A 72089-nucleotide genomic window follows, 5' to 3' on the forward strand; every position below is an offset into this window, starting at 1 on the left:
CAACAAGCTGAGGGGTAGGCAACCTTGGCTCTTTTATGACTCATGGACTATAACTCCCAGAATTCCTGAGTCAGCATAGCTGGGCTAGCTAGCTCTCTCCTGCCCTTCCTGCTTCCTGCAGAGATGCAGCAAAGGCAGGAGCCCTGCCCAATAAGCTTTTCACCTCGTCGAATAGGGTGAGGCCACTCTCTTTTTTACAGAGAGAGAGAGAGAGAGAGAGAGAGAGAGAGAGAGAGAGAGAAGCTCTGTCTCTGTCTCTCTCTGCAAATGGCAGAGAAGGCTGGGAGCTGCAGGGGAAGGCTCAAAGAGCCACATGCAACTCTGGAGCCGCAGGTTGCCGACCTGTGATCTAGAGGAAAAAATAGAAATTAAATAGAGCTGACTATGAAAATGCAGAGACAAATGCAGAGTTCACGTTTTACATGAAAATTATATCTGTAATGTACTGAGCTTAATTATGGAACAGGTGCAGGGAGCTGCATTGGTACCATTAGCAGACCACGTGGCCTGCTAGCCAGACTTGCTGTCTACAAGGTTGATAGTAAGCATTTAGTATGCATTTGAGTGGGAGAATACAGTGCATTTATTGGCTGACACCGCCCCAAGCTGAATGTATAAATAGAGGTGGAGCCATCTTTGAGTTCTGTTTTGTCTTCAATAAAGAAGTACCTGTTTAATACTCCTGCCTCTTCAATGCTAAACCGAGCAGAAAATAGAACATTGGCAATGAAGGTGGGATTGTGCTGCTAAAATTCGATGAGCTGAGATACTTCAGAGGAAGGCCTAACTAGTGTCATAGATGAAATGACGTTCCAAACCCCCCACTCAATATTTTCCTGCCAGTACGAAGACGCTGGAGGAGACTGCTTCTACAGACAGCCCTGGAAGTCCCACGGAAGCCTGTGCAGCACGAGGCATTGAAAAGGCTGCCAAAGACTCACCATGATGAAGATAGGTCAACTCTCAGAATTCAATGTCACCCATTCAGAGAGGTGGAGCTCCTACATCGCGAGGGTTGAGAACTACCTGCGAGTCAACCAAGTTCAGGAAGATGGATTGAAGGCTGCGATGCTCAAGGAACATTTCGGTCATCCCTTGGCGCCATGCCTTTGAACAGTGGGACCAGCTGCAGATTTCATAGCTGCTCTTCACCAAGCTGCAAGACTATGCGAATTCAAGGATCTTGAAGAACGGTTATGGGGCTGCTTAGTTTGTGGTCTGAGGAGCCGAGAACTTCAACAAAAGAACTTTGCTAAAGAAACTGTCTCTTTTCAAGATGCATTGAGGAAGATAACGGCCGAAGAAGCAGCAGGCAGAGCCGTTAAGGCCTTGTGGCTCTCCAAGAACCCTTCTTGCTCAGACACAGTCCACCAAGAGGATGCCAAGAGGGTTGAAGATTCCAAATCGGATCACGAAGTCGATCGGTTGCAGCAACCTCCAGAAAGAAGGCCTCAAAGGCAATCTGACAAGGCAGTTCCCTTCTCTCAGTGTTTCGGGTGTGGAGGCCGCCACAAATGGGCTGACTGCCGGTTCTGCACCGCAACTTGCCAGGCATGTGGCAGGCAAGGCCATATCGCTGCCATTTGTTTGGGTCGCAGAAAAGAATGTCCATCGGAAGAGTTGCCTCAGAAAGGTACCGGGGTCCCCAGTCAGAACAGGGTGGGTTTTTGCATGAGTAGAAGGAGCGTATTTAGGACAGGCATCCATCGCCCACTCAAGAAGAAGCTATACCTCAAGTCAAGTTGCAAGGGGTTTCCTTCAACATGGAGTTGGACATGGGTTCAGCTCTGTTAATAATCTCCCAAAGCAGATTTGTTGTAGAAGCGGCCAACAAGTTAAGCTCAAGCTGTCAAATCTCATTTTAACAGACTTCCAGAATTCCCGAGTCAGCGTCAAGGGGGAGGCCACACTCAGAGTGTAGTTCAGGGATTTCGAGGGGCCTTTGGACGTCATAGTTGTCGAGGGCAACCGCACGAGTCTGATTGGACTCGATTGGTTTGATGCTTTGGGAATTCAGGTGAATGGGTTAAACAGTTTGCAAACAGAAAGCCCTTCAGAGGTGTGTAAAGAGTTTGCTGGTGTTTTCAGCCCAGAGTTAAGGGCATACAAAGGGTCTCCAATTGCTTTAAGATTAGATCCCTCCATAGCACCAATAAGGATTAAGTCTCATCGGGTGCCCTTTGCTCTTAAGCAGAGAATAAATGCTGAGCTGGACAAATTGTTGCAGCAAGGCATTTTGGAACCCATGGACAGCAGTCCATGGGAAACTCCCATCATCACGCCACTTAAATGCACGTTAAACAAAGCACGTGACTATAAATGCATGTTAAACAAAGCTCTCCAGCAGCACTCCTATCCAGTGCCTGTAGTCAGCCATATTCTGGCATCTCTACAGGGAGGTCGCATTTTCGCCAAATTAGATTTGGCTCAGGCCTGTCAGCAGCTGCCAGTGGATGATGCCATGGCAGAGGCCCAAACCATTGTGACTCACCAGGGAGCCTTCAAAGTGCGAAGGCTACAGTTTGGGGTGAATGTAGCCTCTGGCATCTTTCAGAGTGTGATGGAATGCATGCTCCACAACATTCCAGGTGTATGCCCATATTTTGATGATGTTCTCATAGCTGGCGAATCAGTCAAAAACCTGTCTGACAGGTTGCAACATTTCTGCGAAGCGGGGCTAAAGCTCAAACAAGAGAAATGCAAAATTGGAGTCACTTCCACAGAATTCCTGGTGTTTCATATAGATGCCGAAGGCATCCATCCGGCTGAATCCAAGCTCAAAGCGATTCAGCAGGCACCCACTCCCAAAACAAAGGGAGAGCTTCAAGCCTTCCTGGGACTCCTTAATTTCTACCATACTTTCCTCCCCCACAAGGCCACAGTGGCAGAGCCGTTACACCAGCTCTTGGACAAACAGGCCCCATGGAAGTGGACAAGTGTCCACAAGAGGAGTTTTGCTATGGTTAAAGCATTGTTGTCCTCTAATGCGGTGTTGGCTCATTTTAATGAGCAGTTGCTAGTCAGCATAGCATGCGACGAATCCCCTTATGGGATCGGTGCTGTCTTAAGTCACCTCAGTGCTGATGGGACACAAGTCTATTATTTATTATTATTAGCCTATTATTTCAGGACTCTTTCTGCTGCAGAATGCAATTAAATGCAAATAGATAGGGAGGCATTGGCCATTGTGGCTGGCATCAAGAAGTTTCACAACTTTTTGTATGGCCACCATTTCATGGTCTTCACTGACCACAAGCCACTTCTAGGGTTGTCACTATGAACAAACAGACACCCCAAATCATCTTCCCTAGAATGTTGAGGTGGTCAATATTTCTATCTGCTTATGAGTATTGCCTGGTTCACAATCTGGGGAGAGAAATGGGCCATGCAGACAGCCTTAGTAAGCTGCCCTTATGGCAATTAGAGCCAGATCCTGCACCAGCCAATCACATCCTGTCTATCCAGGATTTGCCAAAGTCTCCCCTCAATGCAGGGGATGTTGCTGCAGAAACAGCTACTGACAACACGTTAACTCACGTGTTGAACTGGGTGCTTACAGGATGGCCTGACACGTGTCCTGGCACTAACTTCCAGAGATTCTTGAAAAGGAAGCATGAGTTATCCACCTTTAAGAGTTGTATCCTGTGGGGCAGCAGGGTGATCCTGACCTCACTGAGGACTAGAGTCTTTGATTCTCTGCAGGAGGGACATCCGGGCATAGTCAGGATGAAGGTGCTCATGTGTAGCTACCTCTGATGGCCTGGACTCGACAAAGACATTGAGGCCCAGGTCCACAGGTGTCACATTTGCCAGCAGTCCCGGACGGAAATACCACAGGCTCCTGTATATAGATGGGAGGCCACACAAGCCCCTTGGTTGAGAATTCACATTGATTTCGCCGGCCCCATTCAGGGGCAACTCTTCCTCATTGTTTTGGACAGTCACTCTAAGTGGCTGGAGGTCATTCCACTACGATGACTGCCAGGACCACCCAGGTTTTGAGGGGCATCTTTGCAAAACATAGGCTTCCAGATGTCATTGTTTCCGACAACGGAGCTCAATTTACTTCCTCAGAGATTCAGTTCTTTCTGAGGGCAAATATGATTAAGCATGCCACATCAACTCCCTTTCACCCGGCCTCTAATGGCCAAATGGAATGCATGGTTCACATAACAAAGGAATCCTTGAAAAGGATAACCCATGGAAACTGGCATCATAGGTTGGCAGATTTCTTCCTCTGCCAATGCACAATGCCTTGCATGTCTATGGGCAAGAGCCCAGCTGAGCTTCGATGGGGTCGCTCTCTGATCACAAAGCTTGATTGCTTACACCCTGACAGGGTTGCATCGCAGGTGCCGCAGCCTAAGGCACCAAGGCAATTGCAAGTGGGTGATCCGGTTTGGGCATGCAACTATGGACTAGGGACACTGTGGGTTGTAGCAATGGTTTGCAAGGTGTCAGGGCCGCTCTCATACAAAGTGGCCCTGGAAGACGGTCGTGTGCTCTGCAGGCATATTGACCAGCTGCGTTGGAGGCTGCCACGCCACTCTTCCACTCCTGACTCTGCTCTCAGGGGGGAGGAGGATCACAATCGCGATCGTGAATCTGAGTCTCTCAGCGAACGTGGAACAATGCGATAGCCAAATGGGGGGGGGGGTTTGCCAATGAGACTGCTCCTAACTCAGGCACTGCGCCAATGGGACATTGCTCTCAATCAGGTTTTCATACTGCTATTACCTCAGGCACTGTGCCAACAGGACATTGATCTCAATTGGCGCCAATGGGACATTGCTCTCAATCGGCTTTTCACACTGATCCGGTGGATTCTTCTCCACCGAGGAACTTTGGCTCAGGCCTACAGGAACAGGCCAGCCATAGGGAACTGGACAAAGGTTTACCGGAACAGGCCAGCCTTTATGAACCAGTTTCACCCATACTGAATGGGTCACACAGCCCCAGTCTGCTGAGCCTGGCAGGTGAGCTTGCAGATCGGGAGCTAGCAGCAGCTCCAAAGTTTTTAAAGGGCTACATGAGGTTTCTGTCTTTGCAAACTTAAAATGCTTATGTATTTTTATTGCAAACTGAAATGCTTGTGTATGTTCCTTTGAAATTGAAATACCTATGTACTAAAATGCTATGTAGATCTGTGAAATGGGGATGTTTTATATGTTCCTTGCAACAGGGTTGTTTTGATATTATTATTTCTGACAAGTGTGATGACAGACTTGTGTATCACTGAGTGTCATTGTGCTTTTGAATGTGTGTAATATTGAACAACAAGAAATATTGTGTATGTGTTAAAGAACCAGGAGGGAGGGGTGTAATGTACTGAGCTTAATTATGGAACAGGTGCAGGGAGCTGCACTGCAACCATTAGCAGACCACTGGCCTGCTAGCCAGACTTGCTGTCTACAAGGCTGATAGTATGCATTTAGTATGCATTTGAGTGGGAGAATATGGTGCATTCATTGGCTGACACCACTCCAAGCTGAATGTATAAATAGGGGCAGAGCCATCTTTGTTTGAGTTCTGTTTTGTCTTCAATAAAGAAGTACCTGTTTATTATTCCTGCCTCTTCAATGCTGAACCCAGCAGAAAACAGAACAATATCCATTGATTGAAAAGGCTTAAGATGTACCAATAACAAAATCTGTATTATTCTCTTCTTTCCTTTCTTTTTTCTTAATTTGTATTTGTTAATTCCTTCACCATGGAGTAATTTTTTGCAGCATTACCTTAAAATAGGAAGATAGAATCAAAATAGTTCTGCTAAACTCCAGCTTCTTCACTGGTAAACAAAAAAATCAGAACTGATGTAATTTTACAGTGTTGCTTTTTTCTTGTCTTTTCTTTCTCCTAAGAAACTGTCACTAAATTATAATCTTCTTCTGGCAGCTGCTTTGCCTTTTATAAAATTTCAAAGATGGAAATAAAGCTTTCAAACTGAGTGGCATTGCAGCTGTAGCGAGTACAAAGGACTACAGATCTCATAAGTGGGTGATTTCCCTAAAATTGATTGAAGAGAGAGAGGGATCACAAGGACATAAATGCAAAGCAAGCAGAATAGCTTCTGACTCATATGTTGTGCCATCAAACATTCAAATAAATTGTTTTGAAAGGAGAAAATCAGAAATTCTTCATCTGGTAGGGCAGGGGATAGGCATGAGGAATTCCTTGCTTTCATGCTTTTGAAATATGTATCCTTGCCATGTTGCTTCAACTGAGAGATTCAAAGTTCTTTCAACCTTGAGTAGGTTAAAATCTGAGTTGCTATATACATTACATAAAATAAAAGACAAAACAAATATTGCAGTGATAATAGCTACATAGGAACATAAGAAATTCCTTTATCAAGTGTATTTGTTCACTAAGCCCAATGCGATTACAGCTATTACAGTTTTTACTATTTTCAGTAAGTATAGCCAGGTTTAGATAAAGAATATCAAGTTGGGGGGGGGGAAAATCCCTCCACTCTGATTGTTCAGACAAATGCATCTGCAGCTGCCTTGTTGTTGTTATTTCGCTTTCATGCCAAGATACATCTGTACTCCAATGGAGGGATTCAAATATGTGAACAACTGGTTCTCTGTGTGGATGCTGCTTCTGGAAGTCCATTCTGGGCCTGGGCAACAAAAAATTAGCTACTGGTTCTGCTGAAGTGATGCGAACCGGTTGAATCCCACCACTGGGATTTACACTCCATGTAAAACCTATTTCAGCTTCACTCTAAATTTGTGCAGTCTCCAACTAGTTACAATAAGTGGAAATATCTTTAGACTTTGCTGATCCAGTTAGCAAGGTCTGAAATTGAAGAAACACAGATTGCAGCTCTAGGTTTTGAGAAACAGGGCAAGTCTAGAAAATAATTTTGTCCTTACAGTTGAGATCTCATGAATTCACCCAAAAATATCTTCTGTTATTAAAAGCATTGGATGCAAACAATGACATTCAACATTTGAAAAAGATTCATCACGAACAATAATAATTAAATCAAATGAAATAAACAGGAAAGGTTAATGAGATTTATTTATCTATCATTTTTTCTACAAGTTTTTTCCTTTTCCAACATAAAAATAAATTGTAGTCATATTGATGTTTCTAAATAATACTGGAACTATTAACAACAAAGAACTATTAATACATACAAGTCTCATAAATTATTAATTAATTTATTCTGATCCAACAGGGTGTAATAGGCTGTAAAAGTGACCTTGAAGAACAGGAAAAAGAGCTGAAAACAAAGCCAATGGTCAACAAAAGAAATCTGAATCTGAGGAACAAATGCAATTTGAGAAAGTGCCTCAGGTTTGATCCTTCCTGGTTCTATTATAGATAAAGGAGGGAAACTGGGAAGCATATTTAGACTTGCGAGGTTGATGTCATCCCTTGGAGGTAGACGAGACTAGCAAACCAAAGTTATGAATGCCAATATTACTTTTATTATATGGTTACAAGAAGACAATCTTGTAAGTCTGAATGTACTACTCCCTTCTCCCACTTTATCTAAAGAAGACCAGGCAGAGTCAAGCCTGAAATGCTTTCTCAAATTATATTTCTGCTAGGACTCAAGATTTTTTTGTCAGACTGTTGTCTTAATTATGGCTCTTTCTTCTGTCCTTCCAGATTACTCTTACAAGCTATTATATCAAGCTTGTCTCACTCTTCTTCTGTTTTGTCCTTGTGATCACTAATTGACCGTTAGTAAAATTTTCCAGAATTGCAATTATGTCTATAACTGAACCATCTTGTAAAATATCTCAAAAACATATATTGCTTGTTATGTCAAAACTTGCCAAAAGCATTCTTATAGATTTCATATCATTCCAAAAATTACTAAAAGAAAATTGTATCACCAGAGTCAATATTATAATACTTCATTCTAAAAGCAAACAAATGTTCCACTGGACACTATTCATGATTTAGTGTATTTGTAAAGCCAAAAGATTTTTGTTTCAGTTCTTAAATGCTTGCATAGTGCCCTTGGCCAAGTAAGTAAGATGTCTTCTTCCACAATGAGCAGGGTTAGATGATGTTGAAAAACGATCTTTCAATAGCATGAGCAGGAAGGATTTGAGAAAGCTTTATCATGGAAGGCAGAATAAAGATTTATGGTAGGCTCAACTTGAATCAGTCAGTATCAAAACTAGCTCAAACAAATGACACTAACTAAATAGAACTACTTAACAGAATCTGTATTAATAATAAGGATAAATATTGATGTTGAACTATACGTTCTGGTGGTAAAACTCTGGCTAATTCAATTTTTCTTTTCTAACACTATGAAAGTGATTTTTCCAACATTCGATATTCAAAGGTGAATGGCTTCCAAACATGGAGTGTCTGCTTAATTAACATAAGTAATAATTTATGATAAGGGTATAATTTGGGAAATTGTGCTGTTTAATTCAAAATGTGAAGTACACTTCTATCTGTTGCAACAGTTCTACAATTGATCCCAATACACTTGCTACCTTTTGTCAAGTGGGAATATTTAAAGATTATGGATTGCTAGCAAGACTTTCTTATTTCATATATAAAGTTATAGGGAAATAATATAGATTTATTATAATATTCAGTGCATTCAGAAAGTATTCAGACCCCTTCACTTTCATCAATTTTGTTATGCTGCAGCCTGATTCTACAGTTGTTGAAATTCATTTTTCTTATTAATCTATAGTTAATACCCCATAATGACAAAATGAAAACAGAGTATTAGAAATGTCTGTAAATGTATTAAAAAGAAAAAATTGAAATCACGGCATAAGTATTCAGATCCTTCACTCAGTACTATGTTGAAGCACCTTTGGCAGTAATTATAGCCTTGAGTCTTTTGGGGTATGATGCAACAAGCTTTGCACACCTGGACTTGGGAATTTTCGGCCATTTTTCCTTGCAAATCCTCTTAAGCTCAGTCAGATTGGATAGCGACTGTCAGAGGACAGCCATTTTCAGGTTCCTCCAGAGATGTTCAATAGGGTTCAAGTCAGGGCTCTGGCTGGGCCGCTCTAGGACATTCAGAGTTGTCCATAAGCCACTCCTGTGTTGTTTTGGCTGTATATGTAAGATTGTTGTCATGTTCAAAAATGAACCTTCAGCCCAGTCTGATGTTCTGAGTGGTGTGGAACAGGTTTTCATTAAGGATATCACTGTACTTTGCTCCATTCAGGTTTTCCTTAACCCTGACCAGTCTCCCAGTCCCTGCTGCTGCAAAACATCCCCACAGGATGATGCTGCCACCACCAATACTTCATGGTTGGGATGATATTGGGCAGGTGATAACCAATGTCTGGTTTCCTACAGACATAACGTTTAGAATTGAGGCCAAATAGTTCAATCTTGGTTTCATCAAACCAGAGAGTCTTGTTCCTCACAGTCTGAGAGTCCTTCAGATGCTTTTTTGCAAACTCCAAGTGCGCTTTCATGTGTTTTGCACTGAGGAGAGGCTTCCATCTAGCCACTGTGCCATAAAGCCTAGATTGGTGGAAGGCAGCAGTGATGGTTGTCCTTCTGGAACTCTGTCCCATCTCCACACAGGATCTCTGGAGCTCAGTCAGTGACCATTAGGTTCTTGATCACCTCTCTTACTAAGGCCCTTCTTCCCTGATTGCTCAGTTTGACCGGGCGACCAGCTCTTGGAAAAGTCTTACTTGTGCTAAATTTCTTCCATTAAAGAATTATGGAGGCCACTGTGCTCTTAGGAACCTTCAACAGAAATTTTATTGTAGCCTTCCCAGATCTGTGCCTTGCAAAAATCCTGTCTCTGAGCTCTGCAGACAGTTCCTTTGATCTCATGGGTTTTGCTCTGCTATAGTGTGCATTATCAGCTGTTAGGCCTTATATAGAAAGGTAAATATTTTTTCCAATCATATCCAATCAATTTAATTTACCACAGGTTGAATCCAATCAAGGTGTAGAAAAAATGTCAGCAATGATTAAGAGAAATGGGAGGCACCTGAGCTAAATTTCAAGTGTTTTTGTAAAGGGTCTGAATACTTATACTTACAAGGTGAAATTTCAGTTTTTATTTTTAATAAATTTACAGACATTTCTAAAATTCTGTTTCCACTTTGACATTATGGGATACTGAGTGTTGATTAATGAGGAAAAAAATGAATTTCAACAACTGTAGAATCAGGCTGCAGCATAACAAAATTGACAAAAGTAAAAGGGGGTCTAAATACTTTCTGAATGGACTTTATGTGTGTGTACTATATTATATATATTATACATATAGTATATACTATATAAAGTATATATTATATAACCAGATATAGTACATTTACCTGAATGCATTCTGTGATGAATGTGTGATGAAAATAAGTTAGAATATTTGGTTTTATACTCCCATTCTGTAACTCTTTGTTTTAGACTCTATAATAAATCCCTAAATATACATTTATAATACTGAAGGCCAAAGCAAATATGAATTATGCTAAATGACATTTCCTCCTCTCCCAAGTCAATCATTTTATTCAGTTTATAAAAATATCCATATACTTATAAGGTAAAACTAGAAGAAATGGAAAACTAACTTTCCAAATGAATGCATTTATTATTCCCTCATTTTGTAGAGGCTAAATGATTTCATATTATTGCTCTACAAGTTGATTATAACAATTCAGTTTTAGAACTGTTTCTATATTAGCTTTACTTATTAATCATTTAACATATTATACATAGACAAGACAGGTAGCTTTCTCCTCTAAAGGGAAACATCAAAGAATTAAAAATTTGAGTAATATCTGTAATATTAACAGCCAATATTCTAAAGCAGAGTACCATAACAAAAATAACAGAACCAAAGTAAAGTTCAGAGGATACCAATTATATAATAAAATCATCAAATTTATTTTAAAAAATAAATCAGCAATTTCAAACAAAAATACTATTGATTTCAGTAACCTAAAAATATTAAAGTTATCCTCCAAACAATATCAATATATGAAAGTCATGAAAATTCAGTTGCATGTATCATTCTTTCCTCATTACAAGTACTTCGGTCAGCTGAAACTAAGTTATAAAAGTAAATATATTGTATGCTGTATAACAACCAATTCAACTCTTCAGTCTCCTCTAACTCCCTACAAAATCCAGGTCTTAACTAATCTTCTACATAGCAAATGTGGGGGTCTATATCTTATTTCTAAGAGTAAGTGAAATAATTCAACCCCATCAACCTTAACTGATCAACCATCAAGCTCAAGGGAAGGATGCAGATGTAAGAATAGAATGACAGAATCATTAGTGGCTCATCCCTTTACCCTAGCTGCAGTAATTCAGTGTTTCACACTGAAACAGTTACACAAGTAAAAAAAATCCCTTTTTTTCAAAACAATTGAAACTAGGTTAGTGATCAGCCTTGCCTGTCTTACTCTTATGAACACTAAATCAGGAATTTTTAATTGAGGTTTGCAGATTCATATAATGCATGGACTATGCCATAATAATTGGATTCACAATTAATGCCAAGCCAAAAACAACCAACCAGAATAGGCATGGCATAATTTATGATCCAGCCCACAATCGATCTGTTATCTTTATCATGTCCCATTGTCCCACAATGTTCAGTTAATATTGTTTAATCCTATTCATGAAGTTGCCTTTCCTTTCATCTACAGCAGGGGTATCAAACTCGCACCATCACATGATGTGACAAGATATTTCACGACTTTTTTGCCATTGTCAGCAATGGGGTGTTTGTGGTTTCATTATGATGCATCCGGCCCACGGGCCGGCAGTTTAACACCCCTGATTCAAAGTAGTCATTAATACTATAATCTGCAAATGCTATGCATTTTTTCTTAATTATCTGAATATGCATGCTGACTTAGTAAAAATGTATGACATAACTGAACAAGTGGCTGAGACTTCAGATGACAATTTCTGATAGTCCTTATGGTGTTACACTTTTATATGGAACAACTTCCCACACTTAATATGAGTCATGAAATGTTACATATGCATGTATGGATCAACCATTTATTTGCAATATCAATAGAGCTGCAACTATATTATAGCAGTAAGGAGAAAGCAAGATACCTGGAAGAAAGGCTGAAAAGCAAAAGAATGAAGTGTCTATGAGTGAATTAAGGCTGACTGTTTATAATCAGATTGAGCAGAGTGGCTCACGTAAAAGGAGCTATATTGATTATGAAGATATTTATGGGGTGAACAATGAGTAAGGCTTTCACTTGCAGTACGTCAGCAGTGTTGACACTTGGAGATCATTTAGAAAACAGTACATAAAATAAATTGTACTGTATGACCTAACCAAGAAAGATCATATCACAAAAAAAGAACAATGGCAGATAAATTTGTTTAATAAAAACATAAATATCAGTGGACCCATCTTCCCATTCTTCTATAGATGCCCATAAATATACAAGTCCAGCATGCTTCATTTATTTGTTTGCTTGTTTGTATCCCACCTTTCTTACTATTTATAAATAACTCAAGGCAATGAACATATCTAATACTCATTCTTTCTCTTATTTTCCCCACAAGAACAACCCTATGAGAGAGAGAGTGACTGGCCAAGTCACCCATACAGCTTTCATGTCTAAGCCTGGAGCAGAACTTACAGTGTTCTGGTTTCTAGTAAATTTATACAATTGTATCATTACCAGGGACCATAACATACAGTATAACCAAAGAGTTTATAAAAAAAAGCTTGGATATCTCACAACATGGAGCAAATATTCCATCAACTACAATGCCTCCAGAAAATCAAATATCTAAAAACAGAAGATGAAATTATGGTTTCATTTGATGTCACACACTCTTTACATCCAAAGACCCAGAACTAATGAAAGACCTGACCTAACCAAATAACTAAGATTGAAATATCCAGAATCATAGATTTCATCAACCTCTGCTTCACTATCTACTTTCAGGTTAATGGACAAATATATCAGCAAATCAGAGGAACATCATGGGATCACCACTCTCAAGATTCATAGCAGAAACTGTAATACAGCATTTAGAAACTATGGCACTTTCACAGATAGAATGAAAATTAAGAATCCAGTATGTAGACAAAAAAGGAGCAACTAAAGGAAACACATGAAACAATCAACATCTTCAAAGGAATAAAATTGTCAAGGGGGAAGAAAACAAAAGTCTATTCTCAGATATTCTCATCAGAAGGACTGATGGTAAATTAGCAACACAAATCTATTAAAAATGATCCATCCTTCCACAAAAAAGCTGTTTATTGCATTATTCAGATGCATACGGATCCAGTACAGCAATCCAGAATTTGAGAAAGGAAACAGACCACCTTTACAACTTCTTCCAAAAAAAAAATGGATACCCAAGAAACTTTATTTTTTAAAAAAATACCAACCATTCAACCCACTTCAACATGACCAACACAAGCTTTGAACACTTTAACACTGCTATGCATCAGAAACATCTTTAAAATAACTAACAAACTATTACAACCACATGGCATCACCCCAGCACACAAACCAAAAAAAGCCCCCCAAAACCTCATTTGGATACCAATAGCCCAAGAAGAAGAAGAAAAACCAGTTTTCTACAACATACAGTGTAAGGACTCTAACAATTACTATGCAGTATCAACAGGCAGAAGTCTAGCAGAGTGCCTCCATAAATACCAACTAGCAGTTAGAAGACATAAAGAAAACTTTTTAATATCACAACACTTGAACAGACTCAACCATAGTTTCAACTTCGAAACTGTGAGCATCCTACACTAAGCTAAATGCAAAAATGCTAGGGAATTTCTCAGACAAATCAGCCATCAATATATAGAGAGAGATAAATCACATTTACCCACCATTCAAGAGATAATAAAAAGCTAAGAAGGAAACAAAGTACACATCCTCCTCAGCTGCCAACACTCCAATAAGCAGAGATTAACACCAGACAAACAATCAAACAAAAAACAATATCCTAATCAAGGAACTACCAAGGAAAAAACACTTGCCCACCAATACTAACAGGGAAAACTACAGTAGTCCTTTACTTACAAGCAGGGGTTTTTTTGCCATAGAAAGCTCAGAACGGAGTTCCGGCATCTTTTTGGGATGGAACCTTGTCGGATAGGCAAGATGGGTTGTATGACGTGTGTGAGTTCCAGAACCTTTTTTTTTTTTTTTTACAAAAAAAGCACTGCTTACAAGTGTTCATTTAACAACAGTTTTAAGTTAGAGCTATATACTAAATACTACCAAAATGTAGCAAGTCATGAAATGACATTTAAAATAAAACATGCATACAGAAGAGCCATAATACAAGAAAGAATGAAACTGAAATACTATGGAATTTTTTTACCTTCTCTTTCAGGAACTACAGTCACTGATTAAAAGTCTGCTCATTCAAATCTCTAGAAAAGGTTTTTTAAAGGAGGCAAACTCTTTTAAGTTTGTAAATGCTGCAGAGATTAGCGTATCATGAATGCCCAGCATTAGAAATGGCTTTAAAGAGAATATTTATGAGCCTCATTGCATAGAATCAAGACTGTGCTGGAATTTGTCACCAATGACAGAAGATATATGTGAGCAGGTTTGAAGAGAGCAATACCAGACAGCTTAAATTCATTATTCCATATCTCAGTTTCCAGAAGTTAAGAGGCAGCATGATCTCTGTGAAGCGTGATCAGACCCCAAAGTGCCTAATACAAACCTGAGAATAAGTAAGAGAAAGAACAACATGGATTTGTGGAACATGGCACTTATTTTGCTGTAATAGTTGCTAACTTTAATGCATTGCAAAGTTCAATTCATTTGCATCTTTTCTCTCCATAAGAACATTTTCATGGCTGATCTTTTCCTTGCAAAGACTGAGCAGTCACCATTAACATCCATAAAGGCTATTTTTAAAATCTTATTGAGCCAAAGGATAGTTTCGTGTGGGGGTGTGTGGATTTTGATAGGAAGAATGGTTAATTCTCTTCTTTCTATCCTCACAACATCCCCTGCAAAAAATATCCCATTTTTGCTGGCAGCAGATGAGTATCAGCTGTGTCCTTACTTGCCAGTACTGGTATACTGCCTCCAGTATACTTGTACAAATTCCTTTTCCTCCAGCAATTATGGCAAAATTATTCAGAGTCCAATTTGCAGAAGTTCTATAATGTCAGGCACTTTTAGCTAAGACAGGGATTGGGCTTTTTTTTTTTCTTTTCCAAATCCAGAGCATAGTTTTACAGCTTCTTCAGTCTCTCTATCCTATCCACTGGCCAAACCTGTGTGAAATTGCCAAATCTCATTATTATTTACTCTTTTTTGGCCAATATAACCTGTGATAAAAATAAAAATAACCTGAACTTTTGTATCTTTTATGGAAAGACATAGTATAATTAAATTAGAAATTAGGAGAAACTTCCTGACAGTTAGAACAATTAACCAATGGAACACCTGCCTCCAGAAGCGGTGAATGCTCCAACACTGGAAGTTTTTAAGAAGAGACTGGACAGCCATCTGTCCGAAATGGTGTAGGGTTTCCTGTGGACTCGATGACCTCCAACTTTATTATTATTATTGTTGTTGTTGTTGTTGTTGTTAAACCCATACATTACATTAGAGAAATAGAAAATCATTGCAACTTATAAAAGTGTGTGGACCAAACAAAATAGATGCATGCAGTTGGAGGATGGCTGTCTCTGATTTAAAGTTATGATTTTGATGAGTTATATTTAAAATCAGTATCTGGTTTTTATTACTTGAAAATTAATCCTTAGATGATAACTGTATAAACTCTGTAAATCCATCCAGCCAAACTGGTAACAAATATTTGATAGGAAAAGTAGCCATAAACACATTCCAACATTCTATGAGTTTTTAATGTAGGGAATAAAAAAGACTAATCAAGAAGTGAACATTTTTTAAAAAATATTTTAAACTGTTAATTACTTTGTTAAAAGGTAATGAAAAAATGTGAGACAGTTCTTAGACATGTCCAACTTTCACTATACTGTTCCTAAAACAGACACGTTTTATTGCATTCAACATCTAGTTATAAACTATCTTGTCTTATTCTGTTTCATTTGCAGTTGACTTGTTGAATTCTACTCAGTGACCATAATAAAATACTGAAATGAGTATCTAGTTCTAGCATATAGGGTACAATAAAATATTACGTGCTGTTTGTGAAACCAGAACTGTTATGTTAGAATTAGAATATGCAGAATGGTTAAAGAATTTGTCCTCTGGTTCAGATTGCCCAGAAGACTGTTTGTTTTGAACAACTCCAGGGGCTACAGTGTTATAAGCTAGATTAGGAGACAGCTGCTCTGGCTCAGACTATACAGAAAACTTGGCAGTGAAGAGGTGGATGAGGATGGACAGAAGGTGGTGAAATTATAGAAGGTCTCAATGTCAAAAGCTGAGTTGACAGCAGCAACAGTAAGAGTTGGGTGCAAAGTAAAATATGACAACTCAATTGGATACTGATGACAGTCTAAGGTAAACTGTCAAGAGCCAAACAGAAAGCAAAAAAAATAAAAAATAAAAGATGACTTGTAGAGTGAAGAAGTTTGGAAGAGTAAAACTCAAGAAAACTCTTGGAACAATACAGTGGGATGGGATTCCAGAATTGCTGTAGTCATATAATATGCTATGGATGATAGTAAAAGGTTTCTGGGTGCAGGCCAAGTGCTGATCTTAACTTATAATGCCCTACATGGCATGACATTAAGGACTAACAGGCCTCCCTCCTCCATCTGAATCTTCTAGGGCAAAACTCCACCAAACCTGCTGGTAATCCCCTCAAGTTTGTGAGATAAAGAGCAAAACACAAGCAATCTTTCTCAGTTGCAACTCCAACACTCTGCAGTTGCCATCCTGATGAAGTTCAGATGGCAGCCAAGCCTTCTGAAAGCTATTGTTCCACAGTGGATTTGGACTTATTTGTTCCAGAATGGATTTGATTGGTGAGATTGCTCACTATTCTGCTTGTGCTATTTGTTTGCTTATTTATACTACAGGTAGTTGTTCAAAGTTACAATGCCACTGAAAAAGCGACTTATGACCATTTTCCACACTTATGACTATTGCAGCATCCCCATGGTCACATGATCAAAATTCGGATGCTTGGCAACTGATTCATATTTAAGATGATTGCAGTGTCCCAGGATCATGTGATTCCCTTTTGTAACTGTTATGTCCTGGGCCTGCTGAATCATTCAGCAGGCTCAGAAATGTTGCAAAGGGTCCCGGGCAAACCACAAGGCTGCCCGGGACCAGACTGGCTGTCTCCAGCCTGGCGCGCATGCACAAGGCACAAAAACAGCCTTGCATTCATTGGCTGACACTGGCCTTTGCAAGGACACTATAAAAGGCCTGCGCGCCATTTTTTTCTGTTGCTGTTTGTTGGTGAATGCTGTTCTGTTGCTGTTCACACTACTCATTTCCTTGCAATGCCTTTAACCCGCGAATTTAACAGTGGCGACAAAGATGGGATCGCTGCAAGCAAGATTACCAATAGAAGAAGATAGGACTCACCAAGGAAGTCCTGAAGCCCTAGGGAAAGTTCGGAGTCCAGAATCGTGACTCTGCCTGCCAGTACAGAATCACTGGAGGTGAGCTCAGCAGAAGGACCCCTTTCCAACAAAATGTTTGCAGCGAAGGCATTGACGAGGGTTGCAGAAGGCTAAGATGTCTGAGATAGGCCAGTTGTCAGACTTTGATATTTCCCACCCAGAACATTGGAACTCGTACGTGGTGCGGGTGGAGAATTACTTCAGAGTTAATCAGATAAGAGAAGACGGCCTTAAAGCAGCTACCTTGCTGTGTGTTTGTGGACAAGAAACATTTGACATAGCAGAGAATCTGGTGGCCCCGGCGCTTTTGGAGTCAGTGTCTTATGTAGATTTGAAGAAGATGCTGAAAGAACATTTCCAACCTAAACTTTCAGTGATTGCTTGGTGACACGCATTCGAGCAGAGGGACCAGAGGCCTGATGAGTCTGCTGTGGACTTTATTGCTGCCTTAAGGCAAGCAGCCAGGCTGCAGATCATTTCGTTTGAAGCCTAAGAAGTCGTGAGCTGCAGCAGAAGATCTTCGCCAAGGAAGATGTTTTGTTCCAAGATGCCTTGAGAGAGGTTGCAGCTGAAGAAGCAGCAGGCAGTGCTTTGAAGGCCTTGCAGCTCGCCAGAAATTCTCCAGCCATCGTTGCCATCCATCAAGAGGTCGCTCGAGAAGATCCAGAACAGGATCTTGAAGAAGAGGTGGATAGGTTGCACCAGTCAGTGGAGAGGAAGGCAAAGGAGCATCCAAACAAGGCCCCAGCATCTCCCCAGTGTTTCAGGTGTGGAGGACGCCACAAGCGTGCTGACTGCAGATTCCGCTCCACCATTTGCCGGACATGTGGCAGGCAAGGCCACATTCCCTCCATCTGTTTGGGTCACCAGAAGGTCCAGCCTCAGGAAGAATTGCTTCAGAAAGGTACCAGGGTCCCCAGCCAACACAGGGTGGTTTTCTGTGCATCACGCTGGACAGGAACACATAAGCCACTTAAAAAAAGCTTCACATTGACATGAAGTTGCAGGGGGTTCCCTTATCGATGGACTTGGATTCAGGGTCCACTCTATCAATCATTTCTCATGATACCTTCAAAAGGGTTTTCAGCAGTAGTGGCCTACGAGTAAAACTCAGGCCATCAACTTAGTTCTCACTGACTTCCAGAATTCCAAAGTCAGCGTGAAGGGAGAGGCCACGCTCAACGTGCAGCGTAAGGCTTTTGAATGCCTACTAGATGTGGTGGTAGTTGGGGGTGATCTCACGAGTCTCATTGGACTCGATTGGTTCAAGACTCTTGGAATCCAAGTGACTGGACTTCACAGCATACAAATGTCAGGCCTTGCAGAAGTCTGCAAGGAGTTTGCTGATGTGTTTAGCCCAGAGCTTGGCTCATACAAGGGGCCTTCCATTGCCTTACATTTAGACCCAGCTATCACATCCATTAGGAATAAGCCTAGAAGAGTGCCTCTCAAAAGCAAAATTGATGCAGAGCTGGACAAGCTGCTCCAGCAGGACATCTTAGAACCTGTGGACTCTAGTCCATGGGAAACCCCCCATTGTAATGCCTCTGAAGGCTAATGGAGAAGTTCGAATTTGTGCGGACTATAAATATACACTGAACAAAGTGCTGCAACAGCATGCACATCCAGTGCCTGTGGTGAGCCACATTCTGGCCTCCCTCAGAGGGGGACAAATTTTTGCAAAACTTGATTTGGCACAGGCCTACCAACAGTTACCTGTTGATGAGGCAACAGCTGAGGCTCAAACAATTGTAATGCACCGGGGAGCCTTTAAGGTCAAAAGACTGCAGTTTGGGGTTAATGTAGCCCTTGGTATATTCCAAAGTGTAATGGAGTGCATGCTCCATGGTATTCCTGGGGTCTGTCCCTATTTCGATGATGTCCTCATTGCTGGGAAGTCATCTCTAAACTTAGCTGAAAGATTAAGGGCTGTCTTGCTTCGTTTCCACCAAGTGGATCTGAAGCTGAAGCAAGATAAATGTAAAATTGGAGTCACTTCCATTGAATTCTTAGGCTTCAGAATTGATGCTCAGGGCATCCATCCTGCTGAATCCAAGCTCCAAACAATTCAGCAGGCCCCACGTCCCAAGTCCAAAAGTGAACTTCAGGCTTTTCTGGGACTCTTAAACTTTTATCATGCATTCCTTCTTCACAAGGCTACAGTGGCTGAGCCGTTACAGAAGAGCCGAGGTAGCGCAGCAGTTAGAGTGCAGTACTGCAGGCCACTTTAGCTGACTGTGTTCAGCAGGTCAGTGGTTCAAATCTTACCGGCTCAAGGTTGACTCAGCCTTCCATCCTTCCAGGGTAGGTAAAATGAGGACCCAGATTGTTGGGGGCAATGTAAATATATATATATACATTGCTTACTGGTGTACACCACTTAGAGAGTGCTTGCACTTAAAGCGGTATATAAGTCTCATAAATAAATAAATAAATAAATAAATAAATAAATAAATAAGAGGCTCCATGGCAGTGGACAAAGGTCCATGAAAGGAGTTTCAATGAGGTTAAGGCCTTGCTCTCTTCAAATGCAGTCTTAGCGCATTTCAATGAACAATTGCCAGTGTGCATCGCATGTGATGCATCCCCTTATGGGGTGGGAGCAGTACTTAGTCACCTCAAGGCTGATGGGACACAAGTCCCTGTGGCCTACTATTCAAGGACTCTGTCATCTGCAGAGTGCAATTACGCCCAGATTGACAGAGATGCCTTGATCATAGTAGCTGGCATAAAGAAATTTCATGATTTCTTATATGGCCGCCACTTCATGGTCTATACAGACCATAAGCCTCTGCTGGATTTGTTTACAACAAACAAGCAAACCCCTCACGTAATATCTCCTAGAATGCTGAGATGGTCAATTTTCCTATCAGCATATGATTCACAAACCTGGGAAAGAAATGGGCCATACAGATGGCCTCAGCAGATTACCTCTATAAAAGATAGAGGCGGATCTTGCCCCTACTATTCACCTCCTCTCCATTCAGGAGTTGCCTGAATCTCCCCTCAATGCTAGGGATGTGGCTGCAGAAACTGCCACTGATCACACACTTACACGCGTGCTGACATGGGTGTTGTCAGGATGGCCTGACACATGTCCAGGTACTGAGTTTCAAAGCTTCTGGCAAAGGAAGCATGAACTTTCCACTTTCAAGGGGTGCCTTTTATGGGGTAGTAGGGTACTCATCCCAGCCTCATTGAGGACTAGAGTCTTGATCTCTCTGCATGAGGGACATCCAAGTATAGTCTGGATGAAAGTGCTTGCATGCAGCCATCTCTGGTGGCCTGGGCTCAATAAAGCCATTGAGGCCCAGGTTCACAAGTGCCAAGTGTGCCAATAGTCCAGGCCTGAAGTGCTTCAGGCCCCTGTACACAGGTGAGAGGAAACACAAGGCCCTTGGTCAAGGGTACATATAGATTATGCTGGGCCCTTTCAGGGGCAATTCTTCCTTCTCCTCATTGACAGCCATTCCAAGTGGCTAAAGGTTGTACCTGTTTCCTCCACTACTATTGCTAGGACCATCCAGGTGTTGAGAGGAATCTTCGCCTCCCATGGACTTCCAGATGTCCTGGTCTCAGACAATGGCCCCCAATTTACTTCTTCTGAGTTTCAGGCTTTTCTACAGGCCAGCTTGATCCAGCATGCAACTTCAGCACCATTTCATCCATCTTCCAACGGCCAGGCAGAGAGGATGGTGCGCACTACCAAAAGATGCTCTCAAGAGAATCATTTATGGCAGCTGGCATCACAGGTTAGCTGATTTCCTTCTTTCACAATGCACCACACCTTGCACAGCCACAGGAAAGAGCCCAGCAGAACTCCGCTGGGGTCGCCACCTCATCACAAAACTGGACAGGTTACACCCAGACCGGGTGGCTTCACAGGTGTCACAGCCGCGGGCACCTAGGAGACTACAGGTGGGTGATCCGGTCTGGGCAAGGAACTATGGACCTGGACATCTATGGGTCACAGCAGTGGTATGCAAGGTCTCTGGGCCACTGTCATACGAAGTGGCCTTGGATGATGGGTGCATCATCCGAAGTCACATAGACCAACTGCGTTGGAGGCTTCCCAGTAACACTTCCGCTCCTGGTTGTGCTCTCGGGGGGGAGGACCTTAATCACAATTCTGGACCACAGTCTCCCCACTCTAGCAGTTCTTCACATGCTGCCGCACATGTTCCAGTGGCAGAAAGGGGGCATTCACACATTCAGGTATTGCTCCAGACAGGGAGTCTCCAGAAAGGGGGGTTGCTATGGAGGCGGCTCCTGACTCTGGCACCTCCGGCACATACATGGGGGCCATGGGTTATTGGGGCACCTCAGCCACTTAGGCCACTCCAGCTGCTGGTCTTGGGCTCGAGGGACAGTGCTCCCAAGAGGAATCCATTGTGGACTTGGAGAATTCCACCCCACCACTGGACTTAGGGAATTCCAACCCCCTAAGGAACCCTGGCTTGGATTTAGAGGATCCAGCCAGTCAGCAGCTGGGTGGGTCACTTGGGTCTTTGGGGCATCAAAGTCCTGGTCTGCCTAGCCTGGCAGGCAAGCTGGCAGGCCAGGCACACACACCAGCCATGAGAAGGTTACAGTGGGCCAAGGATCCACCTAAACATCTTAAAGACTATGTGAGGTTTCTGTCTAGCAAAAGGGAATCTTACTAATTCTTCAAATTGCAGAGCAAACACTCAAACAAAGGAGTGCTCCACCTCAAGGTATTAAGCGCTGTGATTATATTCTTGTATTAAACAATGGATGAGTGGTCTGCCTGTGTGCAGGCATGATGTATAACAACAACAACAACCTGCCAATTGAACACATGTATGTGTGCTGCTATAACGATAAGGGTAATTGTTTTATCTAGGGGGGAGGGTGTTATGTCCTGGGCTTGCTGAATCATTCAACAGGCTCAGAAATGTTGCAAAGGGTCCCGGGCAAACCACAAGGCTGCCCAGGACCAGACTGGCTGTCTCCAGCCTTGCACATATGCGCAAGGTGCGAAAACAGCCTTGCATTCATTAGCTGACGCTGGCCTTTGCAAGGACACTATAAAAGGCCTGCAAGCCATTTTTTTCTGTTGCTGTTTGTTGGTGAATGAATAAAGAAGAGTTGTTGTTCACACTACTCGTTTCCTTGCAATGCCTTTAACCCACGAATTTAACAGTAACATTCTGACAAAGTCACTTAACAACTATTTTGTTAATTTAACAACGGCAGTGATTCATTTAACAAATGTGGCAAAAAAGTTGTAAAATGGGGCAAAACTCACTTAACAAATTTCTCACTTAGCAACATAAATTGTGAGCTCAATTGTGGTCATAAGTTGAGGACTACCTGTACTTACTTCTCACTTCTTTATTTTATATTGATGTTATTTGTCTTTATTTTACAGATTTTGTATTATACAGCACAAGGAAGTCATCTGAGATCCCATAATATAAGCATAATATATTAATATATCCATTTTAAAAATGTATGCAAATGTATACACTTAAACTTGATAACCAAGACAGTTTTTGGCTCCCACCAACAATTCAGTTTCTGTTTTGTTGCCAAATGCCTACAGCGCATACTGAAAACACAGGATGAAGGCAATCAATTTACTCTTTCCCTTCCTCTTATTGTATGAACTAGAGGCAAAGGTTTTTTTACTACAACTGAAAAAGCTGCTGCAGCTCCAGTTCCAAGGCATTGATTGACTAATTGTTTTTGCAGTCCTCTATTGGTCCATTGAAAGGAGCATTATTGTCCATGGCCTTTGGTGATTGGTTTTTACCTACCCTCAGTTTTCTAAATTTGGCAGGAATTAAGAATATTGCATAGCCAACCTATATGGACTGGAGAATAGAAACAAGGCAGAATGTCCATGGATCTCATACTGAATGTACTTTTTAAAAGTTCCCTTTGTGTGATGATATATATTAATGGGGAAAATACCTTTAGTTGTATAAAATAATGCATTTAAAAATTATGACAAATAAAATGAATATTTGTTTTTAAAATATTTGCAATTATATTAAGAAAATATTACTAATGGGGTCTGTTCTTTGTAAAAACCTGTCGATTTTATATCTTTTTCGTATTTTGTTTGAATTTGCAAATAGGACCACCATGTCAAGTCAATACCTTGTAGTTGTAAAGTTTGCCTGTCCTTAAGTTTTCCCTCTTTGTCCAAAATGTCTTTATAACTAACCAGTTTGTCATAGTTAATCAGATTTAGATAAGCAAATGCTTCCATTGTTGAAAGCCACTCAGGTATTTTCATATATATTTTATGTTTAATTTTCTCCCATTCTGAAAGTAGTACGTTTCTTATCGTATGATTTTGAAAGTACTTATGTGCTTTAGCTTTCTCATACCATATAAAAGCATGCCAACCTAACTGAAGATCGTGTCCCTCTAAATAAAGCAATATTTTATTTCTCAATATAATCCATTTTTTAAGTCAAAGTAAATAGTAAAGTCTCCAATCTGGAAGTCCAAAGCCCCCTCTATCCTTAGATTCTTGTAACAATTTACATTTGATTCTCGCTTTCTTTTTTTGCCATATAAATCTTAAAATCATTGCATTTAAATCATCAAAAAAATTCTTAGTAAGTTTAATAGGCACTGTTTGAAATAGGAAAATTAGCTTTGGTAAAATGTTAACTGCTATTCTTCCTAGCAGTGATAATTGAAGATTTTCCCATCTTTCCAAGTCTATTTTTTTGTTTCATTAGTCTCTCATAGTTGTCTTCTTTTAGTGTAGTATATTTTGCAGTTAAATAAATACCCAAATATTTGACTTTTTTAACTATCTGAAGATTTGTCATTTTAGCAAGTTGAATTTTCTGTTTGTCTGCTAGATTTTTTGTTATTACTTTAGTCTTTTCCCTATTTATTTTCAGACCAGCCACTTCTCCAAATTTCTCAATTTTCTGCAAGAGTTTATCAGCTGTTTGCAATGGCTCCTCTAAAATGAAGACCAAGTCATCTGCAAAAGCCTGTAGTTTATATTTCTGATCTTTAATCTCCAGACCTTTAATTTCTGTATCTTGTCTGATATTTCTTGCCAGAACCTCTAATGTAAGAATAAACAACAGAGGAGAGAGTGTACATCCCTGTCTAGTGCCTTTTTTAATCTCAAATCCATCTATATAATCTCCATTTAAAAGTATTCTTGCTTTTTGTTTCTTATAAATTGCTTGAATTGCTTTATTAAAATTTTCACCAAAGTCCATTTCTTGAAGTTGTTGAAACATAAAATGCCAATTTAAGTTATCAAAGGCCTTTTGTGCATCAAGGAATATAAGTGCCATCTGGTTCCCTAGATGAATTTCATAGTATTCCAAGATATTTAAAATAATCCTCAAGTTGTTCTTTATCTGTCTTTTTGGTAGGAAACCATTTTGGTCTGGGTGTATAAATTCATTCAAAAAGTTTTTCATTCTTTTTTTTTATTAAAAGTTTTTTGAAGTTTTACAGAAGAAAAAAGGAAAATCCCCCTCCCCAAACCCTCCCCACCCACCCCAACCCTCCCCCAACCTTCCCAGAGCTGAATATAGGCTTAATTAAAACTTAAAAGAAAAAAATTTAAACACATGTAAACCATAAGCAATTAATTAATTAAAAAAATTATAAAATACTTTAAGACCAATATATATATATATATATAAAATTATATCTAAAAATGCACTACTTATCTAGAATTTTCATTCAATCTCCATAATATCATACTTATATTATATAAAATCTATCCCTCTTTCTTTGACATCAAATCACAATCATTAGACACATTATAAAATACTCTGAACATTTTCTAATATAATACTTATATTATTTAAAATTTATCCATCATTCTTTATAAACACCCTCAAAAACACACATATAAACATTACTTATTAAAAAAAATTATAATTACAATCGTTAGACACATTATAAAATACTCTGAACATTTTCTAATGTCATACTTATATTATTTAAAATTTATCCATCATTCTTTATAAACACCCTCAAAAACACACATATAAACATTACTTATAACATTAAAATTCCCTTATACATGTTTAAAACAAAATATTCCTTTAAATACTCCTTAGATATCTAAACATACGCTACCTATCTAGAAAAGTTTTTCATTCTTTTTGCCATTATTGCAGCAAAGATTTTATAATCCACATTTAATAGCGATATTGGTCTGTAATTTTTAATTAATGTATGATCAGTATCTTCTTTAGGTATCAAAGTAATATTAGCTTCAGTCCATGAGTCTGGTATTTTTGTCTGTGAAAAAACTTCATTACATAAGTCTTTCAAAGTTGGAGTTATAGTATCTTGTAACACTACATAGAATTCAGCAGGCAGACCATCAGGTCCTGGTGTTTTATCTTTCTTTTGCTTTTTTATTGCCTCTGTAACCTCCATCATTGAAACATTCTCGTTTAACCTCTGACACATATTCTCAGGAACCTTTGTGAGATTTGCTTCTTTTAAATAAGCCTGAATTATATCTTTAGAAACCGTCTCTGCCTTATAAAGTGTCTCATAATACTCCTTCATAGATAAAATTTTGTTAAAAACAGATGAGAATTTGATTAGAAAACTCTATAAATTTCTTTTAAACTGGAAGATGGAAGAAGAACAAGTGAAAGAAACAATGATAGTATGGGCAAAGAACTTTGGACATTCTATAGATTTGGAAGACTGGCAAAAACATTGGGCTAAAAATATTAAGCTTACAAAAGCGATAGCATATAAAGAAATCTTATATATGATGTTTTATAGATGGCATATGACACCAATTCGCTTAGCGAAAATGTTTAAAAATGTTTCGAATATTTGCTGGAAATGTAAACAACAGCCAGGCACTTATTATCACGCCTGGTGGATATGCCCTATTGCTAAGAAATATAGGTCTAAGATCCATAGATGGTTGGAAAACATGATGAAACTACAGATAGAATTTAAACCGGAATTCTTTTTGTTAGGAATATTAAGACCTAATTATGGTAAAGAGAATGACTATTTGATATTGCATGTTTTAACAGCTGCAAGGATAGTATTTGCCCAATTTTGGAAAAATGAGAACTTACCATCTGACCAGATTATAATTACTGAAATTTTAGAGTGTGCAGAAATGGATAGACTAACATTAGAGATGAAAGAAAAAGATGATTCAATTTATTTTATAACTTGGGAAAAAAATTATCAATGGTTAGAGACATATTAGAACTTGAAGGATTCAATATTTTAGAATAGATGACTGATTTGTAACTGAGTTCTAACTAACATTTTGATGATATGATTATTTTTCCTAACTTACTGATTTTTATTTGTTACTTTTGATTGTTAGGACTTTTTGAGATTTTATTAGTAGTGCTTACTCAATAGACTAACATACTTGTTTACTAATTGTTTTTAATATGTTATAGTCTAAGCTTCAGTAAAAACGGTCGAATATGATATTTACTCATTATTATGATCTAGACGGTAGCTTGTTTGTTGAAATATGTGATTGTACCTATCCTTATTTTACCTTAAATCCTTTATTCCCTTCCCCTTCCCCTTTCCTCCCACCCTTCCCTTTATTATACCTGTATTGTTCCTATTTTTCCTCATCTATATAAACTTAATAAAATTTTGTTAAAAAAGAAAATATAACTACCTGCATCACTGATTCTGGGATTTTGAAAGGACAATCCTGGAAGGCCAGGATATGTTGGGTGTCTGTGTCTCTCTCAAACTGTGGGAAGAAAAAGATCTTGCCTCATCTGGCTTAAAGTAATTCCTTTAAATTGGTTTCAATGGAATGTGATTCGTTAAAAAAGGGGAAAAAAAGATTAGGGAGAGTTAACAAAAAATCAAATACTGTCTTTTCCTTCTTTAGATTTCCCACAAACTCCAACATATCTGTCCTTGCAGATATAATTGCTCTCTTAATTTCACATCTAATTTGCTTTAAAAAGCAGAAATGTATTCCCATTAGCTACATTATTTAGCTCTCTTTCATACAACATCACTTCATACATAGGTAACAGGTTTTTTTTATAGTCTCCACCAGGAAAAAAACCCATAAGCATTCAGAATAATTGTTCAGTAAAGTAGTTGCTACATGATTAAGAGATAAATCACCCTTTTTCAAAAAAAAAAAAAGAAGAAGAAGAAGATCAATGTTCATCTAAGCCTTAAATGAGCAATTGCTCAAGGATCATCTGGCTCAAATCCTGTTCTCTGGAAATAAACTGCATATCCCAAATCTTCCAGGGAATAAGTGTTTTTCAGGCCATTTAAATGTGTGCATGTCTCAAAGAATTAACATTCAGCCCAGTAATTTGCTGTTCACTTGCAGTGAATAGCAATTTCCCCAGGAAAGCCAAATGTCAGACTGTATCAACACCCACATACAGTGTTCTCTCACGCCTACTTTTTCTCTGAAATAGGAGAAGAGAAAGAAAGAAAACAGGGCTATGATTATTATCGCAGTGTGAGTGGTAGGAATGACAAATGAGCATGCGCTGGGTGCTTAGCTTCTAAAAACTGGTTTGCAAAGATGGATTAAGCAGCAATTCATAATTTGTATGGCAATCAGTTGATATACAGTATTTGTGTTGTATGCTCAGTTCAAAAAAGTTCAAATATACTGGAAAAGCACAGATTTAGGCTGTTAGGTTATCCAAAATTAGTTAAAATCTTCCGTTTTTAGAAAGACTGCAGAAAAATGCTTATCTTGATGCTTTGGAGAAGCTTGAAACAGTTTTGTTTTTAATTGTGTCGGTTCTGCAAACTAAAAAAACAACCTGCAAAATTTCCATAATGAACTGAGGTAATTAAACTGATCAACAGTGTTTAGAGCCTCAATGAAATATTTAAATTCTTCCTGGATTAATCATTAGATACTAATGCACTCAAAAAGGTACAATGAATGACGTTTGTTTGTAATTTACAAGCTGCAGAAGGCTCCAAATCATTACATCTCTATGGAACAAGTAAGAAAATTCCTGCAGAGAAGTCAAAGCTTTCTGAGATGCTGTGTAAAAGTCAGTAACAACTTTGAAAATTTAGTAGGAAGAACCTTCTTAAGTATCTGCTTGCCTTGATTTGGATACCACTTTGACAATAAAGAGCAATCAGAGTTATGCACAAATTGACTACAATTTTTAATTTCAAATTGCTGCCATCTTTACCAACATCTGGATTTTTAAAAATTCTGATTATTACTGTAATTCCATCTTTTCCATTTCTGAACATGCATTAGACTTTAAGTAAAATGCATGCGGACACAACTAGCAATTATCCTGCAGAAGGAGCATTTAGAAGCCATATTCTCTGTACTTTGATTAATCAGCTAACCGCAGATAGTAAATTTCTTATTTTCTTCTACAATTCTATAATAATGAAAAAAAATGGGATGTTTCCTAACATTTTAAGTAATCCATTCTAACATTAAATGTTGTTTACTTTCAACCACAATTTTTTTTCTGTTGGAAGAAGGCAGGTTCTTAACTCAAAGAATTTAGAAGTAATTTATTCATTCAAATAGTAAAGTTTAACTCTGGCTTGTTTGATTCAAAGCAGTAACAAACTGCAATTAATAATACTGTGGTATTTTTTTTTTTAGAAAAAAAGTGATGGAAGATTCTAGTTTCTTCTATGCAAAAGATTAAGAGGAAACTTCTTCTTGATGAGTTGCATGGTTTCGAAGAAACATAAATTTCTTGGTCCAATTGCCTGACTCCTGTAGGACCATGGTGGAGGAGGGGGGCATCTCAAGCTATTGTGACATTTAGATGCCTGTTTACCCTCACCCCCCACATACAATCAGAGGTGTCCTCCATTTGTCAAACCTGGTATTTCCCTAAGAAAATTACTTTGGCTCCTCATTATGAGTCCAAATGACATTTCCCATTATCTTAGCAGCAGTACACGAGGTCTGGTCTTTTCCTCAGTTCACTTTCCTTCTCAGCCCCCTTCTCAAGGTTCTCTTTACTTAGCAGTGGCTGCTGTATTTCCAATGAAAAAATGGAGATTCCCCTTCTGCCACTTACCATATTACGCCTATACTTCCAAGGACAGCTGGTACTTGAACTGCTGCCATAATAGCACTTTAGACCCCAAAGTGGGAAAGAAAAAGAAAGATATCTCATTTGTTGTCATAATAATAGAAGTCATCACCAATAGCAACAACAGATTGGATATAAAGTCTGAAGTTTAATAGGGAAGGACTAGGTTTTGCGTTCCTAATACACTTGTTTCAATTGTAATACATTGGAAGAAATCACAAAATAAAATATACATTAAGATTATTATAGAAGGTAGCTCTATTTTTAAAGTATCAAGTATCCTATGTGGCCTTGCAAGAATTTGGAATTGATGGCCCGATCTGAAATTTGCATCACTGACAATTGGCAGTCTTAACTGGAATTATTTCTACATTCAAACTATAGCTTATATCTATATTTCAGCCTATATATATAGGCATTATATATTCTTTATCATTTGAAAAAGAGCTTCAGTCTAGCTTCAGTTATGAAGGAGTCTCTTTTATCTGTCTATGGGTATCATATCATTGCACAAATGACCGATGCATTATTACAATCATTCATATTATGATGCAATGGATGGAAATTACTTTGTTTCTGTCATTTGTACATGGGTGTCATGACATGCATCATGACTTTTATTGGCAGACTCTCTGATCTTTATGGCTCAGATATGGAATGCTGTCTACTCCTCTGCATACCTTAGTGCTTCTGATGGGTGCATCCATAAAGTTGCTTCTTTTACAAAGTATTCTTTAAGTTTTCAGTAGCTGAACTTTATGTTTTCTTCTACAAATATAACATGCTTCATTTTAAATATTACAGAACTCTCTGTCTGATTTTGGCTATGCAAAACCTCCCAGTGATATAGTACCCTCAAGCCTGCTTTTGTTATTGAAGCAGATTAAGAAGAAGGGGACTTCCTGTCTGGCCAGAACAGAGAGTGGTGATAATAGTGATAACAAAAACCACAGAGTGGATCCTGATTTATTAAAATTGGGTGCTTCCTAAAAAACAAGCAGGTAGAGTGTTGCTTGTTGCATGACAACAAGTAAGCCTGATATCCTATTAAATGGTATCACAGTCTTCCTTATAAATGTTGAGGTAATAATGAGTGGTAGAGAAAATGCTCAAATTTCTGAGGAAATGGGGTGGTAATTAGTCAGCATCCTGATGGCTTGATAATGACTTTAGGATTGGATCTCCTTTTCATTGCAAATTGCAACATCATAATTTATGAATCTCAATCGCTGGCTCTAATAATGCTGTTTTTGTTGCTCTAGGAGGGGTTAGAAGTAAGTCTTCATCCTGGTTCATCCAAGCCGGGAATAAATAAACATGGTGACTGCTTTGGGAAGATGGATACAGTTTATTGAAGAAGCAGAAAGAGCAGAGGAGAGAAGGGCTGAGCACATGGGCAAGGGGTTTTTTATACCCTCTCTAGCCTTTTGTTTGGAAGTTTCCTGTTCCTGTGGCATGAACTTTGAGGCTATTTCCTGTGTCACGTATTCTGACCTGAATTTAGGTGTGCCTCTATGGTATACTTGATGGTAATGGGTTAGTCCTATTATGTCCCAAATGTCATCTCCTGCTTTCCTGGGGCTGGGCTAATGACTCTTAAGAGTTTCTTTGTCTTGAGTTCCCTAGCTCCAACCTTCCTGATGGTTTTACATTTGCATTTGTATAGGGCTGGCTCTTGCTTGGGGCAGAGAGATAGATTTGGGGCCAGGTTTGGTTTCTGCTTTTAAAAAGTCCTTTTGAGGAAAAATATTTTTCTGCCTTTTTAATATTTCCTTCTCTAGGCTCTGACTTCCCTCAGAGGCTAAAGGCATGGTTTAATTTAAGCAAATCTTAGGTTTCCAGTAAAAAATTCAGAAACTCTTTCTGCATAAATGACTCATCCTGTAAACATAATCTTTACCGATTATGCTTAGTATCCCTGCATACCCAGGTACCACCCATAGATAGAAATTGAAGAAATGGATAAGGGAATAAAAATGGCTAAACTGCAGGGGGTTACATGAAGGAAGCATTGAAGCAAGGACACCTCTCCTCAGGCAGGGTTTTTTTGCTCCCTGCTCATTGACTGCACACATCTGCAAGCTAAAAATGCACATGTAACCAAGCCAAGACTGATATCTCCCTGCGTTGTTGCAGAGGGAGAGGTTAGCAACATTGAACTATAATACATTTTCTACCTTTGCTCACAAATTTATTGGTTAATAATCATAGAGGAAGCAGGAAGAATTAATTATCTGATTTCAAAGTGAGCTTCAGCTGAAAAGACAGGATTTCTTCTTTCTGACCTATTTTAGAGTTCAGATTCTATGATGAGATTTTTCTAAACAATAAAACATTTTAATAAATAAAACACTAATTTTCTGACTTAAATGACGGTGATTGAAATTATTCGATATTTTAACAAAATCATGATACGCTATTACTGGAGATGAGTCATGCAATAAAATTTTTCTTCATGAATATAACATCCCCTAGAGAGAAGGAAGGAAGGAAGGAAGGAAGGAAGGAAGGAAGGAAGGAAGGAAGGAAGGAAGGAAGGAAGGAAGGGAAAGGGACGGGGAGGGAGGGAGGGAGGGAGGGAGGGAGGGAGGGAGGGAGGGAGGGAGGGAGGAAAAGAAAAAAGGAAAAATTCAGGTTCACTGATACAACTGTGCTATGGTAAAAAAAAAAAAGAACTATCCTTAGCAGTTGGCATTATAGGAGAATCCTTGTGAACTACAATATTTCTCTTTGATTTATTTCAATGAAAAATAATTTGCAGTGCAGTGAAATTTCTTGCATAGTCCAAACGTCATATGAGGCTCTTCCCTCATAAGGAAAGCCTGGAGCACCAATATTTTTCTTATAGAAATAAGAAAGGAAAGTGAACTAAGTAAGGATGAATAAAAAAAGCAAGTGCCTCTTTTGACTGTGCTTATTGTGGAATGGAATAAACCTAGCCGGCAGTGTAAATGTAAGCAACGGAGGTAGTTGGTGTGAGCAGTATTCAGGATCAGAATAAGACTGCCAAGTCTCAGAATGAAATTATGGCCTCTGATGCAAAAGCAGAATTCCAGAGATTCCATTAGTGCAAATCAGTGCTGATTCAATTTAAAATACTGGTTCAACATAGGATAACAATTAGAGACATTCTGACCATTTGAATTGGAGAAAGGAACTCCCCAGTTCAGGTGATCTAATCAACTAGGCCTGATTTAATTTGGAGATTTTGAGATCTATTTCAAAGTATGTCTAGAAATATCTACATTTTTCAAATCAGCATAAAGATGGCCTATACAATTCAGTGAATCAAACCAACTTTGGTTCAATTGACTTGATTTCTAATCAAATCTTCCAACTGAAGCTTCAGCTACTGTTTCTGTTAGCCTTGCAAGGTAGTCTAGACAAGAAGCACAACCAGGAATAGTAGATCTATCATTATAATAATAGTATATTAACAAAGTCTCAAAGTATCTGTCCCATCTCTTACTTTTATTCTTCAAGATGAAGAATGGATAGGATCTGGGTTAGAAGTTAGCAAACTCACGTTTGAGACCCGAGTGCTATGGTAGGGCTGGGTGAGCTCTTGTCCTTCACTCCAGCTCCTGCCAGGGATATGAAAGGTGCCCCCAACTGGGTGAACCCTGGGCAATGTTGATGTTACTGGCTAATTCTGGAACTACCTTAGTGCTTCTGACATGAGTACTAACAAAAAAAAATTTCCCAGAGACTAGTGAGGGGAGTCTCTTCTGAGTTGCTGTTACCACTTCTCCTTCTGACTCAAATTTTGTTTATTACACCATTGTCCAGACCAGAGGCCCCCAACCTTTTGGACACCAGGGACTGGTTCCACGGAGAGAGGGTTTTCCATGGATCAGAGGGGACGTAGTTTCTCATGCTGCCTGCATCCTGCAGATGGGACTTTGCTTGTTTGCGCGGTCTGGCATGCCGCAGATCCATGGTCTAGACTGCAGCTCTTTCTCCTATCTCCCAAGATTATTCTCATATATCATTATTGTCTCATTGAAACAAGGTTGTCCTAATACATTTTTCTGACTGAGGCAAAGGTATTTGGTATGTTTATACCAATTTCCATGTCTGTTTACATCTGTAGAAGCTGAGGGCACTCGCCCTTAATATATACAGTAGTTTCATTACTAGCAATGGACTATACTCTCATCCTCAAAACCTATGACTCTGAACAAGAACAACAAAATCTTATAAGACTTCAGGCAAAAGAGCCAAACTCTCATGAGACTTTAGGATGACAATTCTGAAATCTCACCGTATTTGGCAATCTTGCACAATTGTGGATATATTTTAAAATTATTTATTTTACATCTGTAGAAATAAAATAAAAACCAGCTTTAATGTATAAGTTAAAAGGATCAGGCTAGAAACTGGGAAACTGTGAATTCTAGTTTTATCTTGTGCATAAAGCCTTTTAGGCCAGTGAATTTCTCTCAGCCCCAGGAAGCAAGCAATGTCAAACCACTTCTGAAAATGTTGCCAGGAAAACTTCAGGGACTTATCTAGGCAGGGAGGAGGAGGAGGAGGAGGAGGAGGAGGAGGAGGAGGAGGAGGAGGAGATTGATATATGAAATAGTGTGTACCTTCGCATATAAATCTTCAGTACCGCAAAAAGTGAGAATACCTAAACCCAGGCAGTACAATGCATTAAGAAACCTTAGATAGGACCAAAGCTTTTGGCAAGCATCTGAAAATAGCTGTTATTGGAATTCTAAACATTTCTGCCATAGGAAATTCCTCTCAGAGCCAAAGGATTTCAATAGCAATCAAAGAGCCAGATAGATCCTTGCCACTAAAGATCCCAGAGAAAGAGATGCTTGTTATGTACCTTGGTTTCTAGACTACACTATCTAAACATTTTGGGGGTTGTCATCACAAAATATCTATATGGTGCCAAGTTGATTGAAGCTGTGTGTTTTATTGCTCCATTGCATTAAAAAAAGCACAGGGTGAGATAGAATTGCTTTTCACAATTGCTTGCTTCAATTAAAAGACAAATAGCTATAGAAATTTGTTACCTGTAAAGCATTTTGCAATCCTCTGCTATTCAGTAGCCTTTCCTGCTGTGCTGTGTTTCTATATATGTGTTTTCTTTCTTTTTCCTGAAAATATTGTACTTCTTGTTTTTAACTTAAGGGCCAAAAATTCTTCAGGCCACCCATCAGTAACCTTGTGCAGCATAACACCACCACAGCATATGAAATGATTCTTCCAAAATCCAAAATATTAATAACTATGACATCTTGTTAACATGGATGCACCATTCAGCATGTATTATTTTGTGAAGAGAATTTATCCATAGCCTTCTGCCAAGGTAAAGCCCTCAAGCATCAGCTTGTAATTAAAAATCAGACTATGTGTATGGTTTTTTAATCCTGATTAGAAAATGCTTTAAATAATTACAAAAGTAATTCAGCCAATTTTAATGATTCACCACATTGCTCGCGAGCAGCTAATCTTGATTTGCAATGTGACTTATTCATACACACATTATTTCTGCTAATGAAAAGTTTGGAAACTTTGCAATGCAAGTGAAAAACAAAAAATATCTCCTGATATTAGATATTTTCATTAATGTATGTTACTGCAAATCTGTTGTATTTTAAGGATATTAATCAATGTCCATCAGAAACTTTTAGACTGGGCAGTTTATAAACATTATTAAATAACAACCAGTTTCTTAAAAAAAAAAGCTACTTTAATTGTTAATGTGTCTGACTTAAAGCTTTAACTAGTTGCTATATTCAGCATTTTTTTAATTTGGTAGAGTGCAACATTATTTTCACAAAAATGTTTAAACCGAGACTTTTATTAGTGTTTGAAAATAGAAAATAATCATAGTCAGAAGGATAGGAAGTCTTTCCTAAGAATTAGATTGAAGCAATAATCACCATTTTGCTTTGGCTTTTAACATCATCAAACATTACCATGCTGGAATGCCTGATAGATATGACATTTCAGACACAATAAGAAAAAATAAATAAATCTAATCCTTTCACTGGGTCTCTGGAAATGTTTATCTAGGAAAAAGCTATTATTCTTATCTCAGTTTCAAGCAGCATTTAAATGTTCAAAAATATTCCAATTGATTATTCCAATTCATCAATTAGAACTGCAGTGGTGCAGTGGTTATAATGCAGTATTGCAAGCTAACTCTGCCTAATGCAAGGAGTTTGATTCTGATCAGCTCAAGGTTGACTCAGCCTACCATCTTTCCAAGGTCAGTAAAATGAGGATCCAGATTGTTGGGGACAATATGCTGACTCTGTAAATTGCTTAGAGAGGGCTGTGAAGCACTATGAAGCAGTATATAAGTCTAAGTGCTATTGCAATTATATTGTAGTTGTTATTTTTTCTTGAGGAGGATTTCATGCTCAAAATGCTACCTTGGTAAAGATACTGGTGCAAATATAAATAATGACAATTTGTCTGTGACAGTGATATAAAGATAGATTTTGCAGAGGTTAGTAAAGCAGTTATTAAAACAATATCCATATCAACTAGAACATGAAAATAAAATCCATATTGTCGCACAAGTATTTATAATTGATAGTCAATTATTCTACATGTTATGTCCTGGGCCTGCTGAATGACTCAGCAGGCTCAGGAGGCTGCAGAAGGCCCAGGCAGACCATGTCTCCAGCCTTGTGAGCATGTGCAAGGTGGGAGACTAGCCTTGCATTGATAGGCTGATGCTGTCCCTGCAAGGGAAGTATAAAAGACCCAGCACCATTTTGTTTGCTGTTCTGTTCTGTTTGTGATCTCAATAAAGAAGTTGTGTTTGTTATTCCTGCCTCACTTCGATGTCTCTGATTCTAAAACAGAACATTGGCAATGAAGGTGGGATTGGCTGCAAGAAGAACAACAGGAGAAGCTAAGCTGACTTACCAGAGGAGGCCTGAAATGCTGGGAAGTTCAGCGTCCGGAGGAAGAGATTGCCTGCCACTACGAGAACGCTGGAGGTGAGCTCGGCTTCATGGGACTCCTTCTCATACCTTGCAGCGAGAGGCATCGAAGAGGCTTCAGGCTGTAACAATGTCAAAGCTAGGCCGTCTATCGGAATTTGATACTTCTCACCCTGAGCTCTGGAGCTCCTATGTGGCTCAAGTAGAGAATTACTTTTGAGTAAACAAGATCCAAGAAGATGGCCTTAAAGCTGTTACATTGCTGTGTGTCTGTGGGCAAGAGACTTTCGATATTGCAGAGAATCTTGTAGCCCCAGCATCACTGGAATCAATTGTGTATGCTGACTTAAAGATGATGCTGCGAGAGCACTTCGAACCCAAGCTCTCAGTAATTGCATGGAGGCACATCTTTGAGCAGAGGGATCAGAGGCCTGGTGAGTCTGCTGCAGACTTTGTTGCTGCCTTAAGACAAGCAGCTAGGCCATGTGCATTTAACGATCTAGAAGAGAGGCTCCGGGATTGCTTGGTTTGTGGGCTACGAAGTTGTGAGCTGCAACAGAAACTTTTTGCAAAATAAGATGTCTCATTTCAAGATGCTTTGAGAGAGATTGTAGCTGAAAAAGCAGCAGGAGGAGCTGTGAAGGCCATGCGGCTTGCCAAGAACCCCCCAACGCCTAGTACCATCAATCACAAGGTTGCTCGGGAGATTCCAGAACAAGATCCAGAGTTGGAAGTAGACAGGTTTCAGCAGCAAGCAGAAAGAAGGCCTCAGGAAGGTAGACAACAGACAACCTCAGTCCCTTGGTGTTTCGGGTGTGGAGGACTCCACAAGCGCTCTGACTGCTGGTTCCGCTTCGCTATCTGCTGGGCATGTGGAAGGCAAGGCTACATTGCCTCCGTCTGTTTGGGTCACCAGAAGGAATGGTCTTCAGAAGAATTGCCTCTGAAAGGTACCAAGGTCCCCAACCAAAACAGGGTGAGCTTCTGCGCGTCCCGTAGGGCCATTTTCAAAACGGGGTTCACAGGCCATTTAAAAAGAAGCTTCACATTGATGTGAAGTTGCAAGGGGTTCCCTTGTCGATGGAGTTGGACACAGGGTCCACTCTATCAATCATTTCCTTAGACACTTTTAAAAAGATTTGCAGCAGAAGTGGCCTACGAGTTAAACTCAGGCCTTCAAATTTAATCCTTACTGACTTCCAGAGTCAGCGTGAAGGAGGAGGCCACACTCAAGGTGCAGCGTAGGAGTTTTGAAGGGCTGCTAGATGTGATGGTAGTTGGGGGTGATCGTACGAGTCTTATTGGACTCGATTGGTTCGAGGCCCTTGGGATTCAAGTGACTGGACTTCACAAACTGCAAACGTCAGGACTTGCAGAAGTTTGCAAGGAATTTGCTGATGTGTTCAGTTCAGAGCTTGGCTCGTACAAGGGACCTCCATTGCTTTAAGTTTACACCTAGCCATCACACCCATCAGGATCAAGCCCCGAAGGGTGCTCCAGCAGGGCATCTTAGAACCCGTGGACTCTAGTCCATGGGAAACCCCTATATCATGCCATTGAAAGCCAATGGAGAAGTCTGAATTTGTGCGAACTATAAATGTACACTTAATAAGGCATTGCAGCAGCATGCCTACCCGGTGCCTGTGGTGAGCCACATTCTGGCCTCCCTCAAGGGGGCGGCAAATCTTTGCAAAGCTTGATTTGGCTCAGGCCTATCAACAGCTACCTGTTGATGAGGCAACGGCTGAGGCCCAAACAATTGTGACACACCGGGGAACCTTTAAGGTAAAAAGGCTGCAGTTTGGCGTTAATGTGGTCCCTGGAATATTGTGTGAGGGAGCACAATATGCCAGCTCCGTGGTATTCCTGGGGTCTGTCCCTACTTTGATGACATCCTCCTTGCTGGGGAGTCATCTGGGAACTTAGCTGAAAGGCTGACGTCTGTCTTGCTGCGTTTCCGCCAAGCAGGGCTGAAGCTGAAGCAAGACAAATGTAAGATTGGAGTTACTTCCACTGAATTTCTGGGGTTCCATATTGATGCTGAAGGCATCCATCCTGCTGAATCCAAGCACAAAGCAATTCAGCAGGCCCCAAGTCCCAAGTCCAAAAGTGAACCTCAGGATTTTCTGGGACTGTTAAACTTCTACCATGCATTTCTACCTCACAAGGCTGCAATGCCTGAGCCATTACACCAGCTCTTCGATAACCAGGCTGCTTGGTAGTGGGCACAAGTCCATGAAAAGAGTTTTTCAGAAGCCTAGGCCTTGCTGGCCTCAAATGCTATGTTAGCTCATTTCAATGAGCAATTGCCTGTATGCATAGCCTGTGATGCATCCCCTTATGGGGTTGGGGCTGTGTTGAGCCACCTCAAGGCTGATGGGACACAAGTCCCTGTGGCCTACTATTCCAGGACTCTCTCATTTGCAGAGCATAACTATGCGCAGATTGACAGAAAAGCCTTGGCAATAGTGGCTGGCATAAAGAAATTCCATGATTTCTTATATGGCCACCACTTCACTGTCTACACAGACCATAAGCCTCTGCTGGGCTTGTTTACAACAAACAAACAAACCCCTCACATAATATCTCCATGAATGCTGAGATGGTTAATTTTCCTGTCAGCCTATGACTTCACTTTGCTTCACAAACCAGGTAAAGAATGGGTCATGCAGATGGCCTCAGCAGATTACTTCTACAGCAGGTAGAGGCAGATCCTGCTCCTGCTCTGCACATTCTCTCCATTCAGGAATTGCCTGAATCTCCCCTCAATGCTAAGAACATGGCTGCAGAAACTGCCACTGATCACACACTTACACGCGTGCTGACATGGGTGTTGTCAGGATGGCCTGACACGTGTCCTGGTGCAGAATTCCAGAGTTTCTGGCAAAGAAAGCACAAGCTTTCCACTTTCAAGGGGTGTATCCTATGGGGTAGCAGGGTAGTCATCCCAGCCGCATTGAGGACTAGAATCTTGCTCTCTCTGCATGAGGGACATCCAGGAATAGTCCGGATGAAGGCGCTTGTGCGTAGCCATCTCTGGTGGCCTGGGCTCAATAAAGAGATCAAGACCCAGGTTCATGGGTGCCAAGTATGCCAACAGTCCAGGCCTGAAATGCCCCAAGCCCCTGTACATAGGTGGGAGGAGACACATACTCCATGGTCGAAGGGTACACATCGACTACACTGGGCCCTTTCAGGGGCAATTCTTCCTTCTCCTCGTGGACAGCCATTCCAAGTGGATAGAGGTTGTTCCTGTCTCCTCCACTATTACTGCTAGAACCAACCAGGTGCTGAGAGGAATCTTTGCCTCACATGGTCTTCCAGACGTCCTTGTCTCTGACAACGGACCTCAATTCATGTCTTCTGAGTTTCAGGCTTTTCTTCAAGCCAACTTGATCTCACATGCCACATCTGCACCATTCCATCCAGCTTCCAATGGCCAGGCTGAGCGTATGGTGCATGTTACCAAAGATGCTTTAAAGAGAATCACTCATGGCAACTGGCATCACAGGTTAGCTGACTTTCTTCTTTGCCACCGCACCACACCTTGTACTGCCACTGGGAAGAGCCCAGCTGAAATCCGCTGGGGTCCCAGACTCATTACCAAACTGGACAGGTTGCACCCAGACCGGGTGCCTTCACAGGTATCACAGCCACGGGCACCTAGGAGATCCGGTCTGAGCAAGGAACTATGGATCTGGATATCTCTGGGTGACCGCAGTGGTATGCAAGGTCTCTGGGCCACTGTCATACAAAGTGGCCTAGGGCGATGGTCGTGTGTTAAGGTGGTACATCAATCAACTACGCTGGAGGCTTCCCAGCAACACTTCCGCTCCTGGCTCTGCTCTCGGGGGGGAGGAAGTCCATGATTATGATCGTGGACCACAGTCTCTCTGCGAAAGTGGGGATACGCTGGCTCCAGAAGGGGGTTCTGCCTACGAGGCAGCTCCTGACTCGGGCACTGGGTCTATGGATTTGGCCAACCAACTGGCACTACAGGCTTCTCCATTTTCTGGTCTTGGGCTCACGGGACAGTGCTCCCAAGAGGGGTCCATTGTGGATTCAGGGAATTCCACCCCACCAAGGAACTCTGGTCTGGTGTTACAGGCTCCGGCCAGTCAGTACGATGGAGGGTCACCAGATTCAAGGGGGATCTACGTCCTGGTCTGCCAAGCCTGGCAGGCGAGCTCGCAGGCCAGGGGCCCACAACAGCTCTAAGAAGATCAGAGCGAGCAAGGGTCCCCCCAAGCATTTACAAGACTATGTAAGATTCTTGTAAAATCCAGGACAGGCCTAATACTCTTGTGAAAAAAATAGAATGTATGTAAAGGAGGCTTAATAGTTCTCTTGAACTCAGGGCACACTCAGAGTTGGGGTGTTTTGTTTGATAGTATTAAACAATATGTGGTATTCGTATAAAAATGAGAAATGCAATGACTGGGTCTGCCTCTGTGCAGGCATAACTATGTTTAGAAATAACAACATGCTTAATTGAACACATGTATATGTCTGCTGCTATAAAACAGTAAGTATTCACTTATTGTTTTATCCCAGGTGGGAGGGGTGTTATGTCCTGAACCTGCTGAATGACTCAGCAGGCTCAGGAGGCTCCCGAAGGCCTGGGCAGACCATGTGGTTGCCCGGTACCAGACAGGCTATCTTCAGCCTTGTGAGCATGTGCAAGGTGGGAGACTATCCTTGCATCGATAGGCTGATGCTGTCCCTGCAAAGGAAGTATAAAAGAGCCAGTGCCATTTTGTTTGCTGTTCTGTTCTGTTTGTGATCTCAATAAAGAAGTTGTGTTTGTTACTCCTGCCTCACTTCGATGTCTCTGATTCTAAAACAGAACACTACGTATAAGGCACAAAAATTGATAGTATAAAGTACATATGGAATTAGGATTTCTTATCAAAATGAGTAACCTCTTTCCTTAGAAAATTTCATCAATTGCAATTTTTTTTTCCCATGTCCCTATTCTGAATATTCTGGGAAATCTCCAGCTCTACATGGAGATCTACATCTACATGGAGGGAAGTGTGTAGTGGGGTGCCCCAGGGCTCTGTTCTGGACCCAGTACTCTTCAATATCTTCATCAATGATTTGGACGAAGGGATAGATGGGGAACTCATCAAATTTGCAGACGACACCAAGCTGGCAGGAATAGCCAACACTCCAGAAGACAGGCTTAAGATACAGAAAGATCTGGACAGACTTGAACTCTGGGCGTTATCTAACAAAATGAAATTCAATGGTGAAAAAAGCAAGGTTCTACATTTAGGCAAGAAAAACCAAATGCACAAGGACAGCATAGGTGGCACCTTGCTCAATAGTAGTAACTGTGAGAGGGACCTCAGAGTCCTAGTAGACAATCACCTAAATATGAGCCAGCAGTGTGCTGCAGCTGCCAAAAAGGCCAACACAGTGCTAGGCTGCATTAACAGAGGGATAGAATCAAGATCACGTGAAGTATTAATACCACTCTTCAATGCCTTGGTAAGGCCACACTTGGAATACTGCATCCAGTTTTGGTCACCACGATGTAAAAAAGATGTTGAGACTCTAGAAAGAGTACAGAGAAGAGCAACAAAGATGATTAGGGGACTGGAGGCTAAAACATATAAGGAACGGTTGCTAGAATTGGGTATGTCTAGTTTAACGAAGAGAAGGACGAGGGGGGACATGATAGCAGTATTCCAATATCTCAGGGGCTGCCATAAAGAAGAGGGAATCAAGCTATTTTCCAAAGCGCCTGAAGGCAGGACAAGAAGTAACGGGTGGAAACTAATTAAGGAGAGAAGCAACCTAGAACTAAGGAGAAACTTCCTGACAGTAAGAACAATTAATCAATGGAACAACCTGCCTCCAGGAGCGGTAAATGCTCCAACACTGGAAGTTTTTAAGAAGAGATTGGACAGCCATTTGTCCAAAATGGTATAGGGTTTCCTGCCTGAGCATGGGGTTGGACTAGATGACCTCCAAGGTCCCTTCCAACTATTATTAGTAGTAGTAGTAGTAGTAGTAGTAGTAGTAGTAGTAGTAGTGGTAGTACTCATGATTTTGTCTGCTCTTTCTTAGGTGTCATTAGGTACATACACGATCACCATTTTCTTCTTTTAGAAAATCTTTATGGATTTCTAATCCAATATGTACTTTTTTTCCATTTGTGATTTACTGCAGAAGTGAGCTTTGAACCATTAAGTCAAAAAAAGATAAACATAGAACTCATTCATCTACTGTTAGGTAAAATATATATTTTAATGGTTTGAAAGTTCAATGTCAAAACACATTTTATTCAATGATTAAAGATGAATTTTTAAAACATTCATAGTACCAATCAAGGTTACTCTATAGAATATGAAAGAGCATTCCCCATGCATGGAGGTTTTTGCCAAACAAATTGTGTGTGTGTGTGTGTGTGTGTGTGTGTTTAAATACTGATTTAACAAATCTTATCCATTAAAGTATTATTTACCTTCACTACACAATCACATGAATCATTGCTGTGCCATTGTCCTGATATTCTTTTGTTTGTTTTACCTTAAATTGTAATTTTGCAAGGAGTTCATGATAAGAGCCATAATCTGCACCAAACTTTGTTTCCGCTGACTATGTAGAGTTTTCCATCTTTGTTTTTATCATTAGATTTCACTTTTGTCCATCTAGACTTTTAGACTTTTGGAAAAAGGTATTGGCTACAAACATTTATTTTTCTTTCTAGAACTCTGTTAGTCTGTAACCTGCTTTGTTTTATTTATGTTACCCCAGATACTATTTTATTTCTAACTTTATTATTCAGGTCTCCCATAATTAATTAGTGGAACAACCTACCTCCAGAAGTTTTGAATGGACCAACACTGGAAGTTTTTAAGAAGAGACTGGACAGCCATTTGTCTGAGATGGTATAGGGTTGGACTAGAAGACCTCCAAAGTCCCTTCCAACTTTATTATTATTGTTGTTGTTGTTGTTGTTGTTTATTTTCCTTTCTTTTCCTTTCCTTTCCTTTCCTTGCAAGTTGCCATAAAATTATTCAAATTCTGCATATTTGGCATGTGTAGTTGGATCACGGAGTTGTCATATTGCTTGCTTTGTTTCTGTTTCAATTTGAGACCATTCTATTATTTGAGGGGAGTTGTATCTGAACATCAACTTTAAAACCAGCTTTGTTGGTATTATCAACTTTGTTAATAATCATGGCTCCATTTTTTTGTCCACAACAGGAAATATGTCACTCTTCTGAAGTGAATTGACCCATTCCAATCCATTTCAATTTTCTGATTTCCAGAATGTCAGTATTCTTTCTTGACATTTCTTCTTTAACATTATGAAGCCTGCCATGGTTCATGGTTCAGAAATTCCACATACCAGTGGGATAATATCTTTGCAACATCAAACTTTCATTTTTATCTCTAGACACGTCAGTTTTAATTCATTTAATTAATGACTATTTATACTTGTCCACTGTTCTTTCCCAGGAGCTTGTTGAGTACTTTCTGTCATGGGGTGGAAGGAGTGGAGCTCAATATTTAGTTTCTTGTTGACATTTTCCAGGTTTTGTATAAAAAGCAGAGAGTTAAAAAGCAGACAGTAAAGAGACAATTATCCTGTTCCAGCAATTGCAATAGAGGAGAAAATTTAAAACAAAATTCTTATAGCAACTATAAATTTCACAGTATAGGAATATGACAGTTCAAGAAAAAGAAAAGTTTGTTTTAAAAGTTAAGTTTCATAATTTTCAGCAGACAAATCCAATATCCAGAAATCTGAAATGGCTAAAGTCTTGTCCCATGTTATAGAAGTCAACTTTAAATTTGGAAAGCTGTATGTTCCTTAAAGCTCTAATATGTTGTTTTTGAGAAGTAATTCAGTACTCCTGGCCCTTACAAACATCTTGTAAGCAGCTATGCTATCACTTTCAAGAATTATCAAGTGCAACTTTACATTTAAATAGATATTTGCATTATAAGTTGTTGTTGTTTTGTTGTTAATTGCGAAGTCGTGTCCGACCCATCGCGACCCCATGGACCCCATTATAAGTATATATCCCAAATCTATCTCTGTAAAATCATCTTTTTTTTTTAAAAAAAAAAAAGAATTAACTTATACTTTAGTGCAAGATATAAGATGAACATATGATATGAATAGGAACATAATATTTCATAATTAAAATGTTTTTTTTTAATTGAAAATTTTTATTTTTTTAAAACATACAATCATTTATAAAAATACAATAAAATTTTAGAATAGAAACCCCCCCCTTACCCTTCCTCCCACCCACCCCCCTTCACTTCCCAGAGCAGAATACAGGGTTAGAAAAAAAAAAGAAAATTACAATGATTAAGAAAAAAGAAAAAAAAAAGAGAGAAAGAAAAAAAATATCATAATTAACCTTTAACTCCATAACCTATAAAACAATTCTCTATAATATTTGATATTCATTCATAAAATAAATAAAACTTTTTAATTCCATACTTTTTCTGAATATAATCTATCCACCTTCCCCATACAGTAATATATCTTTCTTGTGTATGATCCTTTAAATAAGCAGAAATTTTTGCCATTTCTGCAAAACTAGATACTTTAAATATCCATTCTTCTAAAGTAGGCAAAGAATCTTTCTTCCAATATAAACCTACTAGTAACCTTGCTGCAGTTAATAAATTCAACATCAAAGTAGTTTCTTTTTCATTTAAGTCAACAAAAATACCAAGTAAAAATAGTTGAGGAGTAAACTTTATCTTTTTTCTAAAAATCTTTTGAATGTTCCACCAAATCATAATCCAAAAAGCCTTTACTTTTTTACAATTCCACCAAATATGAAAGTATGTCGCATCATTATTGCCACATCTCCAACATTTGGGCTGTATGTTGGAATACATACAAGATAATTTTTTAGGATCTAAATGCCATCTATAAAACATTTTATAAAAATTTTCTCTCAAATTTTGAGCTTGTGTAAATTTAACATTTCTTATCCAAATTATCTCCCATAAATCCAATGAGATCGGCTCCTGTATATTCTGAGCCCATTTAATCATACAATCTTTAACCAATTCTGTTTCCGAATCTAACTCTAATAAAACATTATATATTCTTTTTATATGAGCCGGACCTTGGTTTTTAATCTGAATAACCAATTGTCTATCTTCTAGTGTTATTCCCTCTTTCTTGTCTACAGTCCATCTATCCATTATTTGTAAATATTGAAACCATGACTGTAGAATATTTTGCTGCCTTAATACATCTAGGGATTTCAAATGCCAATTCAAACCAGAACAAATTAACAATTCTTTGTATGAAATTTTATCAAAATTTGTCCCCTTAGAGGTTCCCTCAATTGCATGTCTGGGAATCCCCCAGATAGGTATTTTATAATTTAATCTATAATAATACTTCTTCCAAACACAAAGTAAGGCATTCCTCAAAATATGTGATTTAAAAGTCCGATCAACTTTCTTATTAAAAATTAAATATGCATGCCAACCGTATATTAAATCCCATCCTTCCAAAAAAAGAATATCCATATTTGTTAAGTTAAGCCAATCACTTAACCAAGTTAGGGTGGCTGCATCATAATATAATTTCAAATTAGGTGCCTTAAGTCCCCCTCTTTCTCGAGCATCCTGTAATATCTTAAATTTAACCCTTGGTTTCTTCCCGGCCCATATAAAATTATTGATACCCTTTTGCCATTCCTCCAAATTTGCCTCTTTTTTAAGAATAGGTATCATCTGAAACAAAAAAAGAAACTTTGGTAGAACATTCATTTTTACAGCTGAAATTCTCCCCAACAATGACAATTGCAATTTTTTCCAATCTCTTAAATCCTTTTGGACTTTTGCCCATAGTGGTTCGTAATTGTTCTTATACAATTTTCCATTTGAAGCAGTTAGATATACTCCCAAGTATTTAACCTTTTTTACCATCTGAAAACCTGTGGCTTTAATCAAACTTTCCCTTTCTTTAACTGACATATTCTTAGATAATATCTTAGTCTTATAATTATTAACTTTAAAACCAGAAACATTCCCATACTGTGTTATAAGTTCTAATAAACCATCAATCGCCTGATTCGGCTGTTCCAAAATTAAAACCAAATCATCCGCAAATGCCCGCAATTTATACTCATTCTTCCTTATCTTTACACCCTTAATTAACTTCGATTCCCGAATCTGAATCAGTAAAATTTCCAATGTTAAAACAAATAACAATGGGGATAATGGACATCCTTGTCTTGTCCCTTTTTGAATATTAAAATTCTCAGTCAATCCCGCATTTACAACAATTTGTGCAGATTGCTGCTGATATATAGCTTTAAGTGCATGTAAAAAATTGTCCCCAAAATTCATTTTCTCTACCAAGGAAAATAAAAATTGCCAGTCCAATTGATCAAAAGCTTTTTCAGCGTCCAAAAAAATAAAAGCCACAGGAATCTGATTATTCTTATCCAAATACTCAATTAAGTTAATAATTTGTCTAACATTATGTTAATTAAAATGTTTTATTGCTGCAGTCTCTTGTGAAATTATATGCTCTGTTAGAGCAAAAGAACATGTCTTTAAAAACAGCATTAATGAAAAATATAAAGTTAGAGTCATTGGTCTCTGAAAATTAATGAAATGTTAATTTCATAACTTGGAGGGGAGGAGAACCACATTTTTGGGTTGTTTTAACTTCAACAGGATTCATATATTCATTTTGCAAAATAAACATAGAAATAAAAGGGATACCAATTCAAAGTGTACCTGAACTGTAGGCTTTATACAAAAGAAGATGCAGGAATAAATATTTCTCCCTATGAAACAGGGACAATTGTGGTAGTTGTACTAGTTACTGTGATAAAGAATCAAAACAAATGTCGGACTTCAGTTTATGAAATTTGTTGACAGCAAGAATCATGTATCAAAATGACCTCTAAAAACTTATCATGAATACTGACAATTACCTTTCCTATGGCTACAAATAATACTATACAACAGTTACAGGCAAATGAACCATAGACGTTGAAAATGTAGGAAGAACCTCATGAACCTGATATCTCAGATACATTTCTCACATTTTTCCTAGCTATGGAAAAGCTTTGGAAAAGAGAAGAGCACTGCAAGTGAGTAACTGGCTGCAGTAGTAATGTTAAAAAGAGAGACTGGTTTCTGGGATCCTTTTTCTGAATTATTTGCTGCCATGAAATGGATGAAACTTACAAGAAATTGTAAAGTACTCTTAGCTGAATAATAAAAAATGCTAAGGAGGTTTTAAATGGATTCGTGTGGGAGGTTGCAAATAAAAATTGTAACCCTAAGATTGTCTATTCTAAACTAGGTTATGTTCCTCAAAAGAGGTGTATGCAATTTTGTCATTAGAGGCCCAAACAGTCTCTAGTTATGAGTATCTATTACAAGCATCAAGTGGTCCCAAAGCAGTGTTGTTTGTCATGAACATGAATACAATCAGGGATAGCTTTTCAAGCAGCTGCACTGAGCCTTCTGGACAACACAATTACCTTAACACTTCAAGGAATAAATGGTGCGAAGCATCCCTTTCAAATACTTTGCATAGTTCTAACTGTTAGTAATAAAGTACCATATACATACATAATATGTTTACTGACTTATTTTCTTTTTTTCATATTAGACAGCTTTTATTAAAGTTAGAGAACCCAATAACTTTTTATTGTATAAAGCTTTAAATATGTAATGGAAATTTCACATTTTAATACTTAAATGGACATCATGTACTCTGGCATTGGCACTTTAAAATAAAAGTTCTACTTGAATTGTAAATATTATATTTGGGGAAGATGGTTAACCATGATTATTTTTTAAAAAAGATTATCTTATGTTGCATCAGAGTCTTAACAATTACCACAACTGCCATACTAATGCCTAAAAAGCTTATTTTCTCATCTAAGAAAATGCTAATTTGGGTGTGTGTGACAGGAAATCATTCCTATATCTGGATTTATCGTAGCAGAATCATGAGTAATTTAGTATCAATTCAATATTATGAAAATACTGGTGCAAGCCTTCCACCATTCATGAAGTATAAATAACTAACCTATAAATATATACAGTATTCACACAATTTATCACAACATAGCAGTGCTTTGCTTGCACAGATGATTCTCTCTGGAAGCACAGAGCAAACTGTGTGAAAAAATTCATTCTGTGTATTGTTTGATCAGCAACATTAAGATGTGTGAAAATGATGCGCAGTTTGCTGGCTGGAGAACTCTGGGAGTTGAAGTTCACACCTCATAACGTTGCCAAGGCTGAGAAACACTGGGTTTGATGAAAACCAATCAAGACAAGTTCCAAGAAGACTTATCTTTTTGTAAATGCCCACATCCAAAATCACTGTCTGAAAAGAATGAATGATCACAGATATAGAGGAAGAGGACTGAGCGCCTCTGTGTATTCATTAGTGATGGTATCTGAATATCATAGACCATGGAACAATAGCTTTTCGGGCAACAGAAAATGGCAACTAAAATCACAATAAAAAGTTCCTTTTATTTTTTTTAGCAAGCTTGATGAAAATTATGGCTCCTTTTTCCCCCCTAGAATATTACAATAATTTGGATGCCTTTTTTCTCCAGGTTATTACAATAATCTTGCCTCCTTCCTGACTCCATTGTTGTGAAAATATTTGCCAATATTTCAGAAATGATTTTGGCTTGCTATTTTGACTTACGACTGAGCTGCCTTCATGACAGATGGTGTTCAGTTATGCAGAAGACATAGGAGAAAGTAACTGAAGGCATGTGATTCCATTGTCTGTTGTGTTGTGGTCCAGCATTAATGCTTATGCTTCCATGAAATGATCTGTGCCTCAATATCAACTCAGATATTAAACAGAATATGACATTCAAAAGCATAAATTAGTGTAAACCATATATTTAATGGGCTGTGGCTGCATTCAGGATCATTATAAACTCAAGTCAAGTCAAATGCAGCAAATGTCACAAATGACATAATATCAACAACTGTGTGTCATATGTTTTAAACAACAGTATTCATAACAAATGAAAGCCATAAGGAAGTCTAAGAGAAGAAAGAAATATGGACTATATAATTTAATCCTAAAACATAGATTAAGATAAATATTTATTTTTAACAGAAATGACTGGCTGAAGATACAATCCATACCTCCAAGCTGTGCCACAAAATGCAATTACATAACAAGCAACCTCAGGCCTGGGCCACCCAACTTTAAAATCTCATCTCTCAATACGGATTCTCCATCCAATTCCCAGTCCAATCACATCTAAAGGCCAAGGAAGCTTTCAAATAAAGAGTTACTGATGTGGCTAGCCACAAAGATTGTCATGGCTGCCATTCTGCTAAGCTACACATCGCAAGTTGACAGCCTGACATTAGTAACAAGTGGAGGAAGCAGTGGGGGTAGGGATGCAGGGAGGAATGAAAACTAAGCTATCCCACCCTGTGGGAAGCATGGCCATCTCAAGGTCACACTAAAGGAATGCAGAGCCAGCAAGCATGCAAAGACAGGGACTGTTTCTCAAACAGTTTGTTAACATCTAATTGGACATTGACTGAGGGTTGGCTTGGAACAAGGGAAAGTTAACTGAACCTTTTGTGCACAAAAATCTAAGAGGCTTCTTTGCCGCTTTTGTAACCACATTGGCTTTAGTAAAGTATAATTTTGGCTAATCATGGGCCAGGAGTTTTTCTTTTCTAATTGACCAAATTGGGATGGATGACATTGATATTGCAATACTTAAATATGTCAAAGTCTCTAAAGTGGCTGGTTCAACACAAATCACATTCCCAGTTTGAAAAATATTTAACAATTTCCATCCTGCAGTATTTCAGGAGAACTTTTACAGAGCTTGTTTCAAACAACTGGACTCCGTGATAAGACATTGGAGGTTTCATGGAATCTCAACTGAAGAAAAATTGTGCATTTGTGGAACACCAGGCATTCAAGATACTGGACAGATTTTTTAATATATATATATATATATTATTAGATTTTATATGGGTAGGGAAAAGGTGGGGTCGGTGCAGGTACAGGAAAATCGGGATAAAGGGGACAGGGTATGGATAACTACAGTAAATACGTACTTCAGCAAACAAGCTGTCATCCCGGTCTTCATATTGAGTATTATTGTTTATATAATACTAGACATTTATAAGAATAAATCGGTATAGTTGCAACTGACATTTGGCAAAACACTAATATTCCTTTAAATAATTAACATGGTTGATAGCATAACAACTATTTCCAATCACCAACCTTAATACTTAATATAATAAAGCTCTAAAATCTCTTCTTATTCTAACGTGTTTCAACCCACTGATAAAATTTTCCCCAGGTTTTATAAAAAATTGAATCTTCTTTCTCCTTCATCTCTAATGTTAATCTGTCCATTTCTGCACAATCTAGGATTTTCAAAATTATAATCTGGTCTGATGGTAGGTTTTCATTTTTTCAAAATTGGGCAAATATTTTTCTTGCAGCTGTTAATACATGTAATATTAAATAATCATTTTCTTTCCATAGTTAGGTCTTAATATACCTAACAGGAACAATTCTGGTTTAAATTCTATCTGAATTTTCATCATCTTTTCTAACCATCTATGAATCTTAGACCAATATTTTTTTGCAATAGAACATGTCCACCAGGCATGATAATAAGTACCCGGTTTTTGTTTACATTTCCAACATGTATCCGATAAATTTTTAAACATTTTCGCTAAGCGAATTGGTGTCATATGCCATCTATAAAACATTTTATATAAGTTTTCTTTGTATGTTACTGCTTTAGTAAGTTTGATATTTTTATCCCACAGTTTTTGCCAGTCTTCTAATTCTATAGAATATCCAAAGTTCTTCGCCCATACTATCATTGTCTCTTTTACTTGTTCTTCTTCCATCTTCCAATTTAATAAGTATTTATAAAGCTTCTTAATCAAATGTTCATCTGTTTTTAAAAGTATTTTATTAAGTGGAGTCAGCTCTTTGTAAAATCCCATCATTTTTATGTCTTTTTCATATCTTGTTTGAATTTGCAAATAGGACCACCATGTTAAGTCAATACCTTGTTGTTGAAGGGCTTGCCTGTCTTTGAGTTTTCCGTCCTTGTCCAAAATGTCTTTATAACTCATAAGTTTATCATAATTAATCAAATTCGGATAAGTAAATGCTTCCATCGTTGAAAGCCATTCAGGAATTTTCATATACATTTTGTGTCTAACTTTCTCCCATTCAGAGAGTAAAACATTTCTTACAGCATGATTTTGAAAGTACTTATGTATTTTAGCTTTCTCGTACCATAAAAAGGCATGCCAGCCTAGTTGAAGGTCATATCCCTCTAAATAGAGAATTCGCTTATTTCTCAGAGTAATCCATTCTTTAAGCCAAAGCAAAATAGCTGCTTGATAATAAAGTCTCCAATCCGGAAGTCCAAAACCCCCTCTATCTTTCAAGTCTTGTAGAAGTTTACATTTAATTCTTGCTTTCTTTCTTTGCTATATAAATCTTAATATCATTGCGTTTAAATCGTCAAAAAAATTCTTACCCAGCTTTACAGGAACTGTTTGAAATAAAAAAATTAGCTTTGGCAAAATGTTCATTTTAACAGTCACTATTCTTCCTAACAATGATAGTTGGAGATTTTCCCATTTTTCCAGGTCAATTTTTAATAGTCTCTCATAGTTATCTTCTTTTAGTAATGAATATTTCGCCGTAAGATAGCTACCTAAATATTTAACTTTTTTTAACTATTTGAAGATTTGTCTTTTTGGCAAGTTGAGTTTTCTGTTTATCAGTTAATTTTTTTTGTTAACACTTTAGTTTTTTCCCTATTTATTTTCAATCCAGCCACTTCTCCAAATTTCTCAATTTTCTGCATAAATTTAGGGGCTGTTTCCAAAGGCTCCTCTAAGATAAAGACCAGATCATTTGCGAAAGCCTGTAATTTATATTTCTGGTCTTTAATCTCAAGACCTTTAATTTCTATGTCTTGCCTGATGTTTCTAGTCAATACCTCCAAAGTAAAAATAAATAACAGGGGTGAGAATGGACATCCCTGTCTCGTACCTTTTTTAATATCAAAGCTCTCTGTATAATCTCCATTTATAAGTAGCCTTGCTGATTGTTTCTTGTAGATCGCTTGGATTGCTTTAATAAAGTTTTCACCAAAATCCATTTCCTGTAGTTGTTGAAACATAAATTGCCAATTTAAATTATCAAATGCTTTTTGTGGGTCAAGAAATATGAGCACCACCTGGTTCCCTGGATGATTTTCATAATACTCCAAAATATTTAAAATAATCCTTAAGTTGTTCTTTATCTGTCTTTTAGGAAGAAAGCCATTTTGGTCTGGGTGAATAAATTCTATTAAAAAGCTTTTCATTCTTTCTGCCAAAATTGCAGCAAAGATTTTATAATCCACATTTAGTAATGATATTGGCCTGTAGTTTTTAATTTGTGTAGGATCTGTATCTTCTTTAGGTATCAAGGTAATATTAGCTTCAATCCATGAGTTTGGAATTTTTGTCTGTATAAAAATTTCATTACTCCTTTCAGAAAAGGAGTCACAATATCTTGTAAAGCTACATAAAATTCTGCAGGTAGTCCGTCCGGCCCGGTGTCTTATCTTTCTTTTGTCTTTTAATTGCCTCTATGATCTCCATCATTGATATCTTCTCATTTAACCTCTGTCACATATTTTCTGATATTTTTGGAAAATTTGCTTTTTTTAAATAGTCCTGAATTGCCTCTTCAGAGATTGTCTCAGCCTTATAAAGTAGTTCATAAAAGGCCTTAACAGTTTTTTTGATACCATTATTGTGACAGTGTATTTCACTCTTTTCATCCTGTAATGTACTTATTGATCTTTTTTCAGTCTATATGCAAGCCATCTACCAGGTTTATTAGCATTTTCAAAAAAGTTCTGTTTGACTTGTTTAATCTGTTGTGCCATAGTATCAGTCTCAAGTAGATTTAATTTATGTTTCATTAAGTCCATTTGTATCTTCAAATTTTTCTTTTGTGGGTCAGTTTGTAACTTCAGCTCCAATATACCAAGCTGTTTTTTCAATTTGGACTGTGTGATTCTCTTTTCTTTGTTCTTTTTAGCAGCATAGGTTATAGCTAAGCCTCTAAAGTATGCTCTTGCCGTGTCCCAAACATTTTGAATAGAAGTATCTTCCTTTTTATTAATCTTTTAAAAAATCCCATTTCTTTTGTTGCTAATTGTAAAAATTCTTTTTCCTTCAAAATAGATTTATTCAGAGACCATCTCAATCTTTTCTTAGATCCTTTCCATGTCATTTTAATTGGGTTATGGTCTGCTCAAATATTTCATTCTATTTCAGCTTCCTGTATCATAGTTTTCAGGTCATGGGAGATCCATATCATGTCTATTCTTGACCAAGATTTATGCCTGTTGGAGTAAAAGGTATATTGTGTCTTTCCTGGATTCATCTCTCACTATATATCCTGCAAACATAGTTCATCTTTCATTTTTAAACAAGGTTTATGTTATGTCCCGAGCCTTGCAAACGGCTCGGGCGTTTGCAGGCAGTCCCGGGCAGGTGCAAAGCTGCCCGGGACCAGACAGGCTGTCGCCAGCGCCGTGCGCATGCGCGTGTGCTGGCGCGGGAAAAGTAACCCATTTACCCGGGAGTTGCCTATATAAGAGGCTGCGAGGCGTTTGGGCGAGGCTGAAGCCATCTTCCTGTAAGCTGAACGCTGAATAAATGAAACTGAGAACTCCAGCTGCTTCTCGTGTCTGTTTTCCCGCTACGGACTCAACACTGGTGACGAGGATGGGATGCCTTGCACTACCTGGAAAGGAAGAAGTGTAAGCTTACCCAAGGAGTCCTGAGCGGCGAAAGAGGAACGGCGTCGACTCGGAAGCTGCCCGCCAATCCGGTGCGCATTCGGGGGTAGGCTGGCTGATAGACCCGTCTCCTGAAGATCCGAAGATGGCGAAAATCGGAAGGCTTTCGGAATTCGAAGTCTCACATCCAGAGCGGTGGGAGTCCTACGTATCCAGAATGGAGAACTACTTCAAGGCAAACCAAGTGAGGGAAGATAGCTTGAAGGCGGCCACCCTGCTTTGCGTTTGCGGCCAAGACTCCTTCGAAATCGCAGAAAACCTTGCAGCACCTGTCCCAGTAGAGTCTGTAAGCTACGCAGACCTGAAGAAGCTGCCGAAGGAGCACTTCCACCCCAAGGTGTCCGTTATCTCATGGCGCCACACCTTCGAACAAAGGGATCAACGGTCCGGTGAGTCAGCCAAGGAATACATCGCTGCGTTACGGAAGGCCGCCAAGCCCTGCGAATTCAAGGACCTCGAGGAACGACTGAGGGACCGATTCGTGTGCGGGTTAAGGCATCGCGAGCTACAACAGAGACTTTTCGCAAAGGAAGAATTATCCTTCCAAGACGCCTTAAGGGAAGTCACCGCAGAAGAAGCAGCAGGCGGCGCCGTCAAAAACATGCGGCCGATCAGAAACAGTGCAGAGGGTGCGTCCGTGCACCAGGAAGACGTCCGACGAAACACCGAGGAGGATCCGGACGAGGAAGTCGACCGTCTACACCCCGCGAAGGAAGAGAACCAGAAGGGAAGCTCTTCGGCTCCGCTCACGTGCATCGGCTGTGGAGGTCGCCACAGGAGAACCGACTGCAAGTTCCGCTCCGCTACCTGCCGGGCATGCGGTAAACAAGGGCACATTGCAGCTGTGTGCCTGGGCCGACGAAAGGCACAACCCCAAGAAGAACGCCTGAAGGGTACCAGATTTCCCAGCCAGAATAGGGTAGGTTTTTGCGCTTCGCGAAGAAGCATCTGTAGAACAGGCACACACAAGCCCATGAAGAAAAAGCTGTCACTCAACTTGAAGCTACAAGGGGTTCCATTATCTATGGAACTAGACACAGGGTCTGCCCTTTCCATCATTTCATTGCATACATTTAGGAAGATTTGTTCCAGAAGTGGGTCTAAGGCCAAGTTAAGGCCTTCTGATATTGTATTAACAGATTTTCAGAACTCAAGAGTGTGTGTTACGGGGGAGGCCACCCTTAACGTGCAATACAAGAGTTTTGAAGGTCCACTAGACTTATTAGTAGTAGGGGGTGAACGAACGAGTCTCATAGGACTCGATTGGTTTGAGGCCCTGGGGATACACGTCACAGGACTCAATAGCTTACAAACACTCGACCTACAGGAAGTCTGCAAAGAATTTGCAGATGTTTTCAGCCCCCAGCTGGGCACATTCAAAGGACCACCTGTGTCCTTAAAGCTAGACCCCACTGTCACTCCCATTAGGATTAAAGCAAGAAGGGTCCCTTTTGCTTTAAAAAGTAAGATTGACACTGAACTAGACAAACTAATCCAACAGGGAATCCTAGAACCTGTTGATTCCAGCCCGTGGGAGACCCCCATTGTCACGCCTCTAAAGGCAAATGGGGACATTCGCATTTGTGCTGATTACAAATGCACACTCAATAAGGCATTGCAGCAACATGCCTATCCTGTTCCTGTGGTCAGTCACATCCTGGCCTCTCTCAAGGGGGGGCGTGTTTTTGCAAAGCTTGACCTAGCTCAAGCATATCAACAGCTGCCTGTTGATGATGATGCTGCCATAGCTCAGACCATTGTGACCCACAGGGGAGCCTTTAAAGTAAAAAGGCTACAGTTTGGAGTAAATGTCGCTCCTGGGATTTTCCAAAGCGTAATGGAAAACACACTACGAGGTATACCAGGGGTCTGCCCCTACTTTGACGATGTCTTGATTGCAGGAGACTCCACACACATTCTAGCTGAAAGGCTTAGGGCTGTCCTGTTAAGATTCAGGAAATCAGGCCTCAAGCTCAGAAAAGACAAATGCCAGATTGGGGTGCCTTCTACTGAATTTCTGGGATTCAAAATTGATGCTGCTGGGATTCATCCTGCTGAATCCAAACTAACTGCTATTTTAGAAGCACCCAGGCCAAAGTCCAAGGCCGAACTTCAGGCCTTCTTAGGCCTCCTGAATTTCTACAATTCTTTTCTTCCACATAAGGCTAGTGTAGCTGAGCCTCTTCACAGGCTACTAGACAAACATGCTGTGTGGCTGTGGTCACAAGCACATGAGGCTTGCTTTAAAGAAGTCAAGGCCTTGCTCACTTCTAACAGTGTTCTTGCACATTTCAACGAGTCTCTCCCTGTGTGCATCGCTTGTGATGCGTCCCCCTACGGGGTTGGAGCTGTCCTGAGTCACCTCAGGTCTGATGGAACTCAGGTTCCTATTGCATACTACTCCAGAACACTGTCTTCTGCCGAGCGCAACTACGCTCAGATAGACAGGGAGGCTCTGGCTGTTGTTGCTGGAATTAAAAAATTCCACGATTTTCTATATAGCAGGCATTTCACAGTCTTCACTGACCATAAGCCTCTGCTGGGACTGTTTACCACACGTAAGCAGACGCCCCACATCATTTCCCCTAGAATGCTTAGGTGGTCTATTTTCTTGTCTGCATATGATTTTTCATTACTCCACAAGCCTGGGAAAGAAACGGGCCATGCTGATGGCCTCAGTAGATTGCCTCTGCCAGTAGTAGAAGCTGACCCCGCGCCAGCTGTCAACATTCTATCAATCCAAGCCTTGCCCGAGCTCCCTCTTAGTGCCAGGGATGTTACCGCTGAAACGGGTACAGATCACACACTTTCACGTGTCCGCTCCTGGGTCCTGTCCGGGTGGCCTGAGCACTGCCCTAGTCCTGAGTTTCAGAGTTTCTGGTCCAAAAGAACGAACTGTCCCTTTCTCAGGGTTGTCTGCTTTGGGGAAACAGAGTTGTCATTCCCACCTCAATGAGGACTAGGGTCTTAGAATCCCTCCACGAGGGTCATCCTGGCATTGTTCGTATGAAGGCTCTTGCACGCAGCCACTTGTGGTGGCCTGGTTTAGATAAAGATATTGAGGCTAAGGTACACGCATGCCACCTGTGCCAACGATCTCGCCCAGAGATGCCCCAAGCTCCTGTGCATAGATGGGAGGAAACACAGTCCCCATGGTCTAGGGTGCACATTGACTACGCTGGGCCCTTTCAGGGCCAGTTCTTCTTGGTCCTTGTTGACAGCCATTCAAAATGGCTTGAGGTTGTGCCTGTCTCATCCACCACCACTGCAAAGACTATTCAGGTACTGAGGGGGATTTTTGCTGCACACGGGCTGCCAGATGTCATTGTGTCCGACAACGGCCCTCAATTCACCTCCTCCGAATTCCAAGCTTTCTTACAGGCAAACCTGATTCATCATGCCACGTCTGCGCCTTTTCACCCGTCCACCAACGGTATGGCTGAACGCATGGTGAGCATCGCAAAGGACGCCTTGAAGAGACTCACCTACGGGGACTGGCATCACAGGTTGGCTGACTTTCTCCTTTCTTATCGCACCACACCGTCCACTTCTACAGGGAGAAGTCCAGCTGAACTTCGTTGGGGGCGCCAACTTACTACTAGACTTGACCGGTTGCATCCGGACAGACTGCCTTCATCTACCTCACATCCTAGGGCACCTAGACAACTACTTGTGGGTGCCCCGGTTTGGGCTCGCAATTACGGGCCTGGTCATACATGGGTCCCCGCTTCTGTGTCCAGGATCACAGGTCCTCTCTCCTACGAGGTTGCCCTGGACAACGGTCGTGTCCTGCGTCGGCACATCGACCAACTTCGCTCTAGGCGAGACTTTTCTGCTGAGACTCCTGGGTCTTTTCCAGGGGGGGAGGGGGACCCTTTGGAGCAAAGGGAAGGGCAAGAGCTACTGCCCATCTCCACTGAGGGAGCCACAAACGGCTCGTCCCAAGGTTCTGCAATTGCTCCGAAAAGAAAGTCATGGAGCTTACCCACACAACAGGCACTCACGCCTACTCCAGCCAGGGAGTCACCCCGGGGGCATACTCACTTTCCACACACATCACACAGCACTCCAGCAACGGAGGATACCCGGGGGCATCCCAACAAATCATTCCCCGCAAGAGAACTGGCACACAATTCCCAAGGTTGGCCTGACCTTACCCCAAATCCTACAGGGGGTCAAACATACACAGAGTTAGTCGAGGAACCAAGTCCCGACTACAACAACCCTAGCACAAATCAGGGAACACCTGAGTTTTGGGAAAGTACAGAAACCCACACGAGCCCGAACACAGAATGGGGTTCAGGGAATGGACAGCCTCCTGACAGGTCTTGGACTGACCTAGGAGGTTCTACAGAGACGCCCAGCAGCGGCTATCACTTCAAGGGGCCTGAGGGTCTACAGCTAGGTAGGTCAACCAGGTCACAAAGTAACAGAAGCCCTGGCCTGACGAGCCCAGTGGGCAAGCAAGCAGGCCAGGCATCGGGGCACAGTCCTTGGAAGACACCAGGGCACAATAGAGAGAACAGGCTCACGCCTCCCTCCAGTCAGGGGACTTATGCCAGTAACCCAGAGCTAAGAAGGTCACAGAGAGCAAAGAAATCTCCTAAGTATCTAGAAGATTACATAACATTGCTGGCAAGGCAAAAGCCAGTAATCAGTGGGAGCACTGGGGAGCAAAATGTCATATAAAATAAATGTTGTATGTTGGTAGTAGTTTTAGCCCGGGGGAAAGGGGTGTTATGTCCCGAGCCTTGCAAACAGCTCGGGCGTTTGCAGGCAGTCCCGGGCAGGTGCAAAGCTGCCCGGGACCAGACAGGCTGTCGCCAGCGCCGTGCGCATGCGCGGGTGCTGGCGTGGGAAAAGTAACCCATTTACCCGGGAGTTGCCTATATAAGAGGCTGCGAGGCGTTTGGGCGAGGCTGAAGCCATCTTCCTGTAAGCTGAACGCTGAATAAATGAAACTGAGAACTCCAGCTGCTTCTCGTGTCTGTTTTCCCGCCACGGACTCAACAGTTTAGATAAAATATTACTTCCTTTCTTTCCTTGCTTATGGCTTTTGTAGTCTTGAACTGCATCCACAATTGCATTAAAGTCTCCCAATATACAAAGACTATGATAGTTTAAGTCCACAGGTTTGTCATATAGTTGTTGAAAAAATTGCTCTTGTTTCTCATTGGGGGCATATATTGCCACCAACAATATTTGTTTTCGATTCCATGAAATCTCCACCATTACTATTCTTCCAAATAAATTTGTTTTGGATTCAACTTTTCTTTTATATATATCACTATCCCTCTTTTCTTTTGTAGTGCCGAGGAGAAATAAAGTTTGCCTAGTTTTGGCTGTTCTAAAATTCTAGAGTGTTGTCTCTTAATATGAGTCTCTTGTAGACAAATTATGTCCATTTTAAGTTTCTGTAGCCTATGAAATATTTTACTCCTTTTTGATGGGGAATTGAGACCATTTATATTTATTGAGTATATTCCAATTTCCTCCATAATTTTAATTATTTCGGGATCTCAATCTTCTAGGTGAGTTTATCTGTCTCTGATCTTTAGGTCTGATGTCTTCCTCTGATTGCGTCTTTTTTGGTATCTCCTCCTCTGTTTGCTTAGAAATCGCCACAGTAGACGTTCCCTCTGATCTCTTAAATTCCATATCGGCTTTCTTCTCTGTGGTTATTGAAAAATTCCTCTGCTTGGAATGGGGTGTCCCATACTGGACAAATTCTTGTTGATTGCAAATTGTACTTTCCAGAAAGTACTCTCTACTTATTTAGACATTGGGGCAACTAGGAGAAACAGTCTTATTGCAGGGAACTACCTTGCATATCATCAATAAGACTGTATTTTTCATTTCAAAGGCCATCTCAAAGAGGATGGGAATACATTTGTCAGATTGGAGTTAACTGTAGGGATGACTATTATGGAAGTTAGGTTTTCTTTTTATCTATTTGCATTTTTTATTAAATTTTATATAGTTAATACAGTTAATCAACTTAATTTATAAAGTTTTCTTCTCTTTTTCCTTATCCTATTTTATCTTACTTTTTATCTTTATCTTATCTACTATATTTTATTCTATTTTATCTTACTATAGCTGTTTTATCTCACTTCACTGTATCTTATCTTTCATTGTATTTTACTGTGGCTGAGGCTCATGTTTGATATAGTCAATTGACTAATCAATAAAGTACATCATATCGTATTGTATCGATAGATGGATACCTTGCTATGCAATATTTAATGGCCTTTCCCTAAAGTTGGGGTAGAGCTTTACTGAAAGTACATAAATTAAATTATAATCCTTTGCTTCTGGACCTAATGATAATACACTTAAGTCTATAACCAGGAATAATAGACTTCATTCAAAATGTACTAAATTAGTTAATGCTAAAAGATCCAGTTTTCATAACCTACTGTGCAATTTTGAAAGAAATATTGAGCAGGAACATGTGCTTGCTGAAACTAGAAAATCCCATTCTAATACAAATACACCAACTTCAATCACCTAACCAGTTTGCAATAAATATTTAAAGACTTCACTAAAGTGCTGATGCTAAGGAGAATCAGTGGCTACCCTCAGTTTGACTGTGCTTTGATGACAATATTAGTTCTGTTTCCATCACTTTTGAAAATACAGGTAACTGCTAGGTCATGAAAAGGAGAAGTGTATACATTTTACAAAGACTTATTCCCCTAAATTGCATCCAATTGTGACTTTTTAAAAAGTTCTTTGCAATTTAATCCAAAATCTACATAAGGAAAGAAAGTCTGAAGAAAACACAGCAGTGTTTCTAAGTGTTGAAAGAAGAATCAGAAGGGAATACACAAAATATCTGCAATCATTCTGAATATATGGTAATTTTAGCCACCTCCCAATTATGTTTTGATATATTTGCATTTTAGAACTCCTATGGCCTTAAATGTTGTTCTTTAAAAGCAGTCTGATATTTAATGCTGTAGTTATGAAGTATTTTATAAGAAATCCTGCTACACTGTCTCTAAGAAATTACAAAAGGTAATTCAATATATACGGCACAAAAATCTGCTTTCATAATAGCAGCTTCCTGCAATGTCAGTGAAGGACAAAAATGAGTAAGATGTCACATAAAGGGGAAAATTCTATAAAATTAAAATGTATGAACGCAGAATTTTGCAGGAACAGCCAGTTATAAAAATACTTGGAGCTTGCACATAGGCAATGGTTAAGATTAAAAAGAAAATTATGTACAACAATTTCTGAGAAAGGGGTGTTTGCAGTTCTCTGGCACATATCAAAACAGTTGTGTGGCCAATAATATTTGCCCTTACTTTGCCTCAGAACAGAAGGATATGGGATTGGACATACATCCTGTCCCCTTCCTAGAGTGCCAGCATTTTTTACTGTGCACAAGATGCTACAGCAGTAAAATAAAATTTGTGATGTGGGTATGCTGCCTCTTCTACATCAAGAGAGCTCACAGGAGCAGATATCATCCTCTTAAAACATAATTGTGTTTTCAACTCAGGCCACTTCCAAAGTAATTAAATCTATTAAATGTGTACCACTCTGAATTTGTGTCTGCCTTATCTGTTTAGGACAGCGGTTCTCAACCTATGGGTCGCGACCCCATTTGGGGTCGATCGACCATTTCTCGGGGGTCGCCAAACAAGGCGATCTGCCATTTTCCCCCCTCAGGGGGCGGCGCCGCGCATGCGCGCCGCGCATGGGGGCGCCGCTGTGCATGGGGGCGGCGCGCATGGGGGCGTGCATGCGCGGCACGTTTGTGTGACGGGGGTCGCCGTCACACAAACGTTGAGAACTACTGGTTTAGGATATTTGAAAATAATTATATTGGTAGAATGTAGCCACCAACTTCCTCACAGGACTGATAGCTCTTTTTAATGTATTCTAAAGAAGCTGCTCAGAATATTTTCCTATTTTTATCACTTGTTTAGAAATTAAAACATTTTCCAATAAAGCACCAGAGGAAGAAAAATGTTAACTTCTTACTAAATTTGTTTTAAAATTCTAAATATACAGAGTTTTTGAGCATACAGCTGTCTTCTGCAGCTTTAGAAAACTTGCTATTGTAAATAAAAACTGTGCCAGTTTTTACAGGGAAAAAGTGTGATCTATTTTTTATCTCAGAAAAACAAAACCAAGTATGCAATTCTGTACTGAACTGGTCTTGTTCTCCTTTGTTTCCTGTTGACCATAACTGAATATTAACTCACCTGGCTTTAAGAGAAAATACATATTTTCATCAATATGACCATCTGTTATCAGCATGACAATGAAAACAGAATAGCAGGGTCTGTTTAGTTAAGTTCTCAAAGCCGAAGCTTCTTTAGATATATTACCATTAGCAAAACAACCTATTGATCTATGTATTTTCCAGGTGTTCTCCTTTCTTGTATTTTCTCAGCTGAGAATATTAGAAGCTCTTCCAATTAAAGGAAGAGTCACTAGCCTTTGAGCCTGGCATAAACTGGGCTCTCCCTGGTACAAATTCTTATTTTCACACTATAATGGCAATCTGTATGGTCCTTGCTTGTTGAAGGAGGGATAAGATAACAAAATAATAATAATAATAATAATAATAATAATAATAATAATAATAATACCCCCAGTGAGGCACTACCTTGACGTGGTTGTGGGGCTTGTGTACTCTGAGGAAGATGAGAGCTATGCCAGAGGTTCAACCATACTGGACAGGTCTCATCAGAGGAGTCAGACAAAGAGTGTCTCTCCCATAAAAAATATGGTGAGACGTAAATTGCAGAATGCCATACCGGCTCGGACGATGCCCGGGTTAACAAGGTCCGCGCTAGATATCAGAGTTCCTGGATATCTGGTGAAAAATGGGTTACAGGACTCAGGACTGTTGGCTGAGCAACCAGGGCCAGCAACTGCAGAACTACTGGAAGAAAAGATGTTTACCCGTCGCAGATACACAGTGATGGAAAACAAAAAAATAATGATCTGTTACTACAGATCAAGTCCAACAAGAAGAGGATATCTAAAACGAATGCACCAGTTCTGGAAAGAACAACATCCAGTATCAGAAATAACAGAACAGAGACTAGCAGATCAACGCCGATTTATAACAAAAAATAAAGTATTCACAGAAACAGAATTGGACGAACTGCAAAGGTTTACCCAGGGCAAAGAAATCAAAGCCTTACCAGAAGTAATTCAGAATGTAGAGGCAAACCAGGGGGAGTTGGCAGTGAAGGAATCCAGCAGAGATATACAACTGTTCTCATTTGGAAACCAGGCACCTCTTCCTCAGGAAGAACAAAACCCTCTAACTAAAGAAATAAAAGAATTGAAACAAAGAATAAATGAGCATCTAGAACAGCACAAAAACAACAGAATAAGGCTGCCTGCATTGAAGCTTGTTCCAAAGAAACAGCTAGCACAAGCATTAAAAGATGCAAATACTGCAATATCAAGTATAAGCACCAATTCACTGCAAGAAACAAACCAACTAATGTACAGCACAGCTGCAGTTATAACAGAATACCTGGGATGCAAAATCAACAAAAAAGAAAAACAAACAAACAGTGCACCAGAAAAATGGAAGGTTAGACTAGAAAATAAGATCAGCAAGTTAAGATCACATGCAAGCAAGCTAGAACAGATGAAAGAAAAGAAGCTGAAGAACAAGAAGACCAAAGAATACCTAATCAAGAAATACCACTTAGAAACAAGGAAGATCAAGGAAGCACTGGAAATAATAAAGCAACAAATAACAGCTATAGCCAGGAAAATCAGTAGATATGAAGCTCGAATTGCAAACTATAGGCAGAACCTCCAATTTCAATCAATCAGAAACGTTTCTACCAATCCATCAATGGAGAAACTGCAAGGAATCAGTCAGTACCTGACAAGGAAGAAACAGTGCAGTTCTGGAAGCAGATATGGGATAACGCAAAGAAATACAACAAGGATGCGCTTGGTTAAAAGAGGTGGATGCAAATAAAACAGAAGTTGAAATGAAAGAACTAGTAATAACAACAAAAATGGTAGAAAAAAGAGCAAAGAAAATCAAAAATTGGTCAGCACCAGGTGAAGATGAACTGCATGGGTTTTGGTTGAAACATCTAACTGTTATACACCCCCTCATTGCCAAACAGTTCAACAATATACTACAAGGAGGAGAAATTGAAAAGTGGCTAACAACTGGGAAAACCTACCTAATAATGAAAAATCCAGCAAAAGGGGCAACACCAGGTAACTACAGGCCAATTACCTGCTTACCAACAACTTTCAAATTACTAACTGGTGTAGTAGCTGATGCAGTGCAACAGCATCTAGTTGAAAACAATCTCTTTCCACCTGAGCAGAAAGGAAACCGCCCCAATAGCAGAGGAACAAAAGATCAACTCCTAATAGACAAAATGATCTTGGAAAACTGCAAGAAAAGGAAGACCAACCTGAATGTGGCATGGATTGACTACAAAAAGGCATTTGACTCTCTGCCACATGACTGGATAATCAAGTGCCTAGAAATAACAGGAGTCAGTAGAAACATCAGAAAATTTGTGCAAAGATCGATGGCACAATGGAAGACACAGTTGCAGATCAATGGTGAGAGGCTGGGAGAGGTTAATATCAAGAGAGGAATATTTCAAGGAGATTCATTATCACCATTACTATTTGTTATTGCACTGTTTCCTCTGTCAACAATACTGAATAACTCAGGACATGGCTATCAAACATCAAAAACATCTGCCAGACTATCCCACCTCCTTTATATGGATGATCTGAAGCTGTATGGAAAAACATCATCTGAAATAGAATCGCTGCTCAACACTGTCCGTATATATAGCCAAGATATTGTAATGGAGTTTGGCTTGGACAAATGTGCCACACTTACTATCAAACAAGGAAAAATAGTGAAAACTGAAGGAATCAAGATGCCCCACGAAAATAACATTAAGAGTCTGGATGAGGAAGAGTACTACAAATACTTGGGTATCCTTCAAGCTGACAACATCAAGCACACTGAAGTCAAGAAAAAGATTAGAGGTGAATACATCAAGAGAGTGAAGAAGATCTTAAAATCCAAACTCAATGGAGGAAATACCATAAAGGCAATCAACACCTGGGCAATCCCAGTTATTAGGTACACAGCTGGAATAGTGGACTGGACTCAAGCAGAACTAAAAGCAATGGATAGGCAAACCAGAAAAATAATGACAATGAATCATGCCCTTCATCCACGCAGTGACATTGATAGACTTTATCTACCAAGGCAAATAGGTGGGCGTGGAATGCTACAAGTACATCAGATGGTTGAAGAAGAAAAAATGGCTTTGGAAGAATATCTGAAGAACAATGATGAAGATGCACTGAAATTAGTATATCAGGAAGGCTTACTAACTACTGGAGAGACCAAACTGGCCTACAAGAAAGACCAAATGAAGAACAGAATAGAGGCATGGGAAGACAAAGCACTACATGGCCAATACATGAAAAAAATAGCTGGGAAAGCAGATAATAACAAGACCTGGCAATGGCTAAGAGCAGGAAAATTGAAGAAAGAGACCGAGGGACTAATTCTGGCTGCACAAGACCAAGCCTTAAGGACAAATGCATACAAAGTCAAAATTGAGAAGACAGCAACAGACAGTAAGTGCCGCCTATGCAAAGAAGCTGAAGAAACAGTGGACCACTTGGTAAGCTGTTGCAAGAAGATTGCACAAACTGATTACAAGCAGCGGCATGACAAAGTAGCAACAATGGTGCATTGGAAGATCTGCAAAAAATATCATTTGCCTGTAAGCAAAAACTGGTGGGATCATAAAATAGAGAAAGTCATAGAAAATGATAAAATTAAACTGCTCTGGGACTTCAGAATTCAAACAGACAAGCACCTGCAACATAACACCCCAGACTTAACAATGTCGATAAGAAAGACAAAAAAGTCTGGATAGTGGACGTGGCAGTGCCTGGAGATAGCAGAATAGAAGAGAAAGAACTGGAGAAGATAACAAAATACAAAGACCTACAAATAGAAATAGAAAGACTGTGGCAAAAGCAAGCAAGGGTAGTACCAATAGTCATAGGCTCCTTGGGTGCAATCCCAAAACAACTGGAGCACCACTTGAACACCATTGGCATTGACAAATTCGCTATTAGTCAATTGCAAAAGGCGGCCTTATTAGGAACTGCTTCCATCCTGCGACGATATCTGTAATACCATCAAACATCCACATCTGCCTATCCCAAGTCCTGGGTAAGGACTCGATAGGTAGACAAAATGCCAAATCCAGTCTGAACATCTGGCTGACTGTGCGATGATCGATATAATAATAATAATATAATAATAATATAATAATATAATAATAATAATAATAATAATAATAATAATAAGTTGGAAGGGACCTTGGAGGTCATCTAGTCCAACCCCCTGCTCAGGCAGGAAACCCTATACCATTTCGGACAAATGGCTGTCCAGTCTCTTCTTAAAAACCCAGTATTGGAGCATTCACCGCTTCTGGAGGCAGGTTGTTCCACTGGTTAATTGTTCTAACTGTCAGGAAGTTTCTCCTTATTTCTAGGTTGCTTCTCTCCTTGCTTAGTTTTCACCCGTTGCTTCTTGTCCTGCCTTCAGGTGCTTTGGAAAATAGCTTGACACCCTCTTCTTTGTGGCAGTCCCTGAGATATTAGAACACTGCTATCATGTCCCCCCTCGTCCTTCTTTTCATTAAACTAGACATACCCAATTCCAGCAGTTGTTCCTTATATGCTTTAGCCTCCAGTCCCCTAATCATCTTTGTTGCTCTTCTCTGTACTCTTTCTAGAATCTCAACATCTTTTTTACATTGTGGTAACCAAAACTGGATGCAGTATTCCAAGTGTGGCCTTACCAAGGCATTGTAATGTGGTATTAACACTTCACGTGATCTTGATTCTATTCCTCTGTTAATGCAGCCTATCACTGTGTTGGCCTTTTTGGCAGCTGCAGCACACTGCTGGCTCAAATTTAGGTGATTGTCCACTAGGACTCCGAGGTCCCTCTCACAGTTACTACTATTGAGCAAGGTACCCCTTATATACTATAGCTGTGCATTTGGTTTTTCTTGCCTAAATGTAGAACCTTGCTTTTTTCACCATTGAATTTCATTTTGTTAGATAATGCCCAGTGTTCAAGTCTGTCCCGATCCTTCTGTATCTTAAGCCTGTCTTCTGGAGTGTTGGCTATTCCTGCCAGCTTGGTGTCGTCTGCAAATTTGATGAGTTCCCCATCTATCCCCTCATCCAAATCATTGATATAGATATTGAAGAGCACTGGGCCCAGAACAGAGCCCTGGGGCACCCCACTACACACTTCCCTCCATGTAGATGCGGTTCCATTGAGGACCCCACGCTGAGTACGGCCGGTCAACCAGCTACGGATCCATCTGGTGGTGGTGCTGTCTACCCCACATTTTTCTATCTTACCAAGTAGTAGGTTGTGATCTACTTTATCAAATGCCTTGCTGAAGTCCAAGTAAATTATGTCCACAGCATTCCTCTGATCCTCTAATTTTGTCACTTAGTCAAAGAATGTAATAGGATTACATTCTTCCGGCTGTGACGTCATCATGGAGCGGGTGAAGGACAGACCTCTGTTCCTAAATCCAGAAAAATCTTTGCTAAGAGCCCAGCAAGGACTTTGCCAATCCCGGAGAGATTGGTAAATTAAAGAGGAAGCTTCAGAGAAGCCGGGTGGAAAGCAAACACCCGAGCAGAAAGGAGCAGCACTTTTAAAATTGGCAGAGAAGAAGCCAGTCTTTAAGCCCGGCCTGGAGTGATGGCGGCAGCCTGAGAGAGAGTGAAAAATTGAACTGACAGCTTTGTAACGGAGACGAGGAAAACCCCTGAAGGAGGTGAGAACATTTGGCTGAGAGAAGACGCAGAAAAAGCAAAGCTATAAGGAGAGAGACACAGCGGCAACTGAATTGGAATAGAGCAGAGAAGGGAGCAATAGAGCTAAACAAGAACAGTGTGAAGAAACAGAGAGCCCACAGTAAAGTTTATAAAACATGAGAGACTGGCGGAGCTGCTGGGACATGCTATATTGCATCAGTGGCTGCTAGAGCTGTAAGTTTTGGGAGAATCCATCAGAAAAGTAGCTAGGCCCTGATTGGATCTCCATTATATTTATAGTGTATTATACTGTATTTAAACTCCATTTCGACTCCTGCCAGAGCTGCTGGGACGTGCTATATTGCATCAGCTGCTGCTAGAGCTGTAAGCTTTGGGAGAATCCATCAAAAAAATAGCTAGGCCCTGATTGGATCTCCATTATATTTATAGTGTATTATACTGTATTTAAACTCCATTTCGACTCCTGCCGGAGCTGCTGGAACGTGCTATATTGCATCAGATGCTGCTAGAGCTGTAGGTTTTGGGAGAATCCACCAGAAAAGTAACTAAAAATCATAAACAGCAGCAGTACATTCAGGGCAAGTGTGTCTGAGATCCCCTGTAATTAAAAATGTCTGGCTTAGTTCAGTGCAACACTTGCTTTGCAGCTGTCTTTTGCAGTACCCTTTTCAAACTTGGAAACTTTCCTATCTGTAAACAAATCACTAGCCTACAAGGACAGATCATTTACCTAGGGTCTGTAATCTGTGCTCTTCGGGCAGAAATTAGGCATCCAGTTCAGCCCCTCTACTGTAGTAAGCCTCCGTGCTATCAGCCCCCTTTACCACAAAGATCCTGCAGGAGAAGGGCAGTGTGGACAATCGTGGGTTCTGCCAGGGTGAGAGCTGTGAACCATAAACACCAAGCTTTCGCTATGTCCCTGCACAACAGTTACAGTGCCCCTGCTGACCTTAATAGGGACATTAAGGAGACAGTAAAGGTATTTGTGATGATAACTCAAATAAGCAGGGGATTGTGGTCCGAGATGAAGAACTAGATTTCGACAGGGAGAAGTGTGAATCAGGTATTACACATCAGTCATGCAAGAACAAAAAGGCACCCAAAAAGAGAAGCTACTTTCTGGTAGGTGATTCAATTATAAGGGATGTAAATTTAGGAAAGGACACAGAGGCTTCAAAAGAGGTCAGGTGTCTTCCAGATGCTACTGCCAGTAGGGACAAGAAGTGTATTTCTAAAATAATCAAGAATGGCAGCAAGGACTGTGATGTGGAGGCTATTGTACCTCTTGGCACTAATGATCTGTCCCAAAAAGATGTACTCTCCATGCAGAACGATTTCCAGAGCTTGGGGAAGGAACTTAGCAGAATAGGCTGTAGGCTTACTTTCTCAGAGGTTTTACCAGTGTATAAGGAGCAAAACGGAAAAGGCCAGGGCATAGCACAATTCAATATGTGGCTAAAGGAGTGGTGTAAAGGGGAAGGCATTGGATATATTAGTCACGATGTCAGTAGCTGGTCCAATCAAAAGATGTACAAAAGAGATGGTTTGCATCCATCAAAAAAAGGGACTGAGTTACTCGGCTATAAATTCACAGATTTTCTAGAGGGAAATTTAAACTAAACAGCGGGGACAGGAAGTTAATTGATATGGAACAACCCTGTCCCCGGCAATCTAAAAATTATAGGGCTATCAGTGCACGTAGCATAGATGTGTGTGTGGACAAGAATACCAACCTTGCTATCAAGCAAAATGAAGCCTCTAATAGTGAGTGCCACACAAAGTGCACTAACCAAATAGGTGTTAAGACAATAGGGGAACTCAGGCACCACACAGGTTATGTAGAAAGGAAACACAGGGCCACTCACAAAGGACTCAAATGTTTATACATCAATGCACAGAGTATGAACAGCAAACAGAGTGAACTAGAAATTCAGGTTAATGAGGGCAGATATGATATTGTTGCCATTACGGAAACATGGTGAGATGAAACCCACACATGGAACACACAGCTAGAGGGATTTAAATTATTTAAAAGAAACAGACCAAATAAAAGAGGAGGTGGAGTTGCTCTCTATATAAGAAATAATTACATCTCCACAGAAATAGAGCACAACAATGATAAAAACTGTCTTGAATGCATTTGGGTCAATATAAAAGGGAGGGGAAATGACATTGCCATAGGTGTATACTACAGATCACCCAACCAAACAGAGGAAATAGATGAACTTTTTGATAGTCAGCTAACTAAGGTATGTAGGAAGCACATCACAATAGTAATGGGGGACTTTAACTACACTGACATCAACTGGGAGACAAACTCCGCACCAAGTGAAAGATCAAACAGGTTCCTGGCAAACCTAGCAGACAACTTTGTATCCCAAAGTAGAGAAGGGAACTAGGGGATTAGCCATTTTGGATCTAATTCTCACTAAGAGAGATGAAATGATAGAAGGTGTTGAAGCCATAGGAACCCTGGGAGGAAGTGATCATGCAATATTAGAATTCATCATTATGGAAGCACAAGCAATAGAACACAGTCAAACTATAGTCTTGGACTTCAAGAGAGCTAATTTCAATATACTTAGAGAGGGCTTGGGAAGGATTCCATGGAGGAGAATCCTCAAGGGGAAAACAACTCAAGAAGCTTGGGAAATTTTGAAAAATGAGATAATAAAAGCCCAGTCTAGCACAATACCAACAAAGAGGAAAAACAACAGCTCTCAAAAGAAACCAGCATGGCTGCATAAAGAACTCTCTGACAAATTGAAAGATAACGAGGACAAGTATAGAAAGTGGAAAGAGGGACACATAACCAAGTCAGAATATCAGCAAATAGCCCGAGCCTGCAAAGATGAAGTGAGGAAAGCTAAGGCTCAAAATGAACTAAGGCTTGCGACCAAAGTCAAAAATAACAAAAAAAGCTTCTTTCAACATGTAAAAAACAAGAAAAAAGTGAAGGAAATGATTGGTCCATTAGTGGGTGGAAGTGGCAAGAAGGTGACAAGCAACAGGGAGAAAGCAGAACTATTTAATTCATTTTTTGCATCTGTCTTTACACAAAGGGAAAAAACAGACCAACCTATCAAAAATAGTGCCATAAAAAACAAAATAGAAACACAAGTTAAGATAGGCAAGAAAATGGTAAGTGAGCACCTGTCCAGCCTAGATGAGTTCAAATCGCCAGGACCAGATGGATTACACCCCAGGTTCTCAAGGAACTGGCAGATGTGATATCGGAACCACTGAACTATATTTTTCAAAGATCCTGGAACACAGGGGAACTACCAGAGGACTGGAAAAGAGCTGATGTAGTTCCCATCCTCAAAAAGGAAAAAAAATGGATCCAGGAAATTACAGACCTATCAGCCTGACCTCAATACCTGGGAAGATCCTGGAAAAGATAATCAAACAACGAATCAACGAACACCTAGAGGCAAACAAAGTCATTACTAAAAGCCAACATGGGTTTGTCAAAAATAGATCATGCCAGACAAATCTTATTGCATTCTTTGACCAAGTGACAAAATTAGTGGATCAGAGGAATGCTGTGGACATAATTTACTTGGACTTCAGTAAGGCATTTGATAAAATAGATCACAACCTACTACTTGATAAGATAGAAAAATGTGGGGTAGACAGCACCACCACCAGATGGATCCGTAGCTGGCCATATTCTGCGAGTGGTCCTCAATGGTACTGCATCTATATGGAGGGAAGTGTGTAGTGGGGTGCCCCAGGGCTCTGTTCTGGGCCCAGTGCTCTTCAACATCTTCATCAACGATTTGGACAAAGGGATAGATGGGGAACTCATCAAATTTGCAAACGACACCAAGCTGGCGGGAATAGCCAACACTCCAGAAGACAGGCTTAAGATGCAGAAGGATCTGGACAGACTTGA

General features: G+C 39.8%; 1 pseudogene; it reads left to right on the top strand.

Annotated features, from left to right (window-relative positions):
* The first annotated feature begins 12077 nt into the window (after positions 1-12077).
* LOC120305316 lies at positions 12078-58138 on the top strand (annotated as a pseudogene).
* Positions 58139-72089: the final 13951 nt, after the last annotated feature.

The sequence above is a fragment of the Crotalus tigris genome, unplaced genomic scaffold, assembly GCF_016545835.1.
Source record: "Crotalus tigris isolate CLP2741 ecotype Arizona unplaced genomic scaffold, ASM1654583v1 scf7180000017667.1391209, whole genome shotgun sequence".
Taxonomy (NCBI): Eukaryota; Metazoa; Chordata; class Lepidosauria; order Squamata; family Viperidae; genus Crotalus; species Crotalus tigris.